Consider the following 72,089-nt stretch of genomic DNA (forward strand, 5'->3'; position numbering starts at 1 on the left):
TTGGGGTGTTTCCCAAGACTTTCACACCCCACTCTCTCATCTGCAACATGGGGAGTGGCCGGCTATATCTGCACAGCCGTTAGCTCAGCAGCGGGCAATTGGTTCATGCTCCATATATGTTACTTTATTCTCCCCCCCACAAAAGCAAACTGCCCATCCACAGACGCAAATGGATTTTTTTGTCCATTTTAAACAAAGACATGCATTTAAAAATATTGCTCTCTATTTTGAAAACTATAAACAAAATAAAACTGCAAGCCCGGAGTTCCCGTGACCCCCTGACCATTGGCCTCCGTGCTGGGGACAATGGGGCAAGGGAACCTGTAGCAAGCTGCAAGGCCCACGCCCTATCTGAAAGACCTCACTGGTTACCAACCCACTGTTCCATGTAAAATGCAGACCCAGTTTTAACCAAAGCTCGAATTCTCATACAATGGTAGATTTTAGAAAAATCTTCTGACATCTATGCATTGACTTCCTTTCTTTGATGATTCAAAGGTAACCAAGCTAGGCAGGTCTGCGGTCTGAAATAAGCCTGCAATTCCCCAGCACACACAGGTCAGGAAAGGCCGTCAGCAGGGAGACCCAGGCAGACGAGGGGTGCAGGGACGTCCTGGGCCCTCCAGGATCTGCTTCAAGAGCTCTGTCTAAAAAAACTCAGTTTCATGACCAGAGTCCGTCTTTACACTTAGAGAATAAATTACACTTACAAAGCGCCACCCACTGGCTCAGTCAGGTTTCCCAGCACTCCAGTGAGAGACCTGGGGTTCTTCTTTTTTGGCCCCAATTTACAAATGGGAGAATCAAGTGTTTGCCCAAAATCTTATAACCAGTTACTAACTCTAATTTGCAGACTTTACAAATCCCATATTACTAAAGACCTTGCCAGGCACTTACATGAAATAAAGCATTTCATCCTTGAAAATTATTTTGTATCAGCCCTGGCCAGGTAGTCCAGTGGGTTACAGCGTCATTCCCATATGGCAAGGTTGCGCGAGTTTGATCCCCAATCAGGGCATAAATATGTGGAACAACAAATCTCTCTCTCTCTCTCTCTCTCTCTCTCTCTCTCTCTCTCTCTCTCTCTCTCCCCCCATAATAAAAAAGTCACAGAAATTATTTTGTAATTTTTAAAGTTGGTGTTTTTCTGGTTGTTGGTTGGTGTCACCTGTCTTTGGCTGGTGTGATCGGCTCTGCTGCAGGGACCCCATGCTCAGTGGCTGCCACCTTCTGGACCTTCGCAGTGTTGCGAGACCCAAATGCCCTTGCTGACAATTTCTCCTCTTTCAAACTTTACATTTTACCTTTACTTATGTGAAATTATTATCTGGGCACAGACAAGATTTTATTATTCGTAAAACTGAGTTAAAACAACAACCATGGACCCACCATATAAGCAGACCCTCCTCGTTTAGCAGATTAGAGAAGCACAATGAATGTTCATCAAGAATGAGCCAGATTCAGCATTGATGCCAATACACAGCAGGCTTCCTCCTGATCACAAACAAAGGCTCTGTCCATTGCCCATTTTAGACATACTTCCCAAATTAATTTGCCTGCTGTGGGGAAAAGTTAATGAGTTTGGAAGGCTCCAGCCAAACAGATTCTGCAAGAATTCCCCATGCAGACATGGAACAAACTTTTTGTACCAAATGACTGGTCATTTAGAGCCTTAAAAGCAGAATGTAGCTCTGGCCCTGTTACCATCATTCCAGTCAGAGGATTTCAGATTTAGAAGTGATTTATTCAGTGCATTGAAGGGGCCAGGATGGCAGCCTGCAGGGAGGGAAGGCAGGGTGGACAGGGTAGTGTCCCTCTTCCTTCTGCACAAAAGACAGTGGCTTTTCCAACCCAGTGAACACAGTAGAAGAATTCAAAGTGAGCCCCATGAAAGCCTGCCTTGTGCTCAAACACTGCCCAGAGAAGGGCCCTCTGCAGACTCTGTTTCAATGTTATCGGTTCTCTCTTCCAGACACGGGCCCACCAGAGATGCTGAGACCCTCCACTGAGCATTTGTAAAACAGTGTTGAAGATCAAGTCTAAGAGCTAGCCCCACAGCCTGCCAGCAAAGTGATCTGGAATAATTGTTTACATCCAGGTTCTTCTGAGGGTCTTTAGGACCACTGCCAAGAGGTCAGCATGGAGTCTGGCACATGGGGTAATAAAAATGTTATCATATGGTTAGGTCTTAAACTGTCCCTTGTACACAGAGTAAGAAGAGAAGGAAGAAAGAAGCAACCACTCCAGGTGGGTAGGTTGCAGTCTTAATACGCAAGGGACTTACATTCGAAGCTTGACCTGGGCAGCCATAAGACAGGGCATACAGAGGCATTGGCTTGGTTCTTCAGTCACATGCACACAGTCCAGATGGTCTGAACACCACCTTACTCCCTCAAGGCCTCATCCTTGAAATGCCTGCTAGGGCAGGAACAGCAGGCAGAACATACATTCCAAAGACCAGGAGAGGAGCCTCCCACTGATCTCTGGTCAACCAGGGGTCTCTGGATGGCTTTCTCCAGCACATATACTATTCACTGTTGAGTTACAGCTCTGCAGTATAGCAAATAGACGCAATGAACGGTAGCAAATCCTAACGATCTTTAACCTCTAAGGCACAATCTAAGAGGGCTTCAGCCCACTCCTCTGAGGTAGTCACAGCACCGCGGTGCACATGGTTGTCCTCTGTATTCTGTGAGGCCAATCTCACAATGGATTCTTAAAGAAAAAAAATTGGTGGAACGAAGGGAAAGAACCCTGACATTCTGCCCCCACCCTGCCCTGTCCTGACAAGAACTATTGCTTGCTTTCTGCTCTGTTCCCCCATGTCTCTGTCAATTGATCCAGAGTTTACAAAGCCCTAGGAAGAAATGCCTCACCATGATTAAGAGCAAGTCTGAGTCCTGCCTTGGCAGACGTCCTCAGCAAGCCACCTCACCCCTGAGCCTCCGTTTTGTCATTGGTAAGATGGGGCTACCAGTACTTGCCCCCGAGACTTGAACGGTGCTTAGTGCGATGCCTAACTCTGTACGTACAAATGCGCCCCAGGGATAAGCGTGTCTAGCGCATTGTTTTGCTGGAGCCAATGAACTCCCATCTCATTGCACCACATTATGTAACTTTCTAAGTTCCACACCAAGCACATGGATCATCGCTGCTTCACTGGACAGGAGCTTGATGTTATGCTTATGTGTTCGCATTCCATCTGGCTGGTGGTCATGGGCCCAGGAGATGTTTGTTCTCTTCTGTAAAACTTGAGGGCTGGATACTAGGTGACTCTTAGTGTCACTCTCAAAGCTAAATTTTCTTTCCTAAATAGAAAATAGTGCAAAACAAATACCCCACCATTGCAATTCTTTCACACTTGCAAAGCACATTCATTCCACCTAATTTCTCCTTCAAAAGTCCATTGTGAGACTATCTCCATACAACACAGAGGACAACCGTGTGCACCAATGTGATGTCACTAGTTCAAAGTCTTCCTGCATGTCACAAGGGAGCCAACCTCAATCCTAGGTTCACTGCCCCACCACCAAACTTCACGCTCTTTCTGCTACATTCCTTTATACAGCCTTTTTATTTTAAAGGGGGGGGGGGAGTATACAAAACTCACACACAGAATAAAACTTGGGCTAGCCTTTCCTTTCATAGCTCAAGGGCCAAGAAGTACCCATATGACAAGTCACACAATTCAGGAGCTATGCTATCATCTAGACAGATGGCTAAGCAATGACAAGGTCCAAGACTACTGTGTTCCAGTGCAGAAGCATCTCGGCATTCATAAAGGGCCCAAGCACCGACATTGTAAAGCTCAGCTAGGTCAAGTTAACTTGGTGGCTTTAATACTCCACTGAGAAGAAGCCACTTTGGAAAAGGTGTTTATCTCCCATCCGCCTCCCTTGTTTTCACTTCCAGGGCACACTGTGCAGAACCGTGAAACCCCGGTGTTTGCTGCCAAGGCAACATGTCTAGAGCCGGGGCTCTCAAACTTTATGTGCCTTAGAATCACTAGGACTTATTAAAGCAGATTGCTGGGCACTAGGGTGGCGCCCAAAGTATTCGCTTTTTCAGCAAGTTCCCAGGTAGTGCTGATGCTGCTGGTCTGGCGATCGGGCTTGAGGACCTCTGAGCTACCGGGAGCAGGGAAGGACCCTTCCTTCAAGTCCTCATGATGGCTGTTCCACTGTCCCCTTATGAGGGAGACAGGCAGCTCTTCCCTGCTACACACACCTAGTCATACAGCTAGGAGTGGCGATGTTCTGCTCACCATTGCAACAATGGAGAAATAACGAAGCAGATGAATTTGGCCTCAAGTCTTCCGAAAGTACTGGAGGAGATGGTCTTTGTGGGACTCTGTAAAGCGGGGACATTACTTGGGGAACATCTGGGCCGCTTCTCTTCTGTCCCCCAATAAGTGCTAAGATTGGTTCAAAAAGCAGCGGTTAGATATTTATAAACATTTTCTTGCAAGTAAATTGGACGATGACAGAAGTTCTCAGGTGATAAATACAAGGGTGTATGTATGTGTGTGTAGGTACACATATGTTCTGTTACCCAGACCTAGACTCTTTAGAGAGTCAAAGGGGGCATTTTTAATCATTAGAAAGGGACCATTGCAGGCAAACAAGGATCTAGGTGTAGGATCAGCCCACTGGTAAAGACCCCAGAAAGAAGCGAGGGGAAAGATACCTATCCCTGCTCTTGCCTCACACAGCCATCTCACATCCGATAAGTTGTAGATCTTAGCTTTGTAAGTCAAGGACTTTCAGCCGGTGTTTGAGGGCAGGTTCTTTTCCTTCTAATTTTCAACTAACCTGCAATAGGAAGTGGCAAGGTATTTTCCCAGAAGGCTGGAAACTGACTCTGTTCACAACTTTATTCTAATCACTTTAAGTGTGAAGTAGCTTTTTTACTCTAGTACAAGCCCACTGACTAGGCCAATACTGGCTTTTGACATATGCTTTCCTCGGTAACGGCAAGGCAATGAGCTGGGCATCAAAGGCTGACTCAGACGCCCGTTGTGTGGCTAAACATCCCCCAGGGGTCCTCCCCAAAGCCCTGCTTCATGACTTCATCCCTCCACACTTCACTCCGATGAACACGGTCATCCTTCCCCCAACACTGGATGGCCTCTGGCTCCTGGGAGGAGTCCCTAGAGTGGATCCTTTCATTAACCTCTTTGTCCTGGGTCATAAGACATGGACTGGCAGCTGACAAGGTAGAAATGGCCCAGAGAACCGGTTTACATGATCCAGCTTGTTGTACCAACATGCAAAAATTGGGGGCTTTCACATTAAAAAATACACATTTCAGACAAAAGTGTAAAGACAATAGAGGATCCAGTGACACCACCAGGACCACCTTGTAATGGACAGGAGACAAGGAAGAGGGAGAAGAACCACGCTGTGGGAAATAGACAAAGACAAGAGAGCCGTGGGAACTGAAGGAGCGGGAGCAGCCTCCAGGCGAGTGACCAGGCCGTGGTCTGGACATCACGGATGCTGAGGATAACAGCTAAGAAGATGCCTTTGTGTTTGTCATGGCAGAACGTTAGAATTTTACTAGATACACGTGTGTAAGGCAGACTGCGAAGTGTTAAAAAGGGGAAAGATTACAATTAGTGAGTACAGGACTAAACATTAAGAGACTAGGTTGCAGCTCCAGCTGGTGTGGCTCAGCTGGTTGGAGTGTCATACTGTAAACCGAAAGGTCGTGGGTTCGATTCCCAATCAGGCTGCATCTAGGAGGCAATCAATCGATGTTTCTCTCTTCCTTCCTTTTTCTCTCGAATCAATAATTTTTTTAAAGAGAGATTAGGCTTCAAAATTCATCTTCTTAAAAAAAAAAGTGTAGTTGTAAAAGTTCTAATTTTGTTGTGATAAGGGAAGGTCATGTTTGAACGCAGACGAGTTGTTAGAGCAAAAGAAAGAATGAAGGTAGCAAAGGGCGAGGGCACAGTCATGGCCACAACATCCCAGAGGAAATCGGAGGGTTCAAGTACAAAGTTCAGAGACAGAGGCTGGCAGAGCATGGACCAGGTGGTCTTGGGTGTCAGGTGCACAGCTGCCACGTCACCCACCCAGAGGCCAGGGAGGGCATCGCCAGGCAGCTAGGGACCACGCCCTGCAGAGGGCGAACTCTTGAGAGTAGGCTGCATTTAAGTGCTGCTTAAGGATCCACAGACAATAGGGCTTTTATAGTTGCCATACTTGTCAAAAAGTAAACTAATATGTTTTGAGCAATTATTCTCAATTAGTAGGAAAAAACCAAACACTTCAGTACATACTATCATAAACTGAATATATGAAATATGACAGAAGCACCAAGTGCAAAGACACTCAAGGAATCTATCTGTGATCGAATATTTACTAACAAGAGCAATAGCTAAGATGTAGATCTCCACCTCTCCAAATGCTTGATCACTTTTCAAGAGCTCTGAGTCAATAATAAAATCTTACTTTGCAAGCTCATAAATTTATGTAAGATTATTCCTTATAAGCATTTTAGTGAAGTTCTATGTAAAATCAAACAAGAACAATTGTTTGTATAGTGGAATATGTAGAAAATTTTTAACTACAGATGCAAGACATCAAGAATATATTCATTTTTTTGGTTTATTAAAACAAAACTACAATTCTGCGCTTCTTACAACACATTAACAGGCATAAAAATCAATCAAAGTTTCCAAGGAAGTATCTCTCACAAAATCACGTCATGTTATTTCACAGTAAGAGTAACTCTTTACACAATTTAATGTTTCTCTGTACAACAGGCAAATAGTTTAACACCTTCCATCAAGGCATTTCGGAGCTTTAGGTGTTTAGAAATAAAGTCAAAATGCAATCATTAGTTTGTATTAAACTCAAATGCCAGCTGTCAAGTCTCAAGGTCCTAAAAAGTGTTTTAAAAAACAGATTTACATTCCAAATTAAGTCTTATAAACTTCAGTAATAGGTTCTGTCACTTCTAAACACTAGAATTGTGGATAAAAATCTATTGAACATTCAATTGTGTAATATTCTTTTCTAAATCAAAGTAAAAATCTTATTTACCCCAGTTAATCTTTGTTAATTTTGCGACGCTCAGTGAAAAGCCTGGGATCACTGAAGGCTGATCTTTCCGTCACAGGAAAGAGCTCTGACCACCTGTTCCCGTTTTAGGTGCTTATGGTCTCCAGGGGAGGAAAAATAGAGCCATCAAATGTAACATTTGATTGTGCAAAAGTCATGTGAATTCTGCCTCAGTGCCACCCGCTAGTTGTTCTGTGTCCTTAAGAACTACCCACCCTAGTGTTCCCCAACATGTTCCCCAAGGGAAACAAGTGAGAGGTTCGGAGATGTCCAGAAGGGGGAAGAGGTCCTGGGGTGACGACTTTGGAAACGCTGGGTTAAACAGGCTCGGTCCCCGCAGACCCTGAGCCCTGACTGCACTGAGGTGCACTGTCAGTTTCTAGGAAAGAGGATCCACGTCCGAATTTACTTTACCAGTGACACTTTCTTCCACAAGACCCCTGTGGACACCACACAGCGCACTCGTAGTGCACGGCGAACGTCGGGAAAGGCTTTTCCCTCCAGGTGACCGCAAATGCCACCGCTGAGCTTACAGTCGCTCCAGTTCCCGAGGAGTTCCTCCTCTCGCCCTCGAGACTTCGAGAGGCTCCATGGATCTGAGAAGGAAGACTCCTGGTATTTCTTGTCTGAGGTCTACACATTCCACTCTAGCCCTTCCCCTTCGTTATCCTTAAAATTGAAGAGAGCCCAAAATTCCTTCCCCTCTTCTGAATTACTTAGGACATTCTCATTTTGAAAGAGTGCAGTTTCATATCATTTATTATTGGGGGTTTTTAGTTCGTTTGTTTTTTAACTTGACTCACAGTCTTTCCCTAGAGGGCATGCATTTCGGTTTCGGAAAAATGCAATAGAGTGTAGTAAATTATTTACAAGCACCTACTGTGTTTAATCTTACATGGAAGCCATTCGCTTTTGGAAAACAATGAGAATAAATCTTTTAAGCAAAACTGCTATCTGGAAGCTTTAGTGTGATGACGTGTGTGTTCTCCGTAATGAGGCACTGAAGTACGGGCTGTGCTAAAAGTAACTCAAGGGTCAGCTTGCCTGGATGAGCATCACTTTGGTTGATATTTTTCTTCCTTACAAAAGGTTTTCAAAGCACCAGTTGAGTACAAAAAAGCATGCATATTTAGTCTCACAGTGAGTTAAGTGGCGAGAGAGCTAGTGAATTGCACATTGCATTCCTCAAAGCATCTGATTAGGTTTCTAGAAAACAGACCAACCGAAGGGGAAATACAGCCAGAGAAGCCCCTGTTCCCTACTCAGCCTGACGAGGTGGCAGCCCTCAGCGGAAGTCCTAAGCGGGGCTGGAGTATCCACTAGGAAGTCAGTCCCAACCTTAGCATTCCAGATAACCAAGACCCAGTCTGAGTAGTCCTTGACCTTTAATGTAAGGGATAAATAAAAGAGACTAGTGCAATGTTTGCTGGCCTAGATAAGGAACACAAAGCGGGGAGGTAAGCCTCTCTGTGTTTCACCAAACACACAACTCCCAGGTAGTGAAATAAGATGCTACAAGGTGAAGACCCCACTCCACACCAGAGCCGCGACAACATTGACATTGGCTTAATGGTGCATGAGTTCCTGTCAAGAAAGAATATATTCCAAACGGGGAATCCAAGAAGAGTGGCAGGCCACAACGGCACTTATTATTGCTATGAGTTTCAAATGAGATTATTTCATACAAAGGGAATTAACAGTCAATATCCTTCCCTCTCCCCAAACACACAGAATAGTCATGAAATACGATTAGTGTTTAAAAAACAAGCTTATGAAAGTACAAACTTCATTCTCAGTACTTTTATATTAAATTCAAAGATATATGCAATATTCATTAGGAAAAGTTCCTCATTCCATAATACCATGGAGAGAAGGAACAATGAGCTTTTAGAAAACATTTTAATATCACATGATCTTTAAAAAATCACCACAATCACCACACTTAACACTTACGCTCCCTGCTCACAAAAAGGCACCTACCTAGTATGAACAGACAAGCTTTCATAATGATTTGCCACCATGTGGCATTGGAGTTGAAGCATATAACCCATTAAATTTTTAAAGTGCCACGACTTCGCCTCAAAGCTACAGATCCATACATGCCTCTGACTGTTCACCAGTCAGCAGGGCCACCACGGATGCCACCCAGGTTGCGCAGGGCACAGCTCGCGCAGGTACCAGTCACCTGGACGAGGCTCCATGCACAAGCTGTGTGCGTACGGGAGAGCCCTGGCCCAGAAGCCTGCAAGCGGAGCACTTCCTGCCCACGCCGTCTGTCAGGCCGAGCTAACGAGGCCAGGCCAGCTGCTGCTTGGTTTGGAGGGTCTCCAAAAAAACAGCTGTACCTGTGAGAGGCGGGTACCACAGGAGGGGTGGGAAAGGAAACAGATAAGAAACAGAAGTCATTCCTAAATACTTGCTGGCCATTTAAAATTCAACGGTACCTTTTTAAATGAGCGAAATTTCACCAAGTCAGTTTTCTGGCCAAGTTCACCTTGAATCTTGCCAGCCAAATGTACTTCCTGGTGTTAAATATTAGATCACATCCTCTCTATCCCTACCTAATCAAATGTGTTTTCATGTAGTTCTTAAAACACTTTCGTAAAGCACTTTGGGGTGAAAGGTGTTCCCATTTAAAATGTACCTTCTATTGACAAAGATAAAACTGAAGAAAAAAAAAAAAGTAAATGGATGACTTAATTATTTTTAAAGGAAGATTAACAGTTAATCAGAAAATATATCAATGAATTTCCCCGACAACATTAAGTATACTACACAAGACTCAGTTCAGAACACAACTACAATTTTTGTCTTTCACAGTAATTAGTGCTTAACAGTTATACTTAAAACAGAAATCTTTAATAAACTCCAAAGCCATTTTTTGAGATTTCATTCTGTAGCCTATTGATTAGCAATTGCAAACGAAGGCTGAGGGCCCCCCAAGTGTCATCTGCAGGCTGCCGTGTCATCGCAGAGCTGGGGTGCTTGCAGACGCCGGGAGGGGAGAAGGCACTTGTCTTCCAGGAGGTCACTTCAGGACGGGGCAGCCAGCCCACACGACGGCACCTCCCTCTTTCTGGCCAGGGCTGGAGCCTACGAGGGACTCGTCCACGCCCTTCCCTTTGCCAGCGGTGCCGGCGCTCCCTACAGCACCACAAAACTCAGAAGATATTCTAGGAGTTTTTGCCGGTTGCACTGAGGTAGAAAAGTGCTGCTGAGTTCTAAAACAGACACTCTCTTTTGTTTGGTCTCTTTGAAAACCTAGAGAGAAAGTTTAGATTAAATTAAGCAACACACCAAAAAAGGGGATATTCCTGTTGCCAGTCCTGGCCTGTGTCCCGGACCCTCCCAAAGGAGTAAAGTGTATAACCCCGTATCCTGGCTTTAAGTTCATGTACGTGTGTGTTTGTGAGTAGGGGGTGGGCGGTCACGGGCGCAGGTGTGGCGCTTTTTTCAGTTCAGTGCAACCAGTGAATACGCTCTACAACTTACGTAGAAAAAAGTCACACACAGTCCCTTACAAAGACCACTGTACCTCCACGGGACACACGTCCCACATAAGATGGGAAAGTGAAGGAAAGCTGAGGATACTTCCAGCAATACTGGTAAACGCAACAAAATAACAGAGAGCCACACAGCATAATGAACACCCTGCCAGACTGCAGCAGCACCTCAGAGCACGTTGACACATTATGCATACACCGTTTTGGAATGAAGGTGAAGACCAGCAAAATTTTGGAACTTCCAAAAGAATCTGTATTGATGGGCCTCGCCTTGAACATGCCCCCACCCGTCCCCAGAAACGCCTTCATGATTAATCCAGCAGAAACGGGGTCTCCGAGGGTCCACCCCAACACAAAGGTGGCTCAAACAGACTAGATCTAACAGAAAGAGGACAGAAGTCAGCACAAGTTTTTATACCGTAAGTGGTGGACACTTACCCCAATATCCTTAAACATTTTCACAGCATTCTTCACAAGACAGTATGTGGCACTCTCAGCTGTAGAGAAAGAAGAAGACCTGTCAAAGGTTCAGGCCCTGCAAATCCCCAAAATCCAATATCCACAGTAAGAAAGCCTGCAGGTGGCAAAGAGGACGAGGGCAAGTCAGCAGGCTGAGGTCGGGCCCTGTGGCTGCTGCTGGTGACCTGGGAGGTCTCACATGCTTGACTGCTTCTTTAAACCCACTTTGTCATCTTTTAAGAAAAAAATAAGAGACAGAGAAAGAGAGAAGAATAAGGAGAAAGAGGCAGAAAAGAAGGAAGGCAGGATGGAAGGAAGGAAAGCAGGATGGAAGGATGGAAGGAAGGAAGGAAGGAAGGAAGGCAGGATGGAAAGAAGGCAGGAAGGAAGGAAGGAAGGAAGGAAGGAAGAAAAAAACCTAAAACATCTACCTTGAAGGGGTTTTGTGAGAGGCAAACAAGACATGTAGAAATCCTTTTAAACTGCACAGACGATTCCCACAGCAGTGGAACCAGAAAGAGCAGAAGTCTAGCAGTCAGAAGAGTTCTGAACCCAGGCTTGCCTATTAACTAGTTGTATGACCCGGATGGTTTCCTCATCTATGAAGTGAGCTGACCCTGTCTCAAGATATGGATTCTGATCAGATCTATATATGTCTCTAGATAAAACGCTATCTCTAGATCTCTCAGCCTCTAAAACTTACTGATTCAAAGTAGTTTCAGTTCCAAACCATACTGTATAAAATGCTTCCTCCATGCCAATCATGCCTCTTATTCAACAGGCAATACCGAGGGCCGGCCAGGATGTGGAGCGACTGAACAGACGCCACTGGTGGAAGTACAGACTGACTGCCACACCACTTAGGAAGCATTTATCAGGACCTGCTAAAGCCAAACTTACCACGCCCTGGGGCCAGGCAGTTCTACTCCTAGATAGGCACCCAACAAACACGCACATATGTTCACCCAAAGACACATTCAAACGTGTGCGGAGTACCACTATCCATAGTAGCTCTGAATTGCAAACAACCCAAATATCCACCAACATCATAACGAATCAATAAAACATGGTATTTTTACAATGGACTACTACAAAGCAACAAGAATAAACAACTACATGCAACAACATGCATGAATCTCACAAAAGATGGGACTCTGAAGTGACAGGTCAGGATAATTTTGCCATTTTTTCCCCCAACTTCCTACAATTAGCAGATTCCTATAATCAAACAAGTCGTCGATTTAAAAGAAGCCAGACTAGCGACGTGCATACCATAGACGGCGATGCTTCTTTCTGTTCTGGTGATGAGGTATTTGTGCAGCTTCTGCAGGAGCTCCGGCTCCGGAACAGGGCCACTGAAGTTGTAAATGAAGATGGCAGCGGAGCTGTAGGCCTCCAGCAAAGGGCCCAGGAGCCTCTGTAAGAAGGTGACGAACTGCTGGTGCTCCTTGGACTGGCTCACCTGTGCAAGAGTGGAGATCAAGTCGTGGAGAAGGGACAGAAGAAACGATTCGCTGACAGAGGAACTCCCTTGGAGTCCCAATAATCTGAGCAGATGGCTCTCACTGTCATTACCCAGAAGCAGCCTGATGCTCCATGTGCACAGAACATCTGCTGGAAATGACTATCGGTTTTGAAATGCATTCTTTTTTGTAATCACTGACTTTTATAGTACTTGAGGTTTGCGTTCATTGAGCATCTGCCTAGAAGAAATTGTTATACTTGAATGACATAAGTATGACATGTTGTCATCACTGAAAATAGCCGGTCCCAAAGTTAGACTCTACAGGGCCGGAAGCCTGGCTCGACAGTCACTCAACTGCATGAAAAGGTCACATGACAAGACCACAGAATCATCTCAGTCCTTCCCAGTCCCCACTTCCTGCCATCCTCAGCTGTCCTTTAACCCACAGTCCAGCGGAGGAAGCGAAATGGTGGTGGTGACGGGGAAGCTCTCACTGTCCCCCCAAACAGGCACATTCAGCTACGCTCCTCTGGTGTGTGCAAGCCAGATAACTGCCCCATCTCGAAACTGAAAAAACCCAAATGGAAAAATCTTCCGAATGTCCTTTGGGATCTCTAGAAGCTATACCTCCTGACTCTGTGTGTGTGTGTAAACTAGGGGCGCTATCCCACCGCAGAGGAAGTAATCCTTTAAGGTGTTCAGAAAAGATGGGTCACTTTTATTAATCTTTAAAATTACAAATTAGACACACTTGATTTTTCTAAATCAGGGACAATCAAAATTTTAAAAATATGACCCTTCTCCTGTGACAGGATCATATGAATTGAAGGCAAAGAGCTGGATGTGTAACAGTTTAGAAGGGATGGCAAGGCTGAGACTGACAATGACTCAGAAAGAGCCCCCGGGCCAGTGACAGCTGACTACTGATTTCTCTGCCATAGCTGGTACGGTATTGGCTTGCTTAGGCGGTGACTGAACAAAACCACCTCCTCCTAGGAGTGCGTGTGGGTGTGTGTACAGGTCTGCATCTGTCTATTCTGGTGTGAGGGTCATGACAGCGTCACGCAGGACATTCACCTTCCTGAATTTTCACTCTTGTTTCCTTTTTCATTTAATTATACTCACAATTGAAGGTGTTAATTGAACTCAAACGGCTTGAGTGCCTTTGTTCATTAGGTAGAAAGAACTGCAGCTGGGTGTGGGTGCTTGAGCTATGACTAAGTCACCAGAGCCCCCATGTATCAGAGCCTCACTAACTAATGGCCACACCAGTCTCAACTCTTCAGTGTAACGTCCGCCAGATGCTGCACCAAAGTACCTTCAGGTAGCAATCTCGCTGCTCCTCACCGAAATCACTGTCTTCATCTTCCTCATCGCTTCTCCAAGACAAACGTTCAGGAAGCTTCTTGTCCCACTGCTGCTCAGCAAGACCAGGGCTAATATCTTCCTGATCATCTTGCTGTGCCAACGAGATGACCAACAGTAAACCAATATGCACAGGCACACAAACCCCTGCCAGTTGGCCCCCGGCCAAAGCAGTTTGCTCTCACTACCTCCCCTGCTCTTCTCTGTCTAGACATTTACAGTGTCAGTCCACTTGCCTTTCCAAACTCAGAGCCACTCAGGAGATGGCCAGGAAAGAGAAAAGAAAGAAAGAGTTGGCGGAAGGCTACCAGACACATCAAATAAAAATATCCCGCACCTTTTCTAAGTTGATACCTACTTTCCCGGGTCAGAACCACTCTACTAAATTTACCAAAATTAAAACAAAAGCTAAAAGAGAAAAATGCATGTGTGCAGGCTACAAGCACACTGGGTGGTAAAACATCTCATCTTACAACGACGACTTCAGGATGCCTGGAATGAAGTCAAGTTACGTTTTAGACAGCACCAGTTACGCAACAGGAACGAAACTATTAAACAATCTCAAAGGGCATTTACTCTCCCCATTCTGATTTTTCTCTTCTCTGGATCTGGACTTGACTTTATATCAAATGTAATTATTGGTTAATATAATTGGTTGTTATATTGGTTAAAATAATTGGTCAAAAAGACAAGGAAATGAAGAGTAAGAAACTAAACAAAGGCAAATAAAGGAAAGCTGTTCCTCTTACCTCTGCCACTACAAGAATGCCATACTGGATAAACTTTCCTACTGTTTCATGGCAGATTTGGTAAAATGTCTGGCAGGGCTGAAAAGAAAAGACATGTAAAGGTCCATGTCACAGCCCTATACTTCTTTTATTAAAAACAAAAAAACTGTACAAGGTAGCTGCCAAATACTTCCATGATGTAACCAACCTCACTCCACTGGGCAAGTCCTAAAATTTCCAGTGCCCGCCCTCCTGATAAATATGCATGGTCACGGGAAAGGCCATAGAAGAGACCCCGTTCACCTGCATGGTAGAGCACCCAAAGTGGCACCACCTGCAAAGGGGACTCCCAGTTCAGTCTCTCTCCCACCCCCAGGGGAGCAAGCCCTCAAAGGGGCTGCTTGTCAGGCCTCACCACCTATTTCTTTTTCTTTTAAAACAGTTTCTCTGCAAAAGCTATTACACAGTAAATATTGTACATAAAGGTGGTGGACGAGGAAACACTATAGTCAAATAACTCAAAAAAGAGCCAGGAAAAGGATAAAGACTATCTTGAAAGCCTTATCTACCCTCCCCCCCCCACCCCGCCCCTCAAGGGCCACCAATATGCCACATACCAAGACCACTGTGGAGGAGGGCTGTACTCACAAAACGCATACTCATATGTCCCAAGACACATTCACACAAGTGGAAGAGAACACTAGACTTTAAATAAAATATGAACTCTATTTTTTGGTAACTTTGAGGGAAAAATATCTCTCTATTGCTTAATATGTATGCTTCATTATAAATGTTTACAAGTGCTTGAATTGAACATAAATGCTCATTAGTACTGCTGAGCCTTAGTTTCCCCATTTGTAAAGCGAGAAAGGGTTGAGCAAATGATTTGTAAGACCATTTCTGTCTCTTCTGTGGTTCTATCACCCACGAGCGGGCATGTTAATCATTCACCAGCCTCTGACCCAGTGCCTGGTACATAATAAGAGCTCGGCAACCTTGGATCTGACTGATAGAGAATTCTGAGAATCACAGGTGCAGGCAGGGTTCACTGGAGCTGTGACCCCAACAGCACACTCACAGAGTAAACAACAGATTGCTCTGAGGTCACCGAGACCAGGAGTAGAATGTAAAGCCTCGGTAACGGAGCAAAAACTCTCTACGAGAAAAACAAAGGTGGTTTATGTTTCATAAAAATGTTTGACAAAAAGAAAACAGGCCACACTAAAAAGCAGTAACTTACCTGAGAGATGGTGCCTTCGTTAGACAGTAGATAGCACAGGCTGGCCGCCTTCCGCACCAGCTGCTCCTGGCTGATCAAGTTGGGGGACCCGCCGGCAGGCCCGCCTGCACCCCTCTTGTTCAGAACTGCATAAAGGCTGCAGGCTGAGGAAATGAAAGCATCAATGAAGCCAGCAGCCTTAGAGCTCCAAGAAAAACTTCAACTGGCTCAGAGAACTCGGATAGCCTTACTAGACTATTATATCAAAACTAATTATCTGCATTTCACTGCCGAAATTTAAGTAAATCCCCTCAGCATTCACTTCTCATGAGTCCATGTGATCCCAACTCTATCAAATGCCTCCCTCATGGGCTTCAGGCCCCTCTGCTCTCCTCCTCCCCTATTCCACCCCCCCCCCCTTGATCACAAATGAGTCCCCACCACTGACATCACTGCCTTGTGAATGTCTCCTCTCACTTAGTTGTTCAGCTCCTGGATAGCAAGACACCTTACCTCTCTCCCTTAGTCATAAATATAATACAGTGCAGTAGTTCAGGAACTACTTGTTGAATAATCAATGTAAAAATAAGCTATAAATAGTAATACAGCACATAATATATTTATTTGAAAGCTAAAAATACAGCAATGCAATCCTTCAAACAAGAGGCTATCATCCAAACTGAAGTGGATACCACTATGTGTTTTCAGGCCCTGTATTTTCTATGAAAATGTTTCAGGGCAAACCATACCTATGATGGCCTCCATGATAAAGACATGCAGCACCCCGTTGCTGTAGAAGTTGAGTTCAAAGACTGACGGGATAGTTGTGCTGGGAGTAATAAAAAACTCATCATTCCTGCTGGTGTGGGTGATTGTGACGCAGTTTCCCAGCAGCTGTATGGCATGTATGACCACATCTTCTGAATTTCCCGAGAACCCCAGGTCAAAATCACGAGCCAAGACTTCCTCCTTCATCACAAAGAAGTCCTCCACCAATGTGGAGAGATCAATTCCCTACAGAGACAGACAGAAATGGTCTCATGACAGTGGAAAACCTACTTCGGGAAAAAATCCAAGAGGCCATTCCAAGGATTTTTTTATTGCCTTGGCTTTTCTGCAGCTCCCTGTAGGCACATGCAGAAGAAGGGCCATAACACCAATGCAGAGAAAAACACTAGCTAAAAAGCTGGTCCCCCAGAATTTGATATTCCATATCCAGTATTTGAACACCTGACAAAGTGTTGTCACACTCTCCCATTTAAGCCCAGGTGACACTGTGGACATACCTGCCTGTGTCTGTACAGGAGCAGGCAGGCCACAATGTGTGTTGACATAATGGCACAGGATTTGCTAGCAGCTGAAAGGCAAACACAAAGCTTTAGTTGCACTTTTTTTTTAATCTAATTGAAAAATTTTAAAGTACCTAAATCTTAAATAGGAGTATTTAAAAATTACAAGTCCTCTACCACATTTCCCATAAAGGTGCTTTATCAAAAGGAAGTTACAACATTATGCCACATTCTGGGCCACAAAGATCACTATTTGTCATATAACAGATCTTAGCCTAGGGTAGGGCCACCTTCAATCCAGGATAATAGGATTCGGTTACTGAATGACCAAGGGACACTTTTATGGAAACACCGAGACCCAAAGTAGGAGCCTGTTCTACAAGCTCCACAGGATATCCTGTTGCTGTGTAGCTTGACTTGTTCCTGGCGGCCGTCTACTCCAACTGAAACTCTACACCCCTCCCACAGGCGGGCCCAAAGGTGCAGGGGGTGGGGGGAGTGGATTCAAAGTCAGAAAATCTGGGTTCAAAACCCAACTTCTACAATGACTAATTTCACGACTTGGGGAAAATTACTTAAGCTCCCAGCCTCAGCTTCCTCCTCGGTAAAATGAGAATACCGCCTCGTTCACTGGGCCACGTGAGAACGAAATGGACTGGCCTGCCTCAGGACCCATGGTAAGGGAGTTTAGTATATTTTCATTTCCTCTTTCCATCCTGGCTCAGAGGTAGGGAAGAAGGGAATAGAAGAAATAAATCTGAGAATGGCATAGTCCATAACCCAATACTCTGTATTTGTAGAAAATTATAATCATATAAACCAAATATGATAACGCCTATGGAAGAATCTGAAATAAAGACCCCGTTCGCGAGTCTTCTGAGATGATAATGAATTCATGAATCCTTCACTCACGCTGATGTTGTCTGCAGTGTTTAAAACACAAAACAGCGCCCGGTATTATTGGCAGTGGGTTTTATCTTTATTTTCCAGTTTTCCAACATTAAGGATGTATTACTTGTAGCATCCAGAATTTAAGCATGGGAGAGATGCATCAGATGTTCTTGAGAAAGAATGTTCTGGCCCAGCACAAAGCAGGAGTATGAGCAGCTCGAGTGGAAGAAGCCAGAGGAGACAAGGAAGTCTCCACCTCAGCGCTGGCAGGAAGAGCTGAGACTCTGGCCTGACCAAAAACGGGGCCCAGGAAATGGAGAGAAGATCCTACGTGGCCTGCACAGCGAGGGACCATGATGCTGCCATGGGCCCACGAAGCAACCTCTACAACATGACGCAACACCGCCATCTGGAACTTAAGGAAGGCTAATTCTGCACTCAAGGCCACTTGAGTTATCTGTGTACAGCCATCCCACGGAGGACAGCATAAGCTCTAATTCCTCCCTTTGTACACCCCACAGCTAAAACAAGGCTATACACATGACAGCTCCTCGATATTTGCTGAAGAGTCAAGCATGGGGTCAGAGAGGAAAGGGATATGCAACCACAAACCTAGATGCTGCACTACGGGATAGTTCAAGGAAACAAATTCATGAGCGAAAGAGGTAACCAATCACTTTGGCAGTACTAAATATTCTTTAAAGCATGAGTGCCTACTAATCATCAGGCACTGTGTGAAATGTTTTACTCAATGACCTCAAACCCCACAGCATCCCCTCCTTGCTAATGCCTTACCTATCACTACCTGTGTATTAGGTACTAGAACTAGAAGTGGAACCAAACTATGGCAGATTCCGAAACCTGCAGGGTTTGCGCTGCACCGTGCCGAACCCGAACTGCAGGACGGCAGAGTGTGTCACTCCACTTACTGAAGAGAATGTGCTCGGCCAGGTTGGCGATCAGTCTTCTTCGGAGCGACTCATCTGCTGCATTTCTGGACTCGTTGGTGGACATGTCTGTACCTTCGTCAGCAGCATCATTGGGTCTGAAAAGTTCTCTTAAAAATTAGACTTCTACCATCCTACTCCTTTACAGAGCAAACTATGTGCGCCTAAGGTATAAATGTACTAAATACTCTAAATTACCACATATTCTAAATTTAAACCACAAATAGATTATTTCTATGGGTTCTTTTTCTTCGTGATGTACTCGATTATGTTTAATACACCCTCCTGACCAAAACACATTATTTAGTTATAACTAAATAGTCTATTAGTACATCAATTCTCGAACAAACTGGCTTAAAAAAATGCATAAAGAAAGATAACTCATTTTAAAACATTTATGAAAATTTGACACTTGAACGCATTAAAGGGTTTAATATTCAATTGCCCTAAGTTACAACTCATTTTGAATTATGAAAAATTCACACAGAAAAACTCTTGTACATTGCACTGATGTACAATGCGCTTATATAATCTAAGCTATCACAAAGAATTCAGTTCAACAGCATAAATCAAATAAGAACTCCTACCTGATTTACAAACTCAAATAAATTTTACAATGCAAGTAAGTCAAAAACCTCCCAACTACGAAAGCACATCACTTCAACATCCTTGGTAAGACCCAGAGAAGAAGTTACTAAAGCTGGAAAGTAAAAACAAGAGCATGCGCATTCTTATTAACCTATTTTTCTATGTAATGTTAAAAATAATAGCTCTTTGGAAGTTTAGTTAATATAAAAATTTCAACAAAGCTCACCTTGAGGGTAGTATGGCTGGTAACAAAGCTTGTTCCAGAGAAAGTGGGGCAGACACAGGTTTCTGACTTTGGCTTTCTAAATATTCCTGGGGGGAATAAAACACTTACTCTCATTGTCTCACTTCCTTAAACATATATAAAATATATTTGATATTCAAAAAGTAAAAAAGGAGTTGTTTTATAAAATTAGCCATGCTCTGTCATTTTTCTGGACTTTGGAACTGTCTTCAGAAGTCCAGAATAACTCATAGAATGTTATCAAGCACAGAATCTAAGAACTGAAAATACAAAGAACGGGATGATGCTTGAGCAAAATCATTTATAAGTTAAAGGAGAAATATTAATTTTCCTCACACCTCTGAGAATTTATGTGACAGTCCCAATATTCTTATTAGAGATAACTGATACGACTATGCTTTTGAAAGGAAACCTGACAACTTGAGGGTCACATAACATTCAAAAGAACCTCAACCCCAAAGCAAATCATAAGAAGAGAGGGATGTTGTGCAATAGTTTAAAAACTGGTAAGAAATGCCGAGGTTCCTAAAAGCTGAGAGCACGTAAGGCCAGAAAGCGTCTAGCACAGCAATTAGAATCTTGTAAAATACGACCAGGAAATGAAACAGAAGGAGAAGAGGACCTCTACCCATTCTTCTCTTTCTCTTTAACCAACTCAAAAATCTTAGGAATTTAAAACGGCCAGGACCTCAGGGACCCACCAGTCCCAGGCCGCTCCACAAGGATGGCCCCATCCCTCAGAATACGTGAGCCCTGGATTCCACTCGGTAGGTTAGAACATCATCCTATGCTGTCATTTGTACCCAGCTCTTAGGGGTCATGTTTTGATAAATTTCCCCTAAAGGCAATTTAGAAACACGATATAAAATACTGATATTTATTATAAAACAACATGCAAAATTCTCATGAATTTTTAAAAAGCAGCAATAAATGTTGAACCCAAAATCTCCCAAAGATAGATATTTACAGTCCTTGGTTAACAGGTGTACTTAGACAGAAAAACTTAGGAAAGGCCAGTCTGGACGTAGTCCTCGTTTTACACGAGAAGAGGCTGAGGTGACAGAAGTAGGACTGGAGGCAGGACAAGAGCCCAGACCTCTGACACCGACCTACACCAACACTTCAGAACAGCTTCATTCCGACAGACACCCACCTTTAAGGAAAAGGGTTGTGCAAAATCCACTCTGACACACCCATAGTTCTTCCGCAACATCCTGATAACTCCTCTAGCTATGCTCCAAAGGCTTTCATTCTTCTTAGGTTTCCCCTAAATTCCAATTTTGAAAGAATAACATGGTAAGAAATAAAGCTCACACATATGCAAATGTTCTGTTATGCAAAGAATAGAGTTTTTTGTTTGTTTTTGTTTTTACGGAAACAAGAGGTTCGTATTGAAAAAAAACATTGAATGAACAAAGAAAATAAGTATTCATTGGCGGAGATCTGTCAGAAAATATTTAGCATTCAAAGATTCTAAAAGATGTCATCATGTCATTGGGAGAGTAATCTGATCAACAAAAAACAAATCATTTAACACTCATTCAGTACACTATTTGTATCATTCACAAAAATACAACTGCAAGCTAAGGGTAGAGATAAAAATGACATAGGCTGAAAACCACGTGCATTCTGTAGTTCTCAAATAAAACTAAGATGTCGAAGAGGTCGCTTATCTAAGGTCTGATAATCACCAGAGTCCAAATACTTAACATTCAACAGCTGAGTGTCAAATCTAGTGCCACGGTGACCGTTAAGCTAATTATTCATTAGGTGAGCATTTACAGAATGTTTAATATACAGAAGGCACAATGACAGCCATATATAATGGACACAGGACTCAGATATGACCCCTTGCGACTGTCAGGTGAGTGAAATACACATTCAGAACAGACACCTAACAAATACGAGGAGGAATCTCCTAAGAGAGAGACAGATAATAATGCAGGCCTATCACTTACTTAACTTCTAAAGCCTCCCATTATCAAGTGTCCTTGAGCTTCTGCCATGTTTTGGGCAGTAGTCTCGAAATGAGTACCCTGCCCAAGACTTCCACACTAAGCAAGAACAAAACGGAACGCCCTCTGGAACTCTCACAATGCCCGCAGGAATGGTGAAGCAGTAAAAGCATCCTGGACAACTGTCTGGCAGTATTTACCAAAGCTGAACACACATATACTTTACGATACAGCCATTCCAGTCCTAGGTACATGCCCAACAGAATGCATGCATATGGTCATCAAGAGAAATGTGCAAAAGTGATCGCAGTCAAAAACTAGAAACCAAACTGGTTTTCTACAGTAGAGTAGATAAGCTATGGTCTATTCATACCTTGGAATACTAGGCAGCTACAAGGAAAACAAGCTCTGAGTAAATGCAGCCACAGGGGTGAACTGCAGAAACACCAGCTTGAACAAAGAAAACTAGGTGCAAAAAGACCACACACTACAAAATGCTATTTATATGAGGATCAAAACTAAGCAAAACTACCCTATTCCTTAAGAAGTCAAGAGAAGTGTTCACCCTTGAGGGGACAACAATGGACGGGGCACAACGGGGGCTCCAAGAGTCCTGATAATATTTTCCTGAGTTCAGTGCTGGTTACATGAGTGTGTTCACTTTGTGAAAATTCAAGTTAGGTGCTTACGATCTGTGCATTCATTCTTCTATAACTATTATACTTATTTCAATAAAAAGTTTACAAAAAACAGCACTGCCGTTTCTCAAATTCATTCCTAGTTGCGTTGTCGACATGGTCCCACTGGGGTTAGCTTAAAATCTGCACACAAATGGTAAGCCCCGGGGAAAACAAACCCCATAAAGCCCCGACAGTAGAGTAGGCAACTCAGGGCCAAGTGCTCTTCCATGGCCCAACCCCATGACCAAGGCCCAATCCCATGACCAAGGCCAACACTGATACAGCTAAACACATCACTTCCCCAGGTGCAGGTAAGCACTACATCAGCACTGCCAATCAGCTGACATGGGGGATTGGAAGCTGGTCACCAAACCCACCCTGCCCTGTTTCCTACAATGCTTTACAACCAGGTGGTACCAACAGCATTCCTAGTTCATTCTAAAAGCAACAGACTTGAAAGCAAAGATTTTGGAAAGGAAGTCCTCTTACCAGCTGTTCGCCATTGTAGTGACCTTCAATAATACGATCATAGGAGATTCCAACAGGAATTATCAAGATGTCTGGGATGGTATTGGTAGATACAGTGTCTACCACAACTGAGAGAAGTCCCGCCCGAGCGCAGGAGGTTTTTCCACTCCGAGAGCGTGTGCCTTCCAGAAAAATCTCCAAGAACTGCTGCTGTCGCAGTAGTTCAACTATATGCTGGGATATCAGGAGAAAGGAAAATATGAATTCAGGGTCACCCAACTTAGGAAAGGGTCAGCAAAGTTAAATCTTAAGAAAAAAAAAACTATATAATTTCACTACTGACAATATTTTACTTACATAAATAATAATGAGATAGCTCCTCTAATGCTATATTTTGGTGATTAAAAAAAAATAACAATCAAACCCATACCCAAGTAATAATCAATCAAATAATCCCTCAGACAACAGTGTTTTTAAATTTCAATCAAGTCTCTTCTTCCTTCTACTGTGATAACTATCATAACGGCTAAAGGATAATTAGAGATGATACATACCCCATGGAGCAGAGCTCTATAGAGAACATCCTTCCGTCCATCTGGCGTTTCATCCAGCCTCCGTCGTATGAAAAAGCCCCCAAGCTTATGGATCAAGGTACTATAAATTCAAAATGCATTAAATACTTACAAAGAAAATGGAAAAGGAATGCTCACATTTCAAGTTACTTCAAAACATTTGTCATGTGAATATAAACCACATGTGATGTTGGAGCTGCTGACTGAGAACGTGGACATTTTTCCATTGTTCTTTTACTGACGTTACAGTTATTCATCAGTTTTTAGAATATCACTCCATATACCGAGACTTTCTTATATCCATTCCAAGCCAAGAGAAGCCTATCTGATATACCACCCTGCAAACTCGATGCTATAGAGTTTAAGTGGATTGTGAAAGACTGCTAAATTTTAAAGTCCTGTCCAGGATCTCAAGACAGTGACCATTAAGACATCCCAAAATTTGCCTATGGCACATTTACTACAAAACAAATGTAATTTTACAAAAGCTACTTTGGAGAAATTTTCTCAAATGAGTATTGCTCAGAGAGCCTCTGTGAGACCAGGATAACTTTATCAAACTGAAACCAAGCATGACCATCTTTTCAAAACATGAAACAAGAATCTGCTTCAGGCACCAACACCTGGGAATAAAACAGTTTCTCTCACAGCCCCAGGTCTGTTTCTATGATACCGATGGATTATTTGATATGAACTTGACATTTTCTCGTACTTAAGTCAACCTCTCCAAGTTCAAAGGCTTCTCCTATTCTTTCCAAATAGTGATATTAACGTAAATATACACGTAAATATATATGTGCATATGCTTGTTATCTTCTACAGTCAGTATAAAAAGGCAACAGTAAGATGTTTCTAGAGCTTAATATCACTCTTTGAGAGTAAAACTCTGCAAAATAAGTTCATAAGGAATGAGGTGAGCCACCCACAAAAATAACCCGCCCTGAAGAGTGGTCTGTGAATGTGTAGACTGGCACGTGACAAAAGAAGGGTGCTAACAGGCCAGGTTATCTACAGTCTGTCGCGCCTGAAGGAATGACGGGCTAAACAATAACTGGCAGAGTCATATGACAAAGACAGCTGAGTTATGGAAAATTATCAGTGTTTAGCGAGTCCTTCCAAGAGGCCCAGGTTGAGAACCTGGAGAGACTGAGTACGTGAGCTCTTCTGATTACAAAAGAGGCAAACTGCTACGGGGCAGAATCTCCAGGCTTGGCCCCAAATCTAAACCTACCAGGAACTCTCTGATAGCCTTCTAGTTCAGCTCCGCGGGTTCCTCAGTACTGGGAAGAAGTGCCATAGATATTACGCCCTGGAAAAGCACGTCTGCCCTGTGGGGCCACGTGACACCGGATGACAGCTCGCTGTTTGTCTATATTCCCCGTTAGATTGTGAGCTATCTGAAGGCTAGGTGTATGGCTCGTGTTCCCTCTTGTCTACAGCACAGCTGAGTGAGTATCAGCGCCTCGTGAATGGACGGCTTCTCGTCCGTTGTTTCTGTGAGCCTGGTTAGCCACAGAACTTTGAACTATGCGATTAGGAAAAAGCTCCCTGGACTGTGAGGCTGAGGAGCGGGCGTCACAGCTTGCAAAGGTAATGACTGCCACTCTGTGAGGCCCTGCCTGCACAACCTGCCAGCCCACTTCCCTTCCAGTCACTCCACATTCATCCTCTTAACCCTACTACTCACAGAGCTGATTTTATCGGTGCTTTACGCTTTGCAGTTTGAAACTGCAACTTCTCTAACCAGCTAAACTTACTCCTCACCAGTCCCCCATTGGTGATCAGGTGCACCACACGCCCAGGTCCCTGATGGTAACCACCTGGAACTGTTCCTCCCTCTTCTCCCCATCTCCCCCTCTCCCCCTCTTGAGCCCTGCATCTGGACTAGCATTTGCTCTTGTAAATTCAACTTACTAAACACTTTTCCAATAAACGCCCACCTCTCCAATAGCACTGCTATGCTTTTAATTTAAGCTTTCGTTGCCTTTTGCTTGAACTATTGCAATAGTCAGCATTGTTCTAACTCCCTCTAATCCAGAATGACTTCTCAAAATGCAAATCTGAGTGTGTTGTTTCTGCGTACAGGATACACTCTAAACTCAAGGCTTAGAAACTGTTTCGATCTAGTCCTCGCTGCCTACAGTCGCCACCTCCAGCCTCCACCCTTCCCCATGCGCCCAGCACTCCAACCGGGCTGAATCGTCGGCGGTAGCCTAAGCAAACCAGGCTGTTCAATCTCTCTGCTTCTTCACATACTGTTTCCTCTGAATGGAAAACCTCTAAAATATTCAATACACAGCTTCCTGTTATATTGTAGTTGTTGCAGGTTTCTAGCTCTTCTAAGTTACAAGATGGACGTTAACAGGTATGGACCTTCTTACTCACCTTTATAGCATCAATACCACCCCATCTCCTCACCCCCACCACCCTACTGTCAAGCCTGATACAGTAACTTGATATCTTGTCTTTCTGATTACCTTTTAACCATTTGGTAGATATTGCCCATAAGGTCTAAGGGACTCAACGGTTGACACACAAAATTAATGGTGATAGTCTTAATGCCTTTTCGTACTTTTCAAATTTTTCACAATGAACATGCATTACTTTTAAAATGAAAATAAAAACATTTAACATCTTTACAATATGTCAAAAGGTATAATTAAAAAACACTGAAGTTCAGAATATAATTGTTTCTATAAATTCAATTACAAAAGAAGTTGCTCTTACCTGAAGATGGGGATGTTGAGATTATTGCCTGAAGCAATGTATGGCGCTTTGATGTTGTGGCAGAAGAGAATGAAAGTGAGCAGCAGATAGTCAATATGGGAGCGATGAACTGGTAGAAACATAAGTGGTAGATTCATCTAGGAAAAGGAAAAATACCAAATTTATAATTCAAATGTAAAGTTCAATCACACTTTGCAATTTCATATTTGGTTAATCACTCAAACACTGGCTAACCAGTGACTCAATCTTTAAAAACATTTCCCAGTAACATGAATTCTTTCAATTTAATATTTATCTAGCTAAACACAAGTACCAAAAAAAAAAAAAAAGAAGGAAGGAGAGAGTAATCAAGCATTCAAGTTGAGCCTACATCTCTGAGAGGCAGCTTAGGTTTTGGAGTTAAGACTGGTTTGGTTCGAAATCCTGGGCAAGTCACTTATTAGCCGTTGTGGGCAACGGCTCCTCATGGTTTAGGGAATTGTGGCCCCGGCCTGAGCATGACCTGCCGCTGGCATCCCGGCCATGCTTGTCTTTAAGTCTCAACATAAGGCTGCGTGCGGAACATGACTGACAACCACTCAGAGGGTTGCCATGGGAATTAAGATTTGAAAAATGCTTATTATGCTTTAGAACTTGCTCTGCTTTCTTTATCTGTAGTATAACATAAACAGTCTCTAGATAGGAATGTATGAAACCTTGCACCTAATGCGTGTGGCGCCAAGATGTGTGATAGACCTTGACGCAGACTGGCCACTGTACCCTCTATACTAGTACATGTAATCTGTTACTGTCAACTGTAACCCTAATGCCTCCAAACTATTGATGATTCATGAATCTTGACCTTGTATCTCTTATGTGTATCCTCCTCAATAAAGGCATGAGGGAGGAAGGTCTAATCGCTATTCTCCACTAGAGAGGAAGCCACCTTCCTTCCCCCAGACATAATAGTGTCCTGGGTAAAAGTTTGTTCCACCGTGGTCACAATGCCTCTGCTGGACAGAGCAGCTTCCAACCGAGCCTAGGGTGTGAGGCACCTCTGCCTAAAGCCGTGACTTGTAAACATTTCTTAACCTATCAGAGCCTTTATTTCCTCATTGATAAAGTAGGGATCGTTCTACCTGATTTTCGGAATTGTTGCAAGGTAACTCACTAAAGCCATCTGGCCCATGGCTGGTAGGACTCCCTTTACCCTACTGTCCCTCCTCACATATACGGCTCTCAGATGGGTCTCCACGCACAAGTAGACAAGAGAGCATTTTCAAAGAAATTCTAAAATCACTCTACAAATGTGGAGAAGATGCAATGATAAATTCACATATTTCTTGCCTCGGTTGCAGCTTTAACCATCTCAAGTTGACCCTTGTGAATCTGGATGTTCCAGAAGAAGCTGTTGAACAGTTTTAGCAGCACCCATCCAGTCAGTCTGAAAGCAAAAACAAAAAGAAAAGACATTTAAATGTATGTGCGGCATTTTGATGAATGCTGACTTTGCCCATTTCTTATTAAAAAAACTTGTTGTAAAAAAATAAAATAAAATAAAATAAATGTATGTGCGTATATGTAGTGCTTTCAAGTGACTCTGTGTGCATGTGTATGTATGTGTATGTAACTGAGCTGTGGAATTAAACAGCTAACTTTGCATAGAGACCACTTATACAAGTACCCATTCATGATGGACTGAACTCTTACATTTCACTCGAACAGCACACCGTAGACTTTAGAAGCAAAAGGCCAACTGAATAGTTCGGTGAGCAGAACGACAGAAAACTCCTCCCTTCCAGACCTGGGTAGGTGAAACCTGGCTCACAACTAGTCTAGAGAGTAACTACCAGCAGTAATACAATGAGTGCTATCGATTGACAGAGGCTAAGACACCTTAAAGCCTACCACAGTGCTGCTTGCCATGGAAGTTGAATAAGAACATAAAGAGGAGTTGGGCTCCACATCAGACTGTGTTCAAGCACCTTGGACGCAGAGCGTTGTGTTAGGAAGGGAAAGCCCGATGGTTCAGTCCTGTTAGCGCGACACAGGACAGCTCTTACTGGAAATGCTTTGCCTTGTATTACCTGATCATCGCTGGTGAGACAGTGGCCACCATTTCTTGCAGGATCCTCCTGGCTTTCTTTCTCACTTTATTGATGGCTTTCGATTGCTGCTGAGCCGAACCATCGGGGTTTAATTCAGCAGCCACTTGGGCAATGGCATCTTGCACTCTGATTTGAAAACGGAAAGACAGACAACATCGCTGGTTGTGTGCTACGTTCTGCACTCGGTGTCTCCTAAACTGTAGCTATAAATCACAAAACGAAATGTACCTTCTCTCTAACATGTGGTAGCACGAGAGAATAAGCTCAAGTGAAAAGTCTTTTCCTTGCCTGTCTATGAAATAGTAAGGATATCATATTTCTAAAGCAAGGAACCCCTGAGGGCTCTGAAAGAGCAATTTAGGAATTTAATTCAAATTCCCTGTGTAACTGCTATGTGAATTTCAATGTCCCAGTTACACTGTGAGAGACACGAAGCCGCGCTCTAGCAGAAAAGAGAAAAGGAAGATAATCCATTTAGGCTTATATTTCAGAGGCATCCAAAACCCACTGTCAAAGTAATGTCTAATTTTACTTTTGAAAACCTAATTAGTCCTTTATATCGTGACTCTTTAGAAGACCATATAAAACTCCCTAGGAGGGATGCAAGGGGGACATAAATATTTACATGTGTTTCCTAATCAAACCAATCATTTTTAAAAGGCAGGTCTGAAGATTAAAACAGCACAGACAATAAGCAGTGAGGTAAAAGTGAAGATTCTATCCAGTTTAATAAATCTTCCGCATGACATAGGAAAGAAGGCATGAGGTTAAACCTCCTTAAGTCACTTCTAACATTCTAGTTTCTAGTGAAGGTATCTGGGTAAAACATACTCGAACGTTTTTACCTAGAAAATAGAACATATGACAATCCAAGGGAGTTGCAAATAATTGTGTTTTCTCCTGCTGCTGTTAATATCAGACAACTGTCCAGCAAAACTCCACACAGTGCCTAATTCATTAATATGAAAAGACCAACCCCACAGGGCACCGATCGCCTTAAGTCTATTCTTTGAACAGCATTTATTTCAGTCTGGCCAGGAAGGTTTTCACAAGTTAATTGACACAATTATCACATCTCCATGATCAAATACTCATTCATTCTTTCAGTAAGTATTGGAGTGTTATGTGCCACCATTGTTCAGGCCTTAACAACCACCTCACAGGGCCTGCATTACTAAGCACCTGTCAATGCACCCATCTCTAGCTACCCAAATCCAGTTAGATGTGGAACACGGGTCACACCAATGGGGTGGAACAGAGACCGACCTTCTTCCAGACCCCCCCCCCCCAACCCTGTATCCTAATGCCTAATCTTTGAAATGATTCATTTCCCCGCTCCATCTGTGTTCAAGCCAATCTCTTCCATGTGTAAGCAAGCTCTTCTAAGAGCAAGGGCAGCATCTTATTCTCTTAAAATTCCCAACAATGACTTTCTGGCATAAAAATGTGTGCCTAGATACTCAGTAACTGTTTGACAGAAATACCAACCTCACCTCTCTTTTGGCTAGAAAATAGAAAATGCAATGTCTTAAGCATTCATATTACAGAATACTTAACAGAGAACTCTGGAAATCTGTGCATGTCTGGCTCCTACTTGCCTTTCATGTATTAGAAACCCATTGATTTGTTAACCCATAAAATAGGACTGCTATTCCCACAGGGCCCTGCTCACCAAAACCACCTGCCCTGCCTTTTCTTGGTTTCCCTCCAGAGCTTAACATTTAACTTGGAAACACAAATGCCTCTGGAGACAGAGTTCCAGAAACACTAGAAGTTAAAGAGGAAATTACCTCCTCATTCCCACTCCTATCACCCAATCCCCTCTTTCCCCTTTACAACAGCGTCCCCACCCTTACCGACTGCTGTTCATTACATTTTCTGTCACGTTGGTGGCAAACATGCCTTTATGGACATCTCGCTCTTGAACAAAAAGCACGTAAGAAAGACGCCTTGCAAGCCATCCTCGGTGCCTGCAATGGGAAAATCATTTCACAGAGAAGTGCTTGAGTACACTTAAAACAAGTTGTCCGTAAAAACAAAGCCTCATTTCATCTACTACTGAGACTAGGGTTCTCCTGTAGCAACTTCTCCTTAGGAGTTCAAACAATTTCATTGCCAACTTCTTTCATGTATTCTCAGCTAAAATTTAAACTTGGAATTTGTGTATCAATCCCTGAATAGTGGTATTTTGCCAAGTAATGACCAAAATATAAAAACAAAGAAATAAAAATATCTTTATTAATATAAAAAGAAGGAAATACATGGAAATATATATATATACACATATATATATGTGTGTGTGTGTGTGTATATATATATATATATATATATATATATATATATATATATATATATATATATATCGTCGTCGGCAGCCGTCCGTCTCGAGAGACGATGGTGTAGCTTCTTAAGAGTCTATCTGCACCGCCGAGAATGGCTGTGCAGTCCGCAGTCCGACTCGGGAGTGACACGGTATCTGTCTCCTCCCGTGTTGAATCAACATCTTGTGATGACGCTGGAGTGTCCTCTCCAGTGAAGCTGAAGCTACAGAGCCTGGGCAGGGTGATATGGAGGGTCTGCTGTTGCCCATGCAGCAGACCCCCCCTCTCTTCGCAGCTGAAGGGTCCAAGGGAAAGACGGAGTCAATACAGCTTGGCTTCAGGTGCGCCGCAGGAGTTGCCGGTGTTAACTACAATGTCAAACCGCCTTAGGGACTCTGGCTCCGGATTTTCTGTCGGGGTTTACTCCCTTAGCCTTTCCCCTGAAGAGGTATGCCGCAAGGCAGCGGAGGTTTTTTGGAGTCAGAGTTTTCCTTCTCTGATGTGCCCTGACTGGAAGATCGAACCAGCGACACTTAGCTCGCAGGCCGACGCTCAATCCACTGAGCCAAACCAGCCAGGGGTTATATATATATATATGCTATACAGCTTATAGCTATCGGTATGGGCTATAAAAGATGATTTGGAAGTCTTTTCCTACCATCGAGGGCTAATTGTTTTGTCTGTTATAGTAATTCTTCTGAAATTGTATTGTAGGTTTACAAAGCCAGAAAAGTCCTTGTTTTCTGTTCTTTGTTTTGTTTTTTGTTTTACAGAACACATTCAACAGGACTAAGGGATAGGACATATTCCTACCGGTGACTATGTGTTATCTGGATGAGGGGGGTTGGGGACAGGCATCTCAGAATAATGATGCTACAAACTTTTATTATTATATATGCCACGATTTGATGCCATTTATAATGATTATTTAATGCCTCATTATCACTTCCCCCTTAATGATATTCACATAAACAGATTTCAATTATAAATTCATCAATTCTGAAAAGAACCAAAAAGCCCTGGGGTGAGGAAAAGTAATTTAAGGGAGAACTGTTTATGAATCACATGCTCCTTCATCACGAGCCTTCCTGGCATTCGCTTTTTCTCCCTCTTTTCCTTTGTCTCAATTCTCTGAAAACTTAGCCTAATATGTTAAGTGTCTAATTCTAACCTCTTGCTTCAGTGAAAACTTTCAGAATTATTACTAAAATGTACAAGGTTCAAACTCTCTGTGAAATCCCTTTGCAATTGACTGAAAGCTGTGTGTGTGTGTGTGTGTGTGTGTAAAAATGTTCAGGCTTTGCTTTGCGTAACACACAAAAAAGCTGAAAAGCCAACTCATCTGCACAGGTAGCTTACTACATTGAATAGTTTCACTGTCTTGCCAATATAGCTTTTTTCTTGATTGCCTCCCACTGAGGGCAACAAATGGACCTTTGCCTTTATACATTAAATATGTACTTACATAAAGAGGAGACCCTACGAGACCTCTTTTCTTAGGATCTTAATCATGCCAACCAAGGGAAAGAAAAAAAAAAATCAATGAACCAAAATTTCTCCTATCACCTTTAAACTTAAGGGGGAGAGGGGGGAGGTAGGAAGGAGGAGGGGAAAGGGCAGCAGGCAAATGGGAAAAATTACATCCCTTGACTTCAGCTGTATATTTTTTAAAATTCTTAACTAATAAATATGCAGATACTGTCATGCTCATATGACCTCATCATCAAAATATAAGCAGTCACATCAGAAAGACTTAAAATTTAAGCATTTAATTTCTTGGATCCGTTCTTCATAAAAACTCAAAAGTATTTCTCATCGCCTGAGCTTACTGATTACCTATGCCAGGCATTTACTCTGAGAATTATAAGAACTGGGAGCAGTTTTGGCTGCCGTTCCTCTCATGCCTCAAAGACGTTCGCACAACCTCCCACTCTCCTTCCTTACCCGTAGCCTAGATTCACACATAACAAAGCTTCTTTTCTCTCACTCTGGGCCCAACAACCTATCCCCATTGGCCTGGAATTTGGAAGTAAGGATTCTAAGAAAAGTCTTAAGCTAATCATATATCAAAGAACATTTGCTCATGGAGGAAAATATCTTTTAAAACTCTAGATTAGCTTTACTTTTTAAAGTATAAAATAATTATCATTTTTAAGTATAAACTAGTCATAATAGATCATAAGACATTCAAACCTACACCTGTTCTCAGACAAATCTCTATCACAGTTTAGAATACTTCAGATGTAAAATCAACACATGAGTAAGTTAGAGAAAGCTCTAAGTGATATCTACACTCTCAAGAAAATGTTTATTACTGTATATAATTCCACAATGGTGATAGTAATAGGTCTCTCAGGTGGTTATAGTGTTTCCAAAATTTGGATAAAGCTGCCTGTGTCAGAAGCTCATATTCTATTAACTCTCAAAAACATGAAATTCATCTGAAAGTGAATTCATTATGATGGAGTTTTTCTTTTGAGATGTATTAGAAGTATAAGAAATTTCTTTTTACCTTGTATGTGTTTCGTTGATATAAATAACATTCCGCAAACCCAAAGATGGAATACTGGGGTTGAAAAATTTTTCCTACATAAAACAAAATAAACATACATATAAATAGACAACTGGATTGCTGGTAAAGAGCTTACATTACTAATACTTGATAACTTCCAAAATTCAAACATAAAACTAGGCATTGCTTGAAAAAGTTAGGCACTACTTCAAAAGTCAAAGTGACGAAGAAAAAAGTATGTTTTATTGAGAAGTGCCTTTTAGCCTTTAAAGGAGGTCACAAACTCAAAATTAATCCTTAACACCTTGTGAAGGAAATAGTGCTTCTCCCTTTCCTGCCCCATTCCCTGTCCTCCAACCCCAGAGTTGAAGCTGCAGCGCACTTAAGTCATTGACAGAAATACAGGAGAGTTCAGTGTTGCCAAAAGAGAAAACTATTATGCTAAAAGTAAAATGCGTAAATTGTTTTTTAAACAAAAGCAATAGAAATTAGTGTTTTCTTTCACAGGAGTATCACTATTAATTGTATTTGAAAACTGCCAAGTGAGCATGTATTTCATGTGCATGTAAACGTGGACTTAATTTTTAATGTTCAAGGGAAGTGATTTATGGCTAGTTTCCAGAATATGCCAAGGAGATACTTTGTATCATGGTACTGACACTTTATGTATTAGGCTATAATCAATACTATTGGCTATATGCTCTGTCACTGAAATAAAAGTGATTGCTCTGCAAATAAAGTTTAATGACTAACAGAAGAAGTAATATGTAGTTATTATTAGATTACTAAATCTCCCAATAATCTTGACACATAAGAATTATTATCCCCATTTTAGAGACAGGAAAATTGAGGCTGGCATAAGTTTAAGATTTGATCCTAGATCTTATACCAAGGAGCATGGTCTTCCTATTCCTTTAAAATGATTGTTCCACCTAATGAGATAATGTATGGTTAAAGGTCATCCTCTTTACAGGTAACCTTAAAAGATAATCCAGAAATAACTCTGCTGAAAAGAAAAAGTCTGTAACTTAATCAGTGTGAACAAAAGGCTAACTCTGTACAAATAAATGCTGAGATAATGTATTATCAACAAAAGATGTAAAAATGCTGAGTGAAATCTTTTTAGAGAAAAGGAAATGAGATTTCAGAGAAAGGGTAGAAAATATAAAAACATTACTATAAAAACATTGTCAAACAAATATTATTTAAAACTTGCCATGGAAGAATTTTAAGATCAAGTTCAGCTCCTATATTTAGGCAAAAATCAATTATCTGTTCTATTACTCACCTATCCCTATCCCAAACCACCACCACTACCAAATAATTACCTATACTCTCTCCTGACTTAATAACACAGTAGAGCTAAGGTACTGTTTCAGTCTTTTAAGAATTCAAAATTACAATTAGATGAGGTGCCAAATCCAAAAAATAAAAATAAAAAAAGCCACATCATCTTCCATTTAAATCTTTATTTCTATTGGTCTATTATTTTGAACTGGCTTTACTCCTGGACTAGAAATTTCCATGACCCTTCAATACTACCTAATTCTTGCAACAAGGCACATGTGATTTAAAAGGAACAATATTTAGCCCTGACAGGATAGCTCTGTTGGTTGGAGCATTGTCCCGTACACAGAAAGGCTGAGGGTTCCATTCTTGGGCAGGACACATACCTAGTTTGCAGGTTCAATCCCTGGACTGGGCAGATATGAGGGGCAACTGACTTATGTCCATCTGTCTCTCTGTCTCTCTGTCTCTCTGTCTCTCTGTCTCTCTCTCTCTCTCTCTGTCTCCCCCCCCCCCCAACACACACAATACCTTCCTCTCTCTAAAATCAATAAACATATCCTCGGTTAAGGATTAAAAGTAAAATAAAAACAAAAGGGACAATATTTATATCAACACATAGTTGAGTAGCCCTGAATATGTAACATAAACTGCTTGGATCTTCCACAAATCTCTTCCAGGTTATTAAATCCCTTTATCCCAGACTCAGAACTCTACTTCCTGCCAAGCCAACCCTGAGTAAAACTTTCACACAGCACAGCTACCTACTCACACAGACTATAAGCAACCTCTTTAAACAACAGGCCCTTAAATGCCACAATTTCTATGTCGTGATAACTGACCCATACCAAAGAGAGCTTAACATAGCAGAATTAATAGGTAACTCCACTGCTTTAGGGCACAGCCACATTAGAGTCTACCTTCCTGTGCTAACTTATCCCTCTGGCTACCTGCCATTAGAAACACACCTCTCTCTAATCAACTCTTCTCAAATATCAACACTGACACCCTAATGTGGAAGATTTCGCAAGGCTTGTGTTTTTTTTCACCAAAATATAAACAACAAACCCATACACACTCTCTTTTAAGTCTTCACCTCCATTCTTCACCAACAGAGTCAACGGATACCCTCCCCTCGTCACCCCCAAAACAGAAGCTCTGCAAGACTAGATAGAGCAAAGCCACAGAGCTGAAGGTCAGCATCTAGAAATTACATGAAGTTTCCCATCACCTCTTGGAAAGAATTATCTGAAAGTTAGATCTACTCTCCCCCTAATATCATACCAAAGCTACTAAAGAACCCAAATCTCCTCTGGCATCAACTGTTGGACCAACATTTACTGAACACATGAATGGAAAGAAAAATTGAGTCAACATCTTTACTTGGAATATTTGGTTTACAAATATGGCTCTAAACTCTAAAACCAGAAATTAGAAAAAAAGAATAAAAATAAAAATAAATTCTAAAAATGAATGAAGTCTATTTGGTAATTGCCCAATACCAAATTCACACAAAGTCTGAAATCTATGTCACGTTATTTCACAGGTTTATTAAAGGTCAACAAGCAGTAGCATTCTTACCCAGCTCTGGGGAGTACAAGAATAACAACATCTTCCCACAAATGGCCTTTTCCGGCTCATTAGGCTTTCTTTCCATTTTAAGGTTGCAGATCTGAAGACGGTAGGTCTGAAACCACACTCATCCTAATAAATATTAAGGAAAAAGTGGTCACTAAATGGCTAGGAAATTATACATGTCCACATGATCTCTAAAACTAAGATATTCCATATAAAAGAGAAACTGACGACACATTTTTCTTTGGGCAGTGGCATAATTATGTGTTTCTCAGAGTGATTTTCATTTCAGGTACTCCCTCCGTGGTCAACACTTTGAACAACAGCAAAAGCTGAGCATCTAAGAATAGGAATAACTGGCAAAAACCACTGTACACTCGGAGCAGCATTCAAGGTTTTAAAATAAAAGTTGGAAAGGCTCAAACAGCGTCTCACGATAGCAAGCTGGATAAAATCAGACTCCTGGATCCCTCCCTACGCAAACAGTTAATCCTTCTCTTAAATCACACACTCCAACAAAAGAACTATTTACCAAGGTCTTACACATTGAGCAAGCTGTTATAATACAGCTTAAAATATTTTGCTTTAAATAAAAAACAAGGTACATACACTTACAGAACATTCCTTCATCCTAACAAGAAAGTACAAAGACTGAAACTGAAATTATAGTTTTATTGTATAATTAGGGTCATACTCTGCTCTTCTGTTCTAAACATTTTTCTCCTAACTTTGAGATCATCAGTTGTTCAAACGCCACTGATACAGCATTCACAAAAATAAGCACAAAAAACATCTCCATCACCATTTTTTAGATAAAGTAGAGAGTGTTCAAGAAATATTTTAAACATGCCATGTTACATTGAAATAGGAAAAACCACACAAGATAATGTATGCCCTGTGGATTGGGTTCATACTAAAATTTATCTATTTTTAATTTTTTAAATAAATGTTATTTCCATCACAAATTTATACTTATTGGATACAATTATGGAAAATAGATACAGAAAGATTTTTTAAATATTTTTATAATTACACCACCCAAAACAAATACTAGTAGGTTTGTTTTTGTTTCTTTCTATGAAAAATATTTTGCTTTTTAACATGCCTATAGTTAAATTTGTTACTCATTCCCCACCCCTGGTTATTGGTATTAAGTTGGCTCTAGGACTTCCACCTTCATAAATGACATTGCAGTTAACATCTTTAGGTTGACCACTTTCAATCCACATTTTAATCTTAAACTTACCCATTCCTCACTTGCATGCTTACATTGGCCAACACTGTACTCTGCTGAATTTGGCAGATAAGAAACATCTATTGTTCCAAGGGTCAGTGTAGATTCATCCATGTCATAAGGCGTAACTCCTAAATCATGTGCTGTAAAATATACATATACCATTTAAGTTAATGAGGACCCCAGAGAGTAAATACCAAAACTCAAAATCCTGATTGCCACATGACTTTGCTCTGTCATAGGATGTCAAATGAACTGCTGACAGACTTCCACCAGGTTCAGTCACAGTGTAAAAATGGACTTTAATGTGTTTATATGAACTCAGTTAGGCAGCCCTGATTTCAAAATAATCAGTCTCTGTATCTTTAGACTTCCTCAACTTACAGCTATGAGTTTGTAAGGGTAAATAGTAGCTTATTTCAGGTACATGACAAAGAATTATTCCATTTATGTTAATAATAGAATAATTCCTGGAGGAATTAAGGTACATGTTTAATTAAATGTTATATGTATACACATAATTATATAATGTTTTAAAATTAAGTTGTTGGGAATTTTAGTTCACACATGCTATGCAATAATGCAAAAGGGGTACAGGCAATGAGGGCACCCCTAAAGTTTTGCACTTAAACTGAATTAAGCTCTGAATTTTCTTGTGATGCCTTAAGCAAAATATTTGCACTTTTGGTACATCTGCAAAGCTCTAAAAATAAAACCACCCTATATGAAATACCTGGTTGGTAAGTTTTCATCCTGTTCAACAAGTCTTTCCCTACCATGCAGGAAAAAGTTCACTAACTGTGAACGACTAAAGAAAACAGATACTAACCTAAAATAAAAAATAAATAAAAAATAAAAAAACTGTCTAACATCAGTTTCAAAGTATTTTTGAGACAGCTTTTGGGTATTTCGCACATGGCCTTAAATTATTTCTTTAAAAACTTTGAAAGGTCAGTTCCAGGTTAACAGTGTTCCTTCGAGGTCATACTCCGATTTCTTTACAATCGTCACACGGTTTTGCTGCAGTAACTGTTACCCGCAGCATAACTACTATAATGCGTCCTTCACAGTTTAACAGAAGTTAACCATGTAACACAACAGGCTAGAGGAAGAGAATTGTAAAGCAATGCCGGTGGCATGAAAGCTGTCGGGTATTATAAAATAAAACTCAGCTCTCAGTTTCCTGTAGCCACAACAGGGGGAGCTGCGTGCTGCCTGAAAAACTGAAGACCCGCTGGCCCAGTGACAAGGGAAGGAGGGGAAGGGAAAGCATCTAGTGCCAATAGAAAGTCCGCGCTCCGCTCCTCCCTCTCCACAGCGTCTGTCCAAGGTCGAGAAGTTTAAAAAAAGAAAAAGAGAAGAAAGAAAGAAAGAGAGAGAGAGAGAGAGAGAGGAGAGAGAGAGAGACAGAGAGAGAGAGAGAGAGGGGGGGGGGAGGAAGGAAGGAAGGAAGGAAGGAAGGAAGGAAGGAAGGAAGGAAGGAAGGAAGGAAGGAAGGAAGGAATAAAAAATCGGAGGTGCCAGACGATGGGCTGAGGGGAGCCAACTGTGGATTCTGAAACACACAGAGGCAGGAAGGCAACTCTGAAGTCAAACATACCCAGGATCAAATCCGCCAGTCTTACCACGTGTGGGACTTGAGACAAATTGGTTTGCTTCTATGCCTCGATTTCCCCATCTGGAAAATGTGCATAATATGATAGCTCTTACCTCCTGAGATGCTGGGAGGACTGGAAAATACCCATCAAGAGCCTAGCACAGTGTCTGACGCACAGTGAGCGCTCAGTCCCATCCATGAGCCTCCGTCATCGCAATGCCCCCACCCCCCACGGGCTGCTCTCCGGGCAGCCGTGCTGAAGCCTCCACGCCGAAGCCAATGCCCCGCGTGCCACGCAAGTGCGTAGGGTACTGAGTCCACAGAAGAAGCCCCGCCTCACCCCGGTCCCCTGGAAAAGCACAACCCCGACCCCCACTCCAGCACTAGCCAGAACTCACTTCTCAGGGGAATCCCCGAACTCAGAGCCGTGGGGGGGTGCACAGACCACCCCGGCAACCTGCGCGAGTCACGCCGCCTGCAGCGCAGAGGGCGACCACGCACCTGTCCCGGCACTCCCGGCCCGAGCGGCCCCCCGCAGCGCGCTCCCGCCCGCGCCGCGCGCGCTCGCAGCTCCGCCGGCTTCCGGGGCTGCAGCTGCCGGCCCTCCAAGTGTCCGCCGGGGCTTGCGGCAGCGTCGCGCGCTGATGACGCACGGGCACCCGGGGATGACGGGACAGCCGCGGGTCCGCGGGATTCGGGTGGCTCGTGGCCTGGCGCGCTGCGCGCGGGTCCCGGGGGAGAACGTGCGCGCGCGAGTGTGTGTCTCTGTGGCTGTCCCGCCTCGGCGCTGACGCACGTGAGCGTGTGTGCGGAAATCTGCACCGTGTGAACCGCACACCTGGGCTCAGGTGGGAGGGTGCGCCGTGGGTGTGGGTGTGGGTGTGGGTGTGCGGTCGGCCTTGGTAAGAGATTTCTGAGACTGTAGCATTGACTAGGGATGGGGTAGGTGGGCCTTGGGGGTGGCCCTGTTGTGTAATTTCTGTAACAGTGGCTGAGTGCCTTTTCCTTAAAGGAAGAAAATGAGGAATTTATTAAGAAACAAAATAAGCCTTGAAAGAGCCTGAATCCGAATTTGCCTGTCTTCGGCCTTTAAAAGTAACGCTGGGGACAAAGAGGTTCTTTCACAGTATTTGTCCTGCTGTAGACAAGGCCAGGGCTCACCAGAGCGCAGTGAATTGGAAAGAAAAAGATAACCTTTTACTTACACTCGAGCAGCAAGCATTGTGTATGAACTAGCAGCCAGGAATACAGAGATGATTAGGAAATAGTCCCTGTCGGCACACCTCCGCCACCAGCCCTCCTCTCCCTTGCACACATTAACCCTAACCCTGTCTTCATAACAAATCTTTGGCCCTGCCCACCCATCAAAAACCATCCAGAGCTTTCTGGCAGTCCAAATGCCTGAGCCTCACCCAGGAGCCATTCACAGATAAGCTTCCGCTTTTCCCACTGTCCCCCCGCAGGAGTCCCTTGCTTCACCCTCTCTGACTGTCCCTAGCCACGACATGGACAGTCATACAGTAGTTCCTCTCTATATCGCGGTTCACTTATCGCGGCTCACTGTATCGTGGGCTTTTTAAAAATATTACATTTAATTATCGCAGATTTTTTGCTATATCGTGGGATTTTGCGGTACTGTATACATCGGTTGTTAAAGTTACGTAGGTTTAAGAGTGTAGAATAGGTTTAAGAACATTAGTAGTGTCTATAAAAGTGTGGAAAAGGTTAATAAGGGACTGGGAACGGTTTATAAGTGTGTGGGAAGGGTTTATAAAGCCTTAAAATATATACAAATACTAAAATAAATGTAAGGTTCCTACCTCGCGGATTTTCACCTATCGCAGGGGCGTCTAGAACATAATACCCGCGGTAAGGGAAGGAAGACTGTGCTCACGCCACCGCTTTCCCCTAAATTCTATTCTGCCTTCCTAAACTAGATCTCCAAGCCTTTTTTAATCTCTCTAGGCCTCAGTAATCATACTGTCCTGTGAAATCTCACAGATTTGCTGTGGTACCACACCTTGGGTCATTATTCATTGTGTCATTCTCCCACAAGATAATGAACTCATCGTCAATATCAGTGACTTGCCTCAGTCTCTCAGGTAACACTATAGTGCTTTGTTGTATTACGCACTCCATCCGTATTGTTGGTGCTGAGGAACAAGAAGAAAATGAGAATTCCTTCTCTTGAACTTTCTACTTCTGTTTATATATCTGGAAGTTAAAGACCCTGTTTTTATCAACCCTCATGCTCCTTAGCTCCAAGCACGCCCCTAAATACTCAAGGACTATGCTGACCACAATAGGATGGGTTCTAATCCCAAAACATCATGAAATTTTATGTACAGATTACTGGTAACTGACCAAAAAGGAAAAAGAAAAAAAAAAAGGAGTAGGGGGAGAGAAAACAGAAAAAGGCCTCAGGGTTTGAGTCACTGCTAAACAGAAAGTAATGAGAAATGAAGCAGAGAAAACATACAGGAATTAGAAGGTAAGCTGCAGAGGGAAAGGAGTTCATTTGTGGGACTAATAACACCCATTACACAAGGGTGTACTATACTTATAGGAGATGTGGATTGCACATCTTCAGGTTACTTAATGAGAATTGTTTTGGAATCAGGTGACACCTTTAGCAATCTGTCTTATAAACAGAACCACAATAACTTAAAGTCATCCAGTCCAGCCAGCCAAGATGGAGCAACAGGGACTGAATTTACTCTCTTGCTAAGACAACTAAAGCCAGGCAAAATAAATAAAACAGGCAGCAGTGCAGGACACTTGTCTACAAGGGAATAAAAAGAATGAAAATGAATACAAACAGTATCAGTGAGCTTAACAAATAGGAAATTGGAGTCCCTAAAGCAAAAAAGAAATATAATAGTGAAGAGGGGTCAGGGAGGACAAAAAACAATATTTGTAGAAATAATGGCTAAAAACTTTCCAAATTTAATAAAAACCACAAACTCAGAAATCCAAGAAGCTCAACAAACTCTTAAGAAGAAACAAAGAAAACAACACCAAGAAACATCACAATTACATTCCTTAAAACCAGTGGTAAAGTGAAACATTTTAAAGCAGTCATAGAGGAGCAAAAAATACATTACTGTGCAAAAGGGCAAAGATAAGAATAACATTAGACTTCTCATCAGAAATTTGCAAACAAGTAGACAGTGAAGCAGCATCTTTAAAGTACTGAAAAAAGAAACTGTCAATCTAGAATTCTTTCCCCAATATACATATTTCAAAAAAAGACAAAGACATGTTCTGTAATACAAAAGCTGAAAGAATATATCAGCAGCAGACACTTCGTATAAGAAATGTTAAAAGAAAATCCTTCAGGTAGAAAGAAAATATAATCAAATGGAAAATTGGGTCTACACAAAGGAATTATGATCTCAAGAAGTCATATGTAGATAAATAAAATATTCTCTTCTTTAAAAAACTTTAAACGATAATTGCTTAATGCAAAAATAAAAACAGTATTTTGTGGGGTTTATAACGTATAGAAATAAAACGTATGGCAGCAACAGCACAACACCCAGAAAAGGGAACGCAGGCTGTTGGCATGTTCTTACACTGAGCATAAAGTGGTCCAATATGCTCGAAGGTACATTGTGATAAGTTAAGATGTACACTCTAACTCCTATAACTAATACATCAACAAAGAAAATAAAGTATAATCATTTAAAAGGAACTCATGCATTTAAAAGAAGGCGTAAATGAGGATAAAGAAAAGAAAGAATGGATGGAGTAAAGCACGGTCTTAGATTTAAGTCCAACATAGAATTACCCCAACTAAAAGGCAGATTGTCAGACTTGAGAAAACAAAAAACAAAAAAACAACTATATGCTGCCTATAAAAAATCACTTTAAATATAAAAGCAAATAAAAGTCAAACACTGAAAAACAATGTACCAGGCTAATGCTATTCAAAAGAAATATAGGTGATTATGTTAATGTCAAAGTGGATTTCAATACAAAGAATATTACCAGAAATAAAGATGATCATTTTATGATGATAAAGGAGTCAGTCTATAGGAGGAAAATCAAGTCTAAACATTTATGCATCTAAAAGAAAAGAGAGAAAACTCACAGACACGGACAACAGTGTGCTGAGGGGAAGGGGTACAGGTGATGGACAGGGACTTGGAGTGGTGAACACATAATACAATGTACAGATGATGTGTTCTAGGACTGTGTACCTGAAACCTGTATAATTTTGTTTACCAGTATCACCGCAATAAGTTCAATTAAAAACATACATCTAATAAGGAACTTACATATATTGTAACCAAAAACTGGCAGAATTGCAAGGAGAAAGAAAAATTAGTGATTATAAACAGCAATTTTAACACCCCTCTCTCAGTAACTGACAGAGCAAATAGGCAGAAAATCAATAAAGATGTACAAGGCTTGTACAATATTATCAACCACTTTGGGCTAATTGACATTAAGAACACTGCACCATGTACTATAAATGTACACTGTGCTCCAGGAACACTGCATTTAACAACAGGAGAGTATCTCTTCTCAAGTGCACACAGAACATTTCCCAAGACAGACTACTGTGGGCCATAAAACAAGTCTCAGTAGTTTTAGGAGAATTCAAATCATATAAAAAATATATCCTGACCACAATAGAAATTAAAAATCAATCTCTTATGGGTGTCCAGAAAATCCCCTTACTTTTGGGAAGAAGCACACTTCTAAAAATAACATGGTTTAAAGGAGAAATAAGAATGGAAATTATTTGCCAATGATACCTCAGACAAGGGATTGAACTCCAAAATATATAAAGAACTTACACGACTCAACACCAAGAAGACAGACAACCCAATTAAAGAATAGGCAAAGGACTTGAACAAACACTTCTCCAAAGAGGACATATAGAGGGTCCATAGGCATATGGGAAAATGTTCAAGATCACTAATAATCAGAGAAGTTCAAATAAAAACCACAATGAGATACCACTTCACACCAGTCAGAAGGACCATCATCAACAAATCAACAAACAAGTGTTGGCGAGGATACGGAGAAATGGGAACCCTAGTGTACTCTTGGTGGGAATGCAGACTGTTGCAGCCACTATGGAAAACAGTATGGAATTTCCTCAAAAAAACTAAAAATGGAACTGCCTTTGATCCAGCAATTCCATTGCTAGGATTATACGCGAAGAATCCTGAAACACCAATTCAAAAGGACCTATGCACCCCTATGTTCATAGCAGCACTATTTACAATAGCCAAGGGCTGGAAATAGCCTAAGTGCCCATCTGTAGATGAGTGGATCAAAACACTGTGGTACATTTACCCTATGGAATACTATGCAGCAGAGAGAAAGAAGGAACTCCTACCATTTGTGACAACATGGATGGAATTAGAATTATGCTTAGGAAAATAAGCCAAGCAATGAAAGACAAATACCCTGTGATATCACCTAATACAGGAAACCAATGAACAACACAAACAAATGAGCAAAATTGAACCAGAGGCATGTAAACAAGGAATAGAGTAACAGTGACAAGGGGGGAGGGGGAGAAGGGGGGTAAGAAGGGGAAGGGTCTAGTCAAGAAATTAGTATAAATGACCCATGGACATGGACAACGGGGTGGGGATTGACTGGACAAAGGGGTAGGGGGAGCAATGGGGGAAAAAATGGGACAACTAATAGAAAAACAATAAATCGAAAATTTTTTTTAAAAGAATGGAAATTAGTATTTTAAACTGAATGATACTGAAAATGCAATGTGTCATAAGTTGAGGGATATAGGTAAAGCGATACATAGTGAGAACTTTATAGAATTAAAACCCTATGAATATAAAAAATGTAGTAAAGTGTTCAGCATTCCCAGTCATCTTCCAAAACATAACACAACTCACATTGCGGAGAGATGGAAGAATGTAAGGAATGTAGAAAACCTCCAGATACTCCAGTGTGTTACAAATGCACAAAAGTACTCAGTGTAAATGTAAAAAAATGTGGTAAAGCATTCGGGTATTCAGTGGTGGAGAGAAACCCTATGAATGTAAACATTGTGGTAAAGACCTCATTTCTCACAGAAGCATTCAAAGACAAATGAAAATGCATACTTGAAATACACCTTATCAACGTGAAGAATGAGGGAAAACATTCACTTAGTTCACATGACAATCATAAAAGAACTCACACTGGTGAGAAAATCTATGGAGGTAAACAGTGTAGTAAAGCCTACACAGAACTCATACTAAAAAACTCTATACAGTATTCCCTCACTTATCATGGGTATTACATTCTAGAACGCCCCCCTGACCCCCGCAATAGGTGAAAATCCACGAAGTAGGAACCTTACATTTATTTTAGTATTTATATACATTTTAAGGCTTTATAAACCCCACACTCTTATAAACCATTCCCATTCCCTTATTAACCTTTCCCACTCCCTTATTAACCTTTTCCACACTTTTATAAACACTACTTATGTTCTTAAACATATTCTACACTCTTAAACCTACATAACTTTAACAACATACGTATACAGTACCGCAAAATCCCACGATAGAGCAAAAAATCTGCGATAAATAATTAAATATAATATTTTTTAAAATCCCGTAATACAATGAGGCCGCGATAAGTGAACCGCGATATAGAGAGGGACTACTGTACACATAAGGAATGTGGAAAAGCCTTCATTTGTAACAAAATCTTTCAAATCACAAGATGAAGAGCATATACTGCAGAGAAACCATATAAATGTGAAGAGTGTGGGAAATCCTTCCACCACTCCTATTTCTTCCAAAAGCACAAAACTCCTCACTGGATCATACTTCTTGAACATAACTAATATAGGAAAGACTTAAACTGACATGTAAAACTCCTGCCAGAAGGAAATAAAAATGTAAATAATTTGAGGAGGCTTAATGGAAATTAATTTATGTATAATGTTTCAGAAAACCCTCAACATTAAAAAGTTGTTATTAAAATTATAACTTTTTTCAAAAGGTTGGAACCTAGGTCTTTCTCTTACTATAACCTATTTTCTTGCTAATAACTGATGCTGCCTTTTTACTAATCCCTGTTCAACAGGCTTCCCTCTAGACTGACCCAGATTCATTGCTCAAAACGTACTTGGATGCATTTAAGTTGCTACAGATCCACCTGTGTACAGAAGAATTTCTCTCTGAGAATATCATGAGGAATATTGTCAACTGACTTGCCGAAATCCAATGATAAAATATCTATGATATGCCCTCATCTCAAATATAGCAATTATGCTATCAAAAACTTCTAAACAAAATAAAGTAAGTTTGGCCTGACTTATTTGCTGAATCCATGCTGTTCTCATGATCTACTTTCCTCCAGATTCCTTTGTTCATTCATGTATTCAATAAATGCATATAGAAGACCTACTGCATGCCAGCCACCTTATTATAAATACAGCAGTGAAGGAGCTAGCGTAGCATCTCCTCTCTTAGAGCTTACAGTCTAGGAGGCTTAAACAACTCTTGTTTAATCGTTGTTTCCAGAAAGTTTCAAACACCAGCATCAAGATCTTTGCCTTTGGCTTCCAGAATTCACTTGCACTGGGGCAAGCACTGAGACCTGCCTGTCCGATATCTATTCCCTCCCACTTCCCCACTATCAGAATCCTGGTTTTGTTTAGGGTGATCTTGCGCCTAGCCCTGAGGGGGGGGGGAAATGAATCAACTGTATAAGCTAATTATAATCATTTTGTTTTCTAATATTCTAACTGATCTTGTATCCAAGATGGTCAATATGACCCGGTTTGGGCAATGGGACCTAAGAGAAAGTCAAACTTGAGAATTTTTGGAAAAGTCTTTCTTTCCTAGTAAAAGGAAACAGACACATTTAGCACTGCTTCTTTTTCTTCCCTTCTTCCTTCCTTCCTTTCTTTCTTTTACTTTCTTTCTTTTTCTTTTTCTTTCTTTTTCTTTTTCTTTCTTTTTTTTTTCTTTGCTTTTCTTTTTACCTATTTGCTCTGCAACAGTTTCCAAAACCAACACTACCACACAACTCTGGATTTTGTGAAATCTCTCTGTGTTTAAGCCACTATAATCTTGTTTTGTGTTGCTCACAGAAAAATGCATCCCTGACTCATTTTTTATTTTGAACACAGTTCTGAGCTCTAGAGTAACTTAAACGTATGGAGGAGAAGAGAGAGAGGGTTGGAGAATAATCCCTGCCAGAGTATCATGCCAGTGGCTGGCAGTGGAAGAGACCTTAGACCCTATCCTTTTGACAGTCCCTTAGGCAAGAAGAAAATGGAATCCCTCTGTCTCACTTGTACCACATTCGTGGCAGAGTTAGGACTTCAGTGTGACTGAAAACTGCCTTATCAAGCAGATTAAGCTAGAAATTTCAAATAAACCAAGTAGCAGGGTAATCAGCCTTCTGGGGGAATCTGTCTTGGCAAGTCCAACAGGATGGACTACATGACAAGGCTCCACCCGACACCAAGCCTGCACCCCCAGCTCCCTGCAGGAACTAGGTAGGATTCCAGACCGTGCCTCAGGGCAGGACATCTGTCCTAGAAGGGAGCCTGAGCACTGAAGCAGAAAACCAGTAGAGCAGGTAATTAAGAAATTAGCTTGTTACTTCCGGAAGTCTTTTTTTTTTTTTAACTATTGTTAGTTCATTCTTAATACATAAAAGGCATTTTTTCCCCTTCTCCTAAGAATGTAGCCAGGTTCTGTAGTTTTAGTTCCCTAAGCCCTGAGGGATGTTGAGTAATTGCCATTAACAGCCTTTTGGTTACAGAAAGTCAGTAAAAACAAAAACAAAACAAAAACCAAGAAACTGTTGGTGGGTGGTTGCCAAGAAGGCAAAAGCTACGTGGGCCCTTGTTTTTTGTGTGGAATCAAGCTGGATTGTTTGAGAAGGAGGCAGAGGCCAGAATGGCCCAGGCATTGAACAGGGCCTGAGGGCTGAAGGTTCTGATCATGGTACCGATTTGGCAGTCCTCAAGTGCAGGGCCCTGGAGGTGACAAGTCTCAGAAAGAGGGTGAAGGAGGGAAGATGGTGAAGAGTCTGGAGTCTTGGGAGCCTCAGCAAAGGTCCCACTGGCTGATCACATCGTGGAGGGAATGGAGCTTCATACACCATGCAGGGCAAGGAGCAATGGTGAAGGAGACCACCCCAAATGGAACCGGGGACCCTGCTTGCAGGCTTCCTGCATGACCCAAGTGCCAGGGTAAGGGAGAAGAGGGGAATCCCCAAAATGATAACCATTGGACTTCTAGGGACCCTTGACATGAGCAGCTTAGAGGCGGATGAATCGAACACCCATTCACTCATAACACATTAACTCACAGCCTGTGTTGTGCCAAGCACCTTTTCAGGCACTAAGGGTACACAGATGAAGATGTCACACAGAGAGCCTGCCTTTGTGAAATTAATAGTCTAATGGTCTATGGCATGTTGGGAGGGAGACAGTAGGGAGAGAGTACTATACAAGTAAACCAACGAAATCACAACAAAACGTGAAAAGTTCAATGACAATCCAAACACCGTCCGTCACAGAGAATAACAGAGGTGACCACCATTGGATAAGGTGGTCAGGCAGGGCCTCACTAAGGGAGAAGCAGCTACATGGAGGCTGGGATGTGGAAGAAGCCAGAGAAGAGCTTTCCAAAGAGAGGAGGCTATACCTGCCAACACCTGAGGAAGGTCAGCAGTTGGCAGAGAACAGAAGAGTGTGGGCCGGAGTGGGGTAAAGGGGAAAGTCACAGAGAGAGGGGTTGGGAAGCCAGATGGGCCAGATAGGGCAGCACTTTTTAAGCTATAGTGAGAAGTTTGGAAAATTAAAGTTGTTGCTCTGGCTGGTGTGGCTCTGTTGGTTAAAGCATCCTCCCGGAACCGAAAGGTTGCAGGTTTGATTCCTGGCCAGGGCATATACCTGGGTGTGGGTTTGATTCCTGGGCCAGGCATGTATGATCCCAGTCCAGGAGCATCTGGGAGGCAACCAATTGATGCTTCTCTCTATCATAGATGTTTCTGCTCTCCCTTCCTCTCTCCCACCCTCGCTCTCTAAAATCAATAGAAAAAAAAAAAAAACTTAAAATAAGATAAAATAGTGACATGTGTCATAAATGCAGGAATTCACATGCCCTTTACCCTGTAAATATTAGAGAAGGGTGAACCTAAGCAGACGCTCAGGCCGAAGGACTTGAAGGAGGAATGGGCAGTGACCCAGCAGCTATGACGTAGACAGAGGCCTACCCAGGACAGGTTGGCAGCAGAGAATGTAGGGAAGAGGGAAGTAAGCCATTTTGTAAGCTACCATCTACTGAGCAATTATTATATATGCCAAGCACTGTTCTAAGTACTTCATAGGCATTATCTCAAGCAATCCTCTGTATAAGCCCTGGTACAATCTGGAAAACAGCCCATGCCAGACAGCCAGTAATGGGGCTTCGCTACTGAGTCCTACTTAGAAGAGATGAAAGAGTGAAAGGGAATGGTGAGGCAGCCCAGAGAGCAGCAGCAACAGAAGATCCAGGGCCAGGAGCCAGAGCCACCTCGCTGACAGCTGGGACTAAGCAGAGAGGGGCTGCCTCGAAGGAGCGGCGTCCACAGAACTGCTGGAGATGTCACCCGAGAAAGAAGGAGGTACCCTCCCAGGCTTTTCCCTCTTTCTGCCCTTCTATGACCTGTCACCCCCTTTGAATTGCTGCAGCAAACAGCAAGATCACCTAAACAACGGGTTAGGTCCCTCTTATCCCTCAAGCATAGAGCAGGGTAGGGAAGGATGGGGAGTGGATCTGAGAGTAAACAGGCAAAAGAGGGGCCCATCCTCCCAACAGCTCCAAGAGCTAGGGACTATTATTACTCCCATTTTTCATAGGGGGGAACTGAAGCACAGGGAGAGGGAGTGGTAGAGGAGAGGCAGAAGTCCAATTTGAATTCATCTCTACCTTACTCTGGAGTCCAAACACAAAACTGATATATTTTCAAGCAGCTTAAGTGAGAGCCTAGTAGTTAGAACTAGGCCACCAGATCCCGGGTCTGGAAGCATATCTTAATGTTAACCCACTCTATAAAGTACTCAGAGGGGTTGACTTAAGAAATGAGTTGCTCATTGGGACATCAGTAGATAACCCAAAGTCTTTTTAGTAGAATGTCTGACCGCTCTGCCCTGGATTCCAACCTTGGTTCTCTCACATACTAGCTGTGTAACCGTGGGCCAGTTATTTAACCTCTCTGGGCCCAAATTCTCTCAATTTTAAAGTAGATTTGCTAGTGGCCACTTACTTATTGCATTATTTTGAGGTAAAATGGAATAATGTATGAAAATAATTAGCACAGTGCCTGCCACATGGTAAGCTTTACTAAATAGTAGTTATTATAATTATTAGTTTCTTCTTGCAAAAGAGAGATCCTATGCCTTTGAGCTTGAATCCTGGTAAAGAACTTGTCCTAAAATCTTTGGAACTCATGTGAGTCCTTAAAGTTACTTTGTTCTGGGAAGAGTGTTTGTGTATCAGTCAGGATGGGCTAAGTTATTATACAGTAACAAATATCACATGGTCTTAAGACAACAAAGTTTGCTTCTGTCTATGGTACATATAAACTTCAAGTTATTTGGGGGCTCTGCTCATTAAGGTCACTGAGGGAGGTTCCCTCATGATCCATACTTCTGTGATTGCTGAGGCTGGGAACAGAGAGTACAATGAACCACACACCAGCTCTGAACCCATACATCATTCCTATGTCCACTTCATTAGCTAAAGCAAGTGGATGAGGAAATGTAATCCTAACAAGTACCCCAAACAATATAGCTAAACATGTATGAACAACCCCAGTGAACCTATCAGAACAATCTCAGTAAAGCTTCTGGTTGGGCTGGATAAAGCTAAGGTCCCATTTTTGAATGAAGAAGTTTAGTTACTTCTAACAGGCCAGACTACCCTAAAGGACGTCATAAACATTTGTCTTTGTCATGCCCAGAATTGCATCTCTGAATATGACTTGTCTTTTAGGAAGAACTTTTGTTCCTAAATATTGCTTAAGACCACTTCCCTGAAAATCACTGATGGTTCTTGGAAGATATTGTCCAATATGCTTTGTGGAACTGAGACGCTGGCTGGAAACAAAGCATCTTGTCTTCTGGAAGAGGGAGCCCAATGTGCCTGCTCTTATCCAGAACCTTCCTACTGTTATGTAACTTGATGTCAGACTATTGGGTACTGATGGCTCATGGAGCAAGTTCAAGCTCTGGGTATTAAGAAGCAAGGCGTTTTCTCAGCTTTCACAACCCCATTCTCTCCTGGATTTCCTTCCACCTACATGGAAGGTTTTTCTCGACATCCTTTGCTGGATCAAGACCCTCTTTCATTTTTGCTCCATACTTTCTCCTTAGCAGACCGGGAACCCAGGAATCATTCTTAACTTCTTCTCACATCCAATCCAACACTAAGTTCTAGCAATTGTGTCTTCTTAATAGCTTTAAACCCATCATTCTTTCCATCTCCCTCTCTATTCACACTGTCCTAATCCACGTCATCACCATCTTACCTGGGAGGCATACAATTTAGCACCTGGAATCCTCGAGTCGGCTTCCATCTCTCCACCCTCCCTTGTAGCCCACACATTGGCCAGAATGAAGATTTGAAAATACAACACTGACTGTCAGATACCCCCATATCTTCTGCCTGCTCCCATGCCAACTGATTAAAAGCCTTTCAATTATTCCTTAAGTTTTCTGGACAAAGATTAAAGTCTTTAATACAGCCTCTGGTGCCTGGCCATTCCTGCTAAGGTCACCACCCTCATCTCCTCCCACTTGTCCTTTGTTTCTCTGACTTTGGCCACCCTGGCTTTCTTTCAGTTCCTCAAGAAACTGAGCTTCCCTGGCACAAACTGCTGCTTCTGCCTGCAGTGGTCTCCTACACGCCACCCCTGCCTCTTTCTCTCTAGGTCATGCTCCTCGTCAAAACTTTTATTGACCTTCAGACTGAGTCAGGCCCCCTGTCACATGCCTCACCCCCATGGGAACCTGTCACAATTAAAATTGAATACTTAATTGTAGAATTACCATCTAATATCTACTTTTCTCTCTTCAATATTATTCTTGACTCTTCTTATTCCCTTCCTCTGTATTCTAACATGTACAGTGCTTTGCTCAAAACAGATGCCCAAGATCTATGTGTTGAACGTCTAGATATAAGACATGATTAGTTAACAATTTAATAAAGGAGTGTATAAATAGCTATCACAGTAGTCCTGTACAAGGTTAGCTCTGAGAAGAGAAGTATTCAAAGTGGAATGTAGAAACAGAGTTTTGGGGACCCAGGACTCTGTTGGTCTTGGGGAAGCCATATGAGCAAGCTTAACAGAGAGGTAGAAAGCAAACTGCCCCTTCCTCTCCCAGGCCACTCCCTGGGCCAGAGTAGAGGGGGGCCACATAAATAACTACCAAGGAGAATAGGGGCTCAGGTCCCTGGTGGTGACCAGCAACACAGGGGCTGGTGGCCCAGCATGGAACTGAACGCTGCTGTTGAGAACAAGGCAGAGCAGAAGCTGGGAGGCAAACACATACCTGCCCAATGCATTTGAAGGAAGGAATTTGAAAATACTTGAAATGGAAAGCTAGACGTAGCTGGAGACAGACTCACTTGTATTTTCCCTCCCTCAACATTGGCCTTTGTCAAAAAAAAAAAAAAAAAAAAAAAAAAGCATTAGAGGAAAAGGACAAGAGGAAGCAGCAGAACTACTTTGCATTTAGGTCAATCTTTCTCTAATGAGTTCAAAGTAAGCTAGAACCTTGCTTGTCAGTCCCGTTGGGAGGAAGATCAATGTAAGTTCAATTAAGACTACTTTTAGAGTACTTTTTTTTTTTAAATTTAGCATTATTGGGGACATAGAGGCTCCAAAATTTTCTTTTGGAAAATTTATTCTCTTGGATGTTCCAAACATACTCCTTATAACTGTCTTTAGCTATAACTTAACAGCTTTCCCCAAAGAAGAGATTTCCAAAGTAAAAAGTATAACCCCACCCGGTTTCCAGTTATCTAAATTACGCGGTATAAAGCAAACTTGTTGAATAAGCATATCCTAATTCATTATGGTTTGCAGCAAATATTTTCTGATAGTCCTCATCTTATTGTTCTGTAGGAGACTTTAAATGTATTACAATGATGACCTCCAACATGAGAGTAAGATATTGAATAGTAGGCTTTCCGTAACTCAGGGTCGCAGAGTACAATGCTCTGACCTGACCGCACGCTGTTCTGCAGCAGCTTGGGTGGGTCGTGGAGCCTGACTTTTCACTCAGGGTGACTTACGCTTCACTCGTTCTTCTCGCGCGTTCATTTCTGCCTGGGTGGAAAAACATCTGCCCCTGTTACCCAGTTATTTCAGTTACTTTTCCCAGAGGCTCTCAGTTCTGGTCCAGGGTTCTCGCTTTATCCCCATAAATTACTGGCACACATATGGAAATTTAAGACATGTACATGAATTATAGAATTCCAAGTCATCACTCTATGTACAAATGGGATTAAATAAAGCTTAATATCCATAATGGTGGCGTTACTCTGGGTTATTTATAAATTATGTTTTTAGAGGATAGTCCATTTAGATTTCTAGGTCAACTGCTTATTAACTGTTGAATAAATATAATCTAGGTAAAGAGGGTGAATTATATCTAAAGTCCCATCAACTGATCAAATCTTGGAAAGAATGAATTTTAACTCCCCATAGATGAGGTTTAGCTAAACTCTTCAGGGTTATAACATGCCTTATGTACAGTGCAAATTTTTTTAGTGGTGATAATAGTCTAAATAATAAATTAATAAAATGTTCTACTTGGTCAGTAACTCCATTTCATAAACCATAGTGACTCAGCCAAATTGTAATTAGGCAGAATAGTCTCCTCTCAGTGTGACCTGCAATCTGTTTCTATTTACAAAACCAGAGGTGGAGCATATAGGAATCCTGTTATTAATTAGGCCACCATGTCATAATTATGGGTGCCATACAGGTACGTCCAAAATGATAATTATTCTGAACCATTAATTACAGCTTGACAAACTATATTATCCAGAACTATGAAATGTTCATATAAACTTAATCTATGGTTTAATCTCTCTGTGCCTCTTTTTCCTCCTCTGTAAATCAAGGCTAATAATAATACCTACTTCATAGGGTTGTGAGGATTACTAGTTAAAATATGGAAGACATGAGACAGTCAGTACCTGGTGCGTGGTGGGCACTACATAATGTTTGCAGTTATCATAAGACTTCCTAGGAAGATGTCCAGACCTCGAAAAGGAAGGCTTTATTTGATCCAGGTATCAATCCCTCTTGCTTTCACAGGTCATAATCAATAAATGTGTTATTTTAGAATCACAGCTTTCCCCAGATCCAACCCCAACAAGTATTCTTTCTCTAGTTACAAATTCACATACAGTTTTCTTTGGATAACTATGCAGATGGTTCCAGACTGACAATGACTCAACTTATAATTTTTTGATTTTACAGTGCTGTGAAAGCAATATGCATTCTGTTGAAACCGTACTTTGAAGTTTGATCTTTTCCCAAGCTACCAATATACAAGGTGAAGCTCTCTGTGACAGCGAGCAGTAGCAGCAAGTTCCAGCTGCCGATCAGGAGATCACGCAGGTCAACAACCAATACTCTACAGTGTACGGTGTTGCCAGAGTTCTTATGGATATTGTATTCTGAACAGCTTTAAGGCAGGCTAGGCTAAACTATGATGCTCCGTAGGCTAGGTGTATTAAATACAATTTTGACTTACCATAGGTTTATCAGAATGTAACCCCATCGTTTTTCAAGGAACATCTGTACTTTCATTTAGTCAGTAAAATCTTTTAAGCAATAGTGCCTAATTTTGGGGATTCAAGGAATCTGATGAGACTCTAGACTCTGTCCTGAGGGGAGAAAAAAAATGTGCTTGTAAAAATTTACATTCCATGTCAGAGGGTTCATGATGCCCCTCTGAGGTCCTTCATGGACCCCAGATTAAAAAATCATAGTTTGAGAGCATGATTTGGAAGGTAGCCACATTGAATCTGGTTCTTCTCACAATGTCTAAAGTGAGATGAGAAACACGTATCTGCACATTGTAAAGGAAGTATTAATTACTCTTAGCCAGCTAAGTACTTTCCAGTAAAGCGTTCTGATGATGATAAAGGAGGAGGAAAATGAAGAGAAGAATGAGAGGAGGAGTCGTCACTCAGAATGGATCAAGGCAGGTAAACTGAAGGTGTACTTTTACCTGTGAGTGAGCCAAGTATGCAGCCGGGCTTTGAAACTGGGAGTCCTGTATGGCTGTTATTATAGCAACTCTGGAGGCAGTTTGAGTAACCGATTGTATCTAAAGCTTTCTTTTAAACCTCAAACCGGTAAAATATTATCACTGGGGCTCTTCACGCCTGTTCAAGGATCCAGACACAAAAGAAATGTTAATTATGGGAACTGAGCTGTGGATTCTGAGTGACCCTAGGGACAACATGATTATCTGGTGGTCTTATGTTGCTGGAAATTTATTAGAGGGTTTTAAGATTACATTAACTGATTTTCACCGTAAGTGCTCCACCTGGAAAAGCATGAAAGGCTCCTGATTAGGAATGATTTCAGAAGAGTAGTGACATCAGCCAGATCTTTCGGGTGAGTCAGGGGTGCTGTAAGGAGAAAAGCCCCAGTGAGGTAGGCGGCTATGTCCAGCCAGGGCAGCGTGACAGGCTGCCACCAAGAGCTGTCATCTGACTAGAGCTCACCAGGCCCCCACTTGTCACCTGTTTCCAACAGTCATCAGTGCCAGAGACCAAAGAGGAAGAATAATATATTTAGAGCAAAGGTCACAGGACAAGGACAAGGACCCAAATACATTTCCTCCCCATTATGGTCTCAGATTGCACCCCTGCTTCTGAGTCAACATCTTTCTTTTTAAGATTTTTTAATTTATTTTTAGAAAGAGGGGAAGGGAGGGAGAAAGAGATGGAGAGAAACATCAGTGTGTGGTTGCCTCTCATGTGCCCCCAACTGGGGACCTAACCCACAACCCAGACATGTGCCCTGACTGGGAATTAAACTGGCGACCTCTCTGTTCACAGGCCAGTGCTCAATCCACTGAGCCACACCAGCCAGGGCCTATATGCAGTTTTCTAAACATGAGCCCTAAATGTTTACACAAGTGACAAAGATTAAACCTTAGTTGGGCTTCTGAACCTTCTCCTAGGCCCATCTATGTGCTTGGAATGTGCAGTTGTAAAAACCCAGTCTTAGCAAAACCCTGATAAGTCAGTTTAACCAGAACCCTGACCTATCGTCTGCCATCCCCTCCCCCCTGCCTCAGGTGATGCCTGATCCCTCTAGCCTGTCTTCAGTGAAGAATCCTATTAGGTCAGTTCAGCCAGAATCCTCTTACCCCTAACGTTACCTTAGTAATTTTCCATCCACTGGCTGCCTCCACACTGCTCCGTGGCTATATGTTCCCACTTATTCATGTTATATTTGGACTTGAGCCCAGCCTCTATCCCTGCTGCAAAACCCCAGGTTGGTGGTCCCTCCCCTATCACGATGGTCCTGAATAAAGTCTGCCTGACCAGCTTTAACAAGTATTACTATTTTTTTTCTCTAACACAGTAAAGCAGCCCCAGCACGGAAGACCCCGGACCTACAGGGGCCTCTAGAGACGCAAGTTCTGCCCCAGCCCTGCCATTACTCAGCAGTGATGTCCTGGGCACCACACCCCTGGCTTCCCTTTCTGAGCCTACTTTCTTATCAGTAACAGCGTGAGGCTGTCTCGTACCTTTTCATCCACCCAAATGTCCACGTTTTTCCATCCTTTTGTTGTCTGTTTAATATCTGTTATACATGTTATTGTTCATAGTTACTACTTAAGGTGATTTATGTTATTAATAAAAATGGATTTCTATTGAGAATTTAGTGTTTACCAGGATTGTGCCATATGCTTTGAATCTGTCCTAGTATTTAATCCTCACAACGTCCCTGTGAAGAGGGAGCCTTGTGATCGCAGACTTCACAGATATGTGAGCTGAGGTTCAGGAAGGTGACATAATTTTCTAAAGGTCAGTGAGTAAGTGGCAGAGCTGGCATTTGAACCTGAACCTTTTCTTTTCCTTCCTTCCTTCCTTCTTCCCTTCCTTCCTTCCTTCCTTCCTTCTTTCCTCCTTCTTTCCTTTTCTTTGTAAGAACTGCACTGTCTTTTTGTTGTTGTTGTTAGAACTTTTTATTGCATATGACAGAATTCCAACTCAGATTAGAGTAAAATAAGACTGGAGGTATTGGCTCATAGAACCAGATCATGGAAAGGATGGCTTCACATGAATGGTAGATGTCTCTCTTCTCCTGTCAACTCAGCTTTTGTTTTTGTTGCCTCCCTGCTTCCAGGCTCCTGTGCATGGAGCGGGCCGTGGCCACTAGCAGCTCTGAAGGCACACCCTGTGACCTTGGGCATTTCAGCAGCAGGGACCCTGAACCACAGCAGGTGGGAAAGCAGGCAGGACTCGACTTCTTGGCAAGAAGCCGTTCAGCCTGCAGGTGGTCTTTTGTGCACTACTTGCTCTGACTCCGAGGTCCCATGGAGGCCGATTGTTGTGGGTGAAATCTAGCTCTTTTCTCACAGAACTTTGGAAAGACTTCTACCTGGAAAACTTTCAGAGAAGGTATTGACATTGCTCACTGAAGCCATAAAAACCCCAATAATTCACCCATAGGATGTCTCCTTTTAAAACAATATAACTTTCCAGTGCCCCTTTTTAAGACAAATAGCTGCAAATTTTACCCTTAGGTAATTGCACAAGTAAACTTGATGCTCATCATTGTTTTAGACTCTATAATACGGCTCGTTTATTGTTATGGTTGGTGTACTCTATTTTTCTTCTGTTTCTATGTCTACAATTTCTGTGATTATTGACTTCTCATTCCTCAGAAGACTTGTAAACATACGAAGCCTAAAGGTAGCACATCTGAATATGAATTCCGTGGTGTGAGAACTACATTGTCGTCATGTGCTTTGTAGCCCCTGGTCAACATCTGACCCAAGAAGAAAATGCAGGTTCAAATTCCCTTGCCCTGAACTCCATGATGCTCTCACAATGTCAGGCTACCAAATGCCAAGATCTTTTCCTAGAGGAGATGGTGCAGGAGTTGGACAGATGTCGAACACATGATCTTTGCCCTTGAGAACCCAAGAGAGGTGGTCAAACCCATGGCACAGTCAGTGGCCCAGGAGGAACAGTGCTGGTAACTCACAAAGCAGGAGTTCCCTCATCCCTGATTAAACGTTGGTGTCTGAAAGTCTCTGGTTATTGGAAAATCTTTTCTCTTTGCTAGGGAGAGGCAATCCCTTTAAGGTTGGACCAAGTCAACAATCTGGTGATGCAAGATTTTTCTGAAGGCCACATCAGCGTTGGCCTGATCAGAGAGGCCTGGGGACACGTGGTGGGGTAAGGGTAGATTCCTAGAGACAGCAGAGTGAGGTTGACAAGGTTAATGTTCTGCACTGATCTGATTCTCTCAGGAGTTGGGGAGACAAAGGGAAAATGAGTTTAATTTTTGAATGTCTGCTACGTCCAAGGTGCTTTTATATACATTGAGAGTTAGGTCCTGCCAACAACAGGTAATGCTGACATTTTAGAGATGAGGCTAGTAAGAACCTAACCAGGGATTCTCTGTTTTTGTCTTTGTTTTTCCCTTTTCACTACTTCAATGCTTATGTAGACACCAGTCTAGGTCTAATTTAGATTTCCAAGATGTAAATGGCGTTTTATCAATTGAATATTTGTAAAAAAAATATTTAGACTGCTCAACCTAATACAGTGCCTAGCATAGAATAGGAACTCAATAAAAATAGGATGAATTAACAACTAATAATGTTGTTTCTCAAAGTGGAGTTGATATCACCTGATCTATCAGTTCTCCACTGGGAGTGATTTTGCTCCACAGGGGGCATTTGAAAATGTCTGGAGGTGTTTTTAGTTGTCGCAATCGAAGGGAGGGGTACTTCTGGCATCTAGTGGGTAGAGGCCAGGATGCTGCTAAAGATCTTACAAAGCACAGGACAGCTTCACACACACAAAATGATTTGACCTATAATCTCAATAGTGCTGAGGTTAACAGATTCTGATATAATCTAACATGCCTTACAAATGAAGCAGGCAACCATGACTCAGAGAGATAAAAAGACTTGCCCAGGCCCATACTCCTAGTTCATAGCAAAGTCATGATGAAAAATATCCCCTGAAACCTTCTACAATGTCCTTGCCAGACCCAAGCTGCCGAATAGCTAGAGGGCTGCCTGCTACAGGATAGATGGGTTCAATGGAAAATGATGTGTTGCCGTAACAGCCCAGGAAAACTGAACATAATGAGGTAAATTCGAGTGAACCAAACCTGTTGTTCCTCAGTCTGGGTCATGTTCTCACTAAGCAGGCAGGGAAGGTTCCAGAAAATGAGGAGACCAAGCTTTGGAACTGAGTGCTCACCGAGAGGCCTTTCCTGCTCACCAGCTTCACTGAATTCCTTCCTTTTCTTAGGGTTGCAAACCAATGATCACAATTATCAAGTTGAAGAAAGAATTTTTTTTAATAATTAAATAGGCAAGATAAAAAGACTAGTGATTATGTGGTCGTACTAAGCCAAGGTAGAAATGGATAGCTACTGATTCTTTCCAAAACATATGAGTCTTTCACACGATCATGGTCATCAATGACAACTTTTTAGCTTCCTATGTGCCAAGAGATGTGTTGGGTACCAAGGAAGAGATGGGCAAAAGGAGAAGAGGAGCATACACCCATGACCTCAAGAAGCACTCAGTTCAAACATGAGAATATCCTTTGCAATACCCATCATGGACCAAAGCCAACATTGCAAAATGGATAAAGGAAAACCCCGTTACTGCTAAACAGTTAAGCCTAGCACGACTTGCTTATTTTAAACAACTTGTAACACAGAAATGCTCCCCTGCAGCCTAAGAATTTGGACTTTCCCACTTGTATTATTGGGATTTGGCCTCCCTGATGGGCATTTTTTTCCATCCACTAAGCTCCTGGGAGAATTCCAATGCCTGGTACCATATCTACAATGACAAGATAACCAGATGTAATGTGGGACTTCATTGAATTATAGCAGATCATTTGACCCCTTTCACGTAAGCTGGTGGATGGAGGACCACTAAAAGGCTACCCTGGGCATCTTTTCCAGCAGTCTCTAAGCTGCAGCTAAGTGGAAGCTGGAGATCTGGGTTAACACAACTTTGGAGATTGACTTTTATCTTGAAATTTCAATGAAAAATTAAAACATCCTGATAACACTGAGTACTAATGGCTTTTATTTCCACTGCAACTTCTTTCTGAGACGGATAATTCCCCTTTAGATTTTCATGAGTTTGGCCCAGAAATCAGATACTCAAGACATTAAACATACAGGAGCCTGGGACGCCAAGAAAATAGTAGTGTCTGTTTAAGGATTTGGCTGCCACAGCCAGCTTAGTGTCTTGGGGAAGTGAGTGGAATTTGGATATATCAGCTCTGCCACTCTCTGCTACAGACCTGAAATCAGACACTCAGTAAGACACCTTGGGGCTCCTGATTGAGTTTGGACATGGGTGTTAATCTTGGTGACAAGTAGCTTGTTGGGCAGTGCTCCCCATAACATCGAGCTATCACAGTGCAGTAAACTAAGGGATGCTGACTTTTAAATTCTTTCCAGGCATAATATTAAAATTAAACTAAACATTAAGTTTACACCATCACTGGATAAAAGAGCAAAGGGGAGTTCTTCGAATTGACTACAGATAGCTGTATTAAAGACTTTGCTACTTTGTCCTTTCTTCCATCACCCTAGACTGGAAAAAAAAAAAAAAATGTATCATAGACCAGCACCCATCTGCAGTCTGGTGAGTAGCCACTAGATTCTCCTGGAAAAGACCCGGGTTGCAGACCCAGAAAATATTCCAGGGCAAGGACAGGGAGGGAGGAGGGGATGGAACTGGGGGGACAGAAGCTGTCCTGAGAATAAGCCCCTGCTGTATGGTGGCACTTCCCACACTGTAATGCGACACTAAGTAGCTTGTTTAATTATCCATCTCTTCCACTGGGCTTTGAGTTCCTAGAGGGAAGTAACTTGTTGCCCTGAGTCAGGGAGCTAATTAGGTGTGGGGTGGGGGTGGGGGCGGAGGAAGCAGACCTTAGAAGGAGAGATCTTAATGCGCGGCGCTGCTCCATGAACGCACAAACCTTGAGGATCAGAGGGCACATTTGCTATGATCTAATGATGTGTACCATTTCTGGCGGGTGTAGTGGAGGGGCCCCCCCTCTCCATCCTATCTGGCAGACTCACCCTGAGCATCACCCCACACGATAATTAAAATGTGCCCCAAGGAGAGCATGAGGTAGGGGAAGGGGGCCGGGGCTGCTGCTGCCCCGCGGAGGTGCCCCGGGACTGCTGAGCAAAGGCTCAGCCCCTCTCCCGTGGTTCCTGGAACTGCCTGGGCAAGAGCGGGTCTGGGATGGGGAGCAGCCAACCTCCTCCCCGCGTACTGATCGACCCCCTCGGTTTCCCATTGCCAACTCCGGAAAGAGCTCTCAGCCCCAAGGTTCTCCGTTTTCCCAGGCCCTGGTTTCTCATAGTCGCTTTTTGGAATTGACTCAAAGAAAACACCGTGCACACTGTTAGCAGCAGCCCCGGGGGTTAAGTTCCACAGCAACCGCCCCTTCCCAGCCGAGAAAGTCCAGCCGACAGGGAAATGGATGTCGCTTTCTTTCAAGACTCATGCTGGGTGGTTTTCTTAGCCAACCTGATTTCTGCCAGCACGTTGAAGCCCAGTACACAGAGGCAGCCTCCGCTAAACCTCCCACCAGCCGCAGCAGCGTGGGAGGAGGCCAAAGGCCAAGTTCACTAAGCGAGTGCCCTGAGAGGGGGTGGACGAGCAGGGGTAGGGCTCCTGCCCCCCACGCTGCGTGAGAGCCCCGAGTGGTGATGGAGTGTTTTCATTAGCGCTGGCTCAGCATGCAACCGGGAGCCCCATAATATATCTGAAGTGCCGCTCAGCCAGCTCCACGTTGGTGGGATGAGCAAGGCTGCGCGTTCTGGGAACTGAATTGTGAGGGTGGGCTTCCCATTGCAAACAGGCCGTCATTTTTTTCCTCTTAGGGCCTGTTGGGGAGACGTGCCTTGGGTTACAACCTGCTATTCCTAATCTCTCTGGAAATGCTCTTGGTCTAACGTATTATCTGTGCCATGGAATCTCTGTTCCTTTCTCAACATCCAAGCCTCTATCATTCTCTCAGCAAACAAAGGTTTTAGAATCCTGGGTTCATGTGAACACAGTTGAGTGCCTCGAAGTGCCAGTCTTACTGCCCGTCCTGCCCCACCCCTCACGGCCCCCAGGACTGCTCCCTTTCGGAATCACTGGCTAAAACCCCGATGTCCCTGGGAGGCTCTACTAAGCTCCCTGGCCAGCAAGCGAAGGGTGGCGACTGGCTGAAGGAAAGCTGAGGCGGGAATGAGCCCCGGGGAAGGGAAGAGAAGATGAAGAGATGATGAGGGAGGTGAATGGGGACCTCAAGGGGACAGGGTCCCACACAAGGAAAGCACAGAGGGAATTGAAGACGCTGACATCACCATTCTCTCAGGAGCCTGAGGCTGACCACTGCCTTCCCTCATTCTCCTCAAGCTTAGCCTTCTTACCACCTCCCCGAGCTTCAGGCTTTGTCTGGGAAAAATGCTAACCAGCACTCCAGGGGCGTTGTCAATAAAGCCCAGGCCAGAGAGCGCACAAAGGCACTGCGTGCAACGCCAAAGGAACAAGGTGCTCCTGGTGGGAGCAGAGTGGGGGGTGGGGGGGGGCAGGCAGCCGGGAGCACTCATGGGCAGCCAAGGAGGACTGTGGGCTCACCTCCAGGGCCTCAGCTCCCTGCTGCCCTCGTGGCCTGCCTGTTCTGAGATTTCAGCACCCGAGAACACAGCCCCAAGAGGGTTAGTCATCCAGGTTGGACATGTATGAAACTGGGGGAGAAGGACATGGAGAACCTGGTTTCTGTCCCCAGTCCCCGGCTTAGGGATTTTCATCAGGGAGGAGTGACCCCAGGGCAATGAGGGTGCTGGGCTCTTGCTGAAGAGTAGGAAGGAGGTGCTGGGAGAAAGGGATTCTAAGAGACAGAATCGGCCAATCCTTCCTTTTGCCCCTCTTCGGGCTCAGACCCAGCCTCTTTCCGTCAGCAGAGACAACTGGGGAAGAAGAGCACTGGATAGGGAGTCAGGAGACCCTTGCTTCATCTGGGTCCACCTTGCTGTGAGTCGGGAGAATCATAAACGCCAGAGATGCGCCACTCAGTTCCAGGACTCCTTCAGCCCAGCCCCCTCACTTCATGCTCACAGACTGAGCCCCAGAGAGCTGCAGGTGCTTTGCCAGGGCCGCATATCAGGTGCTCACAAGCTGTTGGCTCATCAGAGAGGCCTTTCTGGACTAGTTCCCCACCCCCATCTAAATTAGCTCCTTTGTTCTTTTCCCCATCACAGATGGCAATGACCTATTAATTTGTGTAACATTTTTAATGCCTGCCCTCCCCACCCCCATTCTACAAGGGCAGGGAGATTTCTATCTCTGCCTCGTTCCCCACTACCTCCCAGTGCCTGACACACACAGAGCAGGCTCACAAGGAGACTGATTAAACCCAGAATCTCTATTCTCAAAGTAACCCCATGAGAGAAATGTTATGCCCACTTTACAGATGAGGAAAGCAGGGCTTGGACAATTTTAATGACAAGCGGAGAAAGCAAAATTCAGCAGTGGATATGAATACCCCTGCCCCCATTCTGTACTACTCTTCAAACCAAGGTGCTCAGACTTGAGAGATTTCCTTAAGCTGGGTACCTTGGGTTAGGCATTTCCAGCTGTGATGCCCTTGGACAAGAGGCCTCAAGATCACTCCCTGAGAGAGGAGGAGAGGGGCAGGGTCACTCTGGGTCTGAGGGCAGCTCAGAGCTGGGGTCCCCAGGCAGGTGCCCAGTCTTGCTAAGCCAGGTGCTAGATCGGGTCCACACAGGGAAGATGAGAAGCTGAGGACCACCCAGCAGTGAGGGGTGCCCCACTCAGAAACTGGGGAGGCAAACAGAGAAAGAGAATTTCCTGCCTGGCAGGAACATTAGAGAGGATCGGTCACCAGGAGGCAGTGGGTTCAAAACCAAGAATCTAGTATTTGGGAAGGGCAGGCTCTGAGCCTAGACACACTGGATATTGAATTTCAGCTCATGCATTTACCATCATGGGCACCTTAGTTACGGTCTCTTAGCTCTAGTTAGTTCTTCTAAAACACAGGATGATGCTAACCACACTACCTCACAAGGAGAGTAGAGGAGATATGCCAGGGAAGTCCCCCAGCACAGGGCCTGAACCACTGCAAACTTCCAGCCAATATACTCTCTCCAAGTACTTCCTTGAAGGCACAACCAAATTCCTGACTTGGAGCCCATTTTGGGCTACAGGTGGGAACCCGTGTGTGATTAACTTGGCTACATAGGTAGGTGAGAGGCCAACAGGGAAAGCAGATCCTAACAGAGAGAACAGAACGCAGAGCTGAAAGCATCCCAGGCCAGTCTGTGCGCACTTACTACTATATCCTCAAAGCCTTGCTCACAGCCTGCATGGTGGTTCAGGAGCAGTGGGTCAGCTGCGTGAACAGTCCAGCCGAGCGCATGGGAGAGCTGCCATGTTCTCACCATTAGCCTGATGACATTCATTTGTGTGTCATTGACTCAGGCACCACGGCACAGGAATCAAAGCATGGGCCCCGAGGTCCACCATTTACTGTTGCATCTTAGCTTACAGTTTCCTCGGTGGTTAAATGGGTTGTGAGAATTGAATGAACAAGTGTAAAGCACTTAGAACCATGCCAGGCACGTACCAGGTGCTCTATCAATATCAGCTGTCATTCGCAGTGAGTCTGCCGGGCATCAGACACTGCTGGGCCGTGGGGTACTGGCTGGGAGTGGTTCCTGCCTCCATAGAAGATCTGCCAGTCTCATGCAGACAATGGGTCAGGAAACAAGCAATCATGAGACAGTATGATTAGGGTGAATTCCAGTACCAGAGGAAATGGCTTTGCACAGAGACCTGACTAACCTGTTGACTTTGCCAGACCAGAGGCCAGGACAGGGTAGAAAGTGCTCCAACCAGAGAGACTAGCAAGGTTGACCGCGGTGGGCGAAAGAAAAAGTGTCCACAGGGCAGGACATGGATGGAGGATGGTGAGAAAGGAGACCACAGAGACAAGCAGGACCCAGACCATTCCTCCAGACAAGCGACACGGAGGGATATACTTCCAAAAGAGCAGAGAAGAATCAGGTCCAGGAGGTGTAACTCCCTGCACAGGGCTTGTCCTCCACCTCTTGGCATGTCCCTTAAAATAATGAGGGGGAAGCAGGATTCACTTTAATGAACTTCTCAGACTAGTTACTCAGGAAATCCAATGGGGCCCCAGCAGAGAGCGCTCGCTGGGGAATCAGCAGGAAGGAGAATCCTTCACCAGTGGAGAAGCTGTGCGGACAAAGCCTTGGTAACATCCCACCCAGCATGAAGCAGGGGCCACCAGTTACGAACACTAGAGGATTAAGAACATATGGTAGGAAACACTGGGGACTAAGACAGCCCCCAAGACCAGAGAAAGGAAATACAGTTGGCATGGTTATTTCTGAACCTGAAGTGCATAGGGAAAAATCGGTTTTAAGAATATCAGTTTACCATAAACGCATTCTGTTCTGCTTAATGTCAAAATAAAATTGTTTTCCTTGTTTTTGCACCATAGCCTTCCTTCTTCATCCACGTCCAGCCAAACTTAACAACTAGAGAGGACAAAGGTCATCCTTTCATCTCTTTCACCTTCGTTCCAGGTGGTTAGCTTCCTGCTGGTACCACAAGGTTCCATCTTTCATCTGCAGCAACTAAGTCCTTTGACACAAAGCTCTGTCTGCCCAACCCAAACTCAGGCACCACCACCGAGTTGGGAATTTGATGGGAATGAGAACAGACAACGCATATCAAACCCAGATCTCGAAGTGGGAAACAAATCCTCACAAATGAGGTGCCCGGCCCCACTCTGTTTTCTCTGTAGCCAACATCACAAGGCTTGGAGCCACCAAGCAGAGCCTTTGAAGGCCATGTTCCATTTGCCAATCAGACTTGATGATGTTTCAAGCTAAAACAATTGGATTTCTCATGAAGTGTCCAAAACCCTCTGAGGACCTGGGCTTCTGAGCCAGAGGTAAGGATGACCAGGTGGCCAAGAGGCCAACTAGACATCAGGAAAGGACTCCGTGAGGAGCAAAAGCACACAGACCTGAACGGTGCACCACGATCCGAACTCATGCGTCTTTGCAGTGGCAAACAATCATGCCTTGACTTGGTCTCTCCAAAGGATTCCAAGATTCTGAGTTCTCTTTCCTTCCACTTCCTTCACATTCTCCGCCTCTCCTGCTTTCCAATTTGCTAGCCCAGGCTCCCCACCATGCTACCCCCGTTTCTAATGTCATAACATCCTGAGGAATTGGTTCCTCCCCGCAACCAAAAAAAAATAATAATAAATAATAATAATAATAATACCTGTATTCTTGACTCTGTGGTGTCTGAGGAATTATTTCCAACCAGGTGCTTAGCGAAGCTGATCAAAACTCTGGAGAAGGCAGCCCCAGTCTGCATGGGAGTGAATCAAAAGCTCCACTGGGTGCCTGTTTGTATGGCCAGAGGCTGAAGGACTTTGGGTGCTCGGCAGTAACCTCGGAAAAATTCCCTAGGCAGCAACAAACTCTCCCAGCACAGTTTTGAAACACCCCAGCAGGAGGAAGCCTCTTTAATCAAATAATAACCAGCCAGAGATAAGGCCTGCTAGGCCGACCTCGGCCAGCCAATCACACGCTTCCTTCCGACTGCAAGGACAAACAGACCCACGCTTCTGGAGTGAGTTTCAGCGCTTGTTATAATTTAATGATGCTGCAGGGGGTGTCTCCTTGGCTGTGCCCGGCGGGGGTTTTCTATCAGAGGACTGAAGCTCTGAGCTCAGGAATCTCATTCGCAGTGGAGGTGCCTGGCCCAGGGGCCGGAGCTGAGTATCCCGAGTGATCGCTTGCACACGGCACCCAGCTCCCAGCCTGAATGCTCCCACGTTGCCCAGGAAGCCAGGCCTGAGCGGGGCTGAGCAGGGCTGGGTCACCAGAGGTGCAACTCACTGACTGTGACCCTGAAGAGGTTGTGGAGACACCAGTGGCTTGCTCTCACCTGTTGGAGGTGCTTAACACACATTTCCTGTGGGTCCTTTATTGGCAGGGACTTTGAGCTCCTCTGCATTCTTCGTTGTTTCTAGCTGTCCTCCCTTCTAAAGCTATCAGTGCTGTTAGGCCACGGAAGTATCAGAAAAACGGTGGCTTCTAGGGGCTATACAGCTCTGGGAGCGAATAATGGCCCTATGGGTTTCTAGCCTTGTGACTGAACATGTCACTTAGTCCCTTCCTTGTGGAGCTGCGACAAGGATTAAAAGGAAGAACTCAGACAGGTCCCTATAAGGTTCTTACAGGCCCCAAGGAGATGTAAACAAATCGTTACATAGTATGGATGTATCAGAGACCAATATTTAAAGGAACTTAGGGAGATCCCTTTTGTTATGCAAATAACAACCTCAGAAGGACCAGGTTTAGGACATTTCATCACCCCTAAAAGAAACCCCTTCCCATTAGCAGTCATTCCTCATCCCACCCCCCACACACACACACTCTAGGCAACTATCAATCTACTCTGTGTTTCCCATGGATTTGCAAATAGAATCATGTACTGTGTGGCCTCGTGACTTGATTCTTTCACTTAGCATAATGTTTTCAAGGTTCACTTTATTCTTTTTTTATTGCTGAATAATATTCCATTGCATGAATACACCACAATTTGTTTATCCTTTGACCCATCGATGGAAATTTGGGTCACTTCCACTTTTGGCTGTTACAAATAATGCTGCTATGAATATTCATGTAAAAATATCCACTCCCTTTTATACACAAATCCACAGCTCCTCGCAGGAAAACAGGAAGGAAACAAAGCAGGTGAGGGAACCAGCCTTTGAGGGGTTTCTTTCCAGCCAGAGGTTAGACTATCATAGTAGTGGCATGGTATTTGCAGGCTTTCCCAATGCCTAAAGCGCCATCACACTTTCCTTCTCACGTAATCCTCCCGAAACCCTAGACATAAGGGAGGTAGTATCTTTATTGCCATTTTAAAGATGAGATCAGAAGGAGTAAGGAAGTTTGAGTAACTCGCCAAAAGTCACCCAGCCGAGAATCGAAGCCAGAATTAAATCCTATGTTCTTTCCACTCCAGCTCTTCACACACAGAACAGGTCTTTATTCTTCTTTTACATACTCAGTCTTGGCTTCCAAAATGCATCGTTCAAGGAGAGAAAAGGAGAAAGAAAGAAAAAAGCTTCATTATCACTTATGGAGAAAATGGCCATGAGGGCAACAAATAGTTGTAATTGTCTGCATTTTAAAAACTGTGAGTAAGGCTCAGGAAGAGTAAGTATCTCATTTAATGGCACAGAGCTGTTGGGGATGTGATGTCGTCGTCGTCGGCAGCCGTCCGTCTCGAGAGACAATGGTGTAGCTTCTTAAGAGTCTATCTGCACCGCCGAGAATGGTTGTGCAGTCCGACTCGGGAGTGACACGGTATCTGTCTCCTCCCGTGTTGAATCGACATCTTGCGATGACGCTGGAGTGTCCTCTCCAGTGAAGCTGAAGCTACAGAGCCTGGGCAGGGTGATATGGAGGGTCTGCTGTTGCCCATGCAGCAGACCCCCCCTCTCTTCGCAGCTGAAGGATCCAAGGGAAAGACGGAGTCAATACAGCTTGGCTTCAGGTGCGCCGCAGGAGTTGCCGGTGTTGACTACAACTTCAAACCGCCTTAGGGACTCCGGCTCCGGACTTTCTGTCGGGGTTTACTCCCTTAGCCTTTCCCCTGAAGAGGTATGCCGCAAGGCAGCGGAGGTTTTTTGGAATCAGAGTTTTCCTTCTCTGATGTGCCCTGACTGGAAGATCGAACCAGCGACACTTAGCTCGCAGGCCAACGCTCAATCCACTGAGCCAAACCAGCCAGGGGTTGGATGTGATGTAACATAGTCAATATGTAATAACTATATGTGGTGCCAGGTGGGTACTAGAAATATCAGGGAAAACATTTTGTAAAGCATATGATTACCTAACTACTGCTGTATACCTGAAACTAACACAAAATAATGCTGAATGTAAACTGTAATTGAAAAATAAATTAAAAAAATAATAAAAGCGTAGAGCTAGTAGAGCAGTAAAGCAGCCATTGACGATTTAAAGGCAGATATATGATTCGGTTTCACGGGCCAGATCAGCTTGCTTTCTTCCTAACACCCGAGAACAGGAGAGTTCTTGGTTGCTGGGCCGGGAGGAAGGTTAATTTTGCAGGGGACACTGTAGGTCAGGGTAGGCCTGGATGAAGAGGCCACCATACACAGCCAGGGGTGTGTGGGAGGGGATTAGGGAACAGGAACGTCTGAAGATGCAGAGAAAAGGAGGCTATCAAGAGAAGATGGGGAGAGTTCAGTTGAAAGGCTGGCCAACTTCCCGGTGTGTCCTGTGGCCAGTAAGGTTTCATACAAATCCTTGAGGTCACTTGATCAACAACATGAGCAGTCAGCTGCTAAACCGTAGAGACAAAAGTTCTGGATGGAATGGGGGGGGGGGTACATCAGCCAGGGATGGCAACTGTGGTGACAGAGCTCAGGCTCCTCATTGCCTGGCCAGCCCCAACCAAAGAGCACAGCCCTGGTGGAGCAGCACCAGGGAGGGGTCTCCTGGAAGCAGGAGGGCAAAGGTCTCCATGGGGAGAGATGAAGCCAAGTAGGCCACGTGAGCACAGCTGATGGGCACAGCCACAGCTCGTCTCTAAGGTGAAGATCCCAGTGCAAATGGCTGCTCACCTGTCAGAGGAATCACAGACCAGACAGCAGGGACAAGGGAGCAACGAGGTCTGGAACCAGCAAAGCATCTCATGGCTCCTGGATCTTGACTCATTGTGCCAACAGCAGGCCACCTTCCTTCGGTTTCCGTGGGCCCGTTATTTACAGAATTCAGTACACAATAGACAAACCACTGCTAGGAAAAGTCAGTTGGAAAAGCTCTCTAAGAGTAGGAAGAGGTCCTAGGCTGGTTCCAGGCCCCTCAGATCTCTGAACTACCTGCGAGATCCACTGCAGGGAAATGAAATGGGAGCTTTAGGTCTGCTCCCGCTTCAGAACACCCAGAGTATTGGGCATAGAGTGCAAAGCAAGACAAGCACTATCAGTAGGTGCAACCTGGTGAAAAGAAAAACTATCTAGTGTTACTTGCCATGGGCCAAGTCCTCGATAGATGCTGTCCCTGTCACATTTCACAAAACCTGTATAGGGTAGGAATATTTATACCCATTTCAGAGAAGGAAAGAGCAGCGCTCAGAGATGTTACTAACTTGCTTGCGATCACGCTGTTAATATGTATTGGAGCAGGGACTCTGAAACCCCTGATCTTTCTATTATTTCATGCTACCGCTCATGAGAGAGTTTTATATTCACTTTTTTCTGTCTCTCACAAGCTGCCACGTAGTCCCTTTATCCCTTCAGTGATATTTCTGTTCTGTTTTTGTGTGTTAATATGCAAGATATATGCACCAAGATCCATACTCATACGTAACTGTGAGAGTACATCTCTATTTACATGTATATGTGGATCTCCTTGGTTTTAGCTATGCATGTCCTGTTGCCTTCGGAGAAGGATGCAAGTGGCTTTAGTTTTCATTTCCTTGAGGCTGTGTAAGAGTTTGTCCTGAGATCTTTGTTGAATGGTGGCCTTCCTATTATATGTCAGCTCCTGGGTAGAAAAACTGGCTCCTGTGACCAGGTAATTTTCCCACTGCAGGCATACTCTAAGTCGCTGGTCTCAGGAGAGCTCTTTCGTCCCATTGGAGAGCTGTACAAACTTCCATTAATGAAGATAACCATTAATGGGGACCGTGGATGTCCATCATAATAAACCAAAACCCTATTTGATCTACCCTGCCCAAGGACAGAAAACATACACACACACACTTGTCAACTGAGTGGGAAAACTGTCTAATATATAGTCAAAAGCATCTTAGCACCACCAAGTAATGTAAATGAGAAAAATGGGTTAGGTGTAATTACTAGGAATACTGGGGGTGAGGTCAAATTGAGGGTACATGCCCCATCTAAGGACATCGACCACTCCGGCCGAATAGTGCCATGGAGAAATGTAGGCTGAGAGTTGTCACACCGTGTTATCTTCAAGAGAGACTAGAAATGTGGATTTTAATGTGAAACGTTCACAATTTTTTAAAAATATGCTACTGTTCAAAGAAATTAAACACTCTTCAGTCAAAAAAACCTACACAGATTTGCAAGATAATTTCAGGCCATGGGCAGCCAGTTTGTGTCCCCTAAGGCAGGCAAGCTATGCATTGCCATACGTGCACTTACTAACTCTGGCACGGAGACCGAAGTTTCTAAACAGTGTCTCTAAGGGACACGCTTGTGGGTTTCTCTCTCCTGTTCCCCAAGTTTAGAGACAAAGTGAGGTCAGAGGACCCCGATGTTAGAAGCCTGCAGGTACTTATTAAACACACAGACTTCTAGGCAACATCTCAGAAGGATTCTAGGAACAGAATCCAGAATCTTCATTTTAACAGGATTTCCAAGTAATTCTGAGATGCAAAGTGAGACCACAAGCCTTCTCACTGGTTTCTCCTTAGAAAGAGCTTTGCTCTCGCCCTCCATTCAGAAGATGGTTTTCTTGTTGGAATAAGTGAGCTTGAATGAAGTGGGGAAAACATAAGCTTTTTGGTGCCTGTTGAATTCTGCAAATCAAAACAAAGAGAAAAGTGTTTATGCAGATACAGAATCAAATGGATCTTTCTGTCACAAATGGTGACTAAAATAAAAGTTGAAATTTAAAAAAGGGAAATCTGAACAAGGGAATGTGGAAGACTCACAGTACTGAGAGCTGTGACATAATAGGAAGCATGTACTTGGTCTTGGTCCCCCTTTGCTGGCATACAGCTTCTAAGACCCTTGCACCTCTTAAACAACAAGTGTCTTTCTTTTTTCTTTTCTAAGAGGGAGAGAGAAAAATCGATCAATTGCCTCCTGTATGCGTGCCCTGACCAGGGATGGGACCCACAACCTAGGTATGTGCCCTGACTGGGAACTGAACTGTACGGGACTACACTCCAACCAACCCAGCCACCTACCCAGGGCAAGTGTCTTTTCATAT

The 72,089-nt window shown here is 43.3% G+C and overlaps 1 protein-coding gene across 1 annotated transcript; it reads right to left on the reverse strand.

Annotated features, from left to right (window-relative positions):
• Positions 1–7,041: 7,041 nt before the first annotated feature.
• Positions 7,042–37,326, reverse strand: GPAM (glycerol-3-phosphate acyltransferase, mitochondrial). The gene is made up of 20 exons (XM_090278584.1): positions 37,196–37,326; positions 35,956–36,078; positions 33,088–33,161; positions 30,111–30,224; positions 28,234–28,380; positions 27,494–27,590; positions 26,168–26,304; positions 23,423–23,522; positions 22,890–23,102; positions 20,919–21,032; positions 19,748–19,833; positions 18,916–19,031; positions 17,093–17,163; positions 16,556–16,820; positions 15,828–15,970; positions 14,609–14,686; positions 13,813–13,953; positions 12,302–12,491; positions 11,009–11,067; positions 7,042–10,328 (listed from the first exon to the last, which is right to left on the reverse strand). The coding sequence occupies exons 1-20, from the start codon at positions 37,295–37,297 to the stop codon at positions 10,212–10,214; spliced, it is 2,487 nt and encodes an 828-aa protein (XP_090134710.1). The 5' UTR covers positions 37,298–37,326; the 3' UTR covers positions 7,042–10,211.
• Between the last annotated feature and the right edge of the window lie 34,763 nt (positions 37,327–72,089).

The sequence above is a fragment of the Furipterus horrens genome, unplaced genomic scaffold, assembly GCF_987537825.1.
Source record: "Furipterus horrens unplaced genomic scaffold, mFurHor1.1.pri manual_scaffold_5, whole genome shotgun sequence".
In the NCBI taxonomy this organism is placed as follows: Eukaryota; Metazoa; Chordata; class Mammalia; order Chiroptera; family Furipteridae; genus Furipterus; species Furipterus horrens.

Excerpts from the sequence above, each read along its gene's own strand:
- GPAM (XM_090278584.1), bottom strand. The coding sequence starts at position 37,297 with ATGGATGAATCTACACTGACCCTTGGAACAATAGATGTTTCTTATCTG. Across the intron at positions 28,381-30,110 it reads AATGTAATGAACAGCAGTCG|AGTGCAAGATGCCATTGCCC; the intron begins GTAAGGGTGGGG and ends TTTTCAAATCAG. Across the intron at positions 27,591-28,233 it reads GTCTCACCAGCGATGATCAG|ACTGACTGGATGGGTGCTGC; the intron begins GTAATACAAGGC and ends TTTTGCTTTCAG.